The sequence below is a fragment of the Rhinichthys klamathensis genome, unplaced genomic scaffold (genome assembly GCF_029890125.1).
Source record: "Rhinichthys klamathensis goyatoka isolate OS25496 unplaced genomic scaffold, OSU_Roscu_1.1 h1tg000299l_1, whole genome shotgun sequence".
Lineage (NCBI taxonomy): Eukaryota > Metazoa > Chordata > Actinopteri > Cypriniformes > Leuciscidae > Rhinichthys > Rhinichthys klamathensis.
Genome location: NW_026606818.1, coordinates 246,666 through 307,613, shown reverse-complemented (window position 1 = coordinate 307,613; position 60,948 = coordinate 246,666). Strand labels below are relative to the sequence as shown.

Sequence of the window (60,948 nt, the reverse complement as noted above, 5' to 3'; positions counted from 1 at the left end):
ACAAGAAAATGAGGCAGATATTATGTTTATGTTATGTTTTCTTGTGTTTTGCTGTAAATTAATCCCTAAACTGTCCATTGTGTAAACTACTGGGAGTCCACAGACAGATGTCATTCACTGTATAGAATTTATATTAAGTCAGTTAAAGGTCCACACCAGCACAATAACTAGACTGTCCTGAGTCAGCCTTCTTATTGAAAAGCAAACAGTAACACAACATTTCAAGAATTCAGTGGTTCACAGCTAGATGTACTAGAGTGAATAAGTGTCTAATGGTTTGGATCTCTTAACTGAAAATCAAATCAGGAATCTTAGTGTCTCTAGAGTCAGACCGTAGTTTCAGTTTCAGTAGTCATGTCAAAGCAATAACTAAATCAGCATACTATCATCTGTAAAATATTTCAAGAAGAATTAGATGCTTTGTTGTGTTGTGTAAAACACTTCTGTTCAGCTGTGCATTTACCGAATGAGCACTGTGCCACTGTTCGTCCGACTGATTGTACTGTGCTTTATTTTTTAATTCTAAACTGTTTTAACTATTATTATTTCTTTTGATTATTTTAATTTCTTCTATGTAAAGCACTTTGAATTACCATTGTGTATGAAATGTGCTATATAAATAAACTTGCCCTGATCTCTGGTCAGCTTTTCTGGTCAGGTTATTTTTTTATTAATTGTAATACTCATGCAGGTATAATATAGTAAAGGATGATATTGACCTAATTTCGCAAGCCCTGCCCAATAACAAAAAACAAGCACAACTAAAAATGATTTGCTTATGGTTTTTAAAAGGTGTCATTACTCATTTCTGGGCAAAGATATTATTTTGATCAGCAGGTGCCGCCAGCCTGCGGTGTTTTGAGTACAATTTACAGAGCAATTGGTTCAGAGTTTTAAAAGTCTGTTTCTCCCATTTTCAGCATCATTACTCCAGTCTTCAGTGTCACATGATCCTTCAGAAATCATTCTATTATGCTGATTTGTGGCTCAAGAAACATTTGATTATTATTGAAAATGGCTGTGCCGCGAAATAACTTTTCAGGATTCTTTGAATAAAAATGTTAAAACAGTATTTGCTTTTTATTTTTCTAACATTATAAATGTTGACTCACTTTTAATCAACTTAATAGGTTCTAAAAACTGGCCTCAGCCTGAACAATAAGAGAACATATTGAAAGAAAATGAAAGGACGAGCAGAATGCAACAAGTAAAACACTGCCATTTAATAAAAAAAGCTCCAGGTTCAATGTCTGGGAACCAGACTCTGGGTGCAATGCTTCAGAAGACATAATTTGATTTTTAAAAAAAAAAACCTGCATACTTACAAATTCACCAAAGTCGACCATCTCGGAGAAGAGGGAATAAAAGTAAAAAGGATGAAGTGGAAGAGAAAGGAGATAAATAAAATAACCTTTCTAATCACTTCTTACCTTGTATTGTGAAGTACAAAGCTAACTGGCACAGCTAAGCAAGTCACATCAAATAAAAACATACTTTTCATATCTTTTCAAAGACTTTTTCCTTTGAATGGCGTGTGTGTTCCTCTATTCAGCCATTAAACACCCTGAACTGTTCCCAAAGGTCTCTAAAAGCAGGCCTGTGTGTAACTGGCATGTCAGCGAAGTCGCATGTATCTGAGTGTTATTTCTTTGCAAAGGAGATTTTCATTGCATTGCTCTGCGTGATCTTAAAGCCTTGCAGCGCTTCTCTGGCTGCACCCGCCTGCACCTCATTATCAAACTCCACAAAGGCGATGTCGTGGCGGCCGGGGACGAGACGGACTTCTTTGAATCCAGGGAACCTATGAGAAGCAAGCAACGTTGTAATTAGCAAAAGATTATGCATTTTAAAAATGACAGTTTTGGACAGAGAGGTGGATTTGCAAACCAGGGGCGGATCTACAGGGGGGCAAGGGGGGGCAGGTGCCCCCCCACTCTAGAGCCTTGCCCCCCCAGCTGCCCCCCTAACTTTAGTAAAACTATAGGCTACTTGTAAAAACAACCCGCAAGCTTCTCAAAACAGTGAACTAAACGATACATTTAGCAAAAGTGACTCCCCCCTGCCCCTCAAATAGTACGTCCCTGATTCAAAAGTGCAGAGCGGCGTTCGCGCTCAGTCTGGTTTACACACACAGCGAGTCTGTTGCGGTGCGCTGGCCCTGCAACCCGACTGGAGAGAGTGAGCTGCCCCCGAGCCTCTGAAGGTGAAGTGAGTTTCCCCCAGGTGTAGTTAAACACACGTTTAACTTAAAGTTACATTTGTAATGAATTTATTGTATGCCAAAGACTATTCAGTATCAGCAAAAACAGCGAGTCTGTTACGTTAGCCTAAATCAGCGGTCAAATCGCTTCCTTGTGATTTGTAAGAGCACTCTTCCCTTTGATTAGCCTAATTTTGATTTTAGTAAAGACAAGAACAGCTTAATAAAAAATATAAATTGTTTGTATCCATAACGTTTACTGATGGTCGCCGTTACGCCGACGTTACGTTACAACACACAATACAGTGCCAGTTAGGAGATCGATCATTTGATTAGCTAAGCAAATCCAATTCCTCTCAGGTATCACAGCAATGAAACCAGTCTTACAACTGGGGAAATAACAAATACAATTAGGATTATTATATTAAGTACTCTAAACATAACTGGTCTGTGTGTATGTGATAAATCTGTCTGATTTTATATTTGTTATATAGGCTACTTATTAGCTACATGGCCCTACAGTGTAATGTAATACAAGGATAACCAGAGGTTTTCACATATTGACTTTTGCAGGCAAGAGTAGTTGAAGAAAGTAGCTGGAGCCTAACCATTAAAAGTCCTTGGACACAATTATTGGTCTTTTTTATATTTTCATTTTGCTTTTTATACTTGGTAACACTTTACTTGAAGGGGTGTGCATAAGACTGACATGACACCTTCATAATCATGACATGACACATGGCATGAATGTGAAGTAGGGTTTATGCATGTTTATAACAACTGTCATTAAGTGTCTTTCGCTCAATTATGACATTTTGAATGCAAATATGACATTGTTTAAGATGTCTTTGTTGTGACATCTTGACATAAACCAATACATCATAACCTGTCAGTGTCTTTGTCATGACAACTTGACATTAAATTAAGTTAAACTGTCATGTTGGTTTTGACATTGGCTGTCATAAGGCCATTATAACTGTGTCATGAATATTTTTCTTGACCTCGACTACAGTGGTACAAATTGAATTTGTCATTAAAAAGTTATAATGGCCTCATGACAGCCAATGTCAAAACCAACCACCTGACAGTTTAATGTAATGTTAACCCATAAAGTGGTTTCTTAAGTTTGATAATTAATCTGCTATGTCCTGTTTATGACAGGTTGTGTTGTCTTAGTAATGTCAAGTTGTCATGACAAAGACACTGACAGGTTATGATGATGTATTGGTTTATGTCAAGGTGTCATAACAAAGACATCTCAAACAATGTCATATTTGCATTAAAAATTTCATAATTGAGCGAATGACACTTAATGACAGTTGTTATAAACATGCATAAAACTTCCTTCATATTCATAACATGTGCCATGTCATGATTATGAAGGTGTCATGTTAGTCTTATGCACGCCCCTTCAAGTAAAGTGTTACCCTAAAAACCTTTGTAGTGTGTAAGGGCATGATTAAACTAACTACTGTGTTTTTGTGTTTGTAAGGGATTCCCACTGTCTACCCTGCCACCCTGCCAAGACCTCTTGCCACCCCTTTGCCCCCCCATGTAAAATTTTCTAGATCCGCCACTGTTGCAAACAAATACTCACTGGTTGAACAGCATGGACAGCATGAGCTCGTTGGTCTCCTCTGGGAGATTGGTGAGAAACAGGATGTGGTTGGGAGGGTTTTCCGACAGCTACAAACAAAATGAACCATTAATGATGAAGTCACAAACCAAGCATGTGTCTTTAATCTGATTTGAATGCATACCTGCTGTGGCATCTGGCCAGGCATTTGTCCTGGCATCATCTGACCTGGTGGCATGGCACCGGGTGGCATCTGTCCGGGTGCCATGCCAGGCGGAGGCATCATGCCAGGCGGAGGCATGTAGGGAGGCTGACCGGGCATTGGCATCATGCGAGGAGCTTGGCTCATGGGCGGCATTCCCTGTAAATGACAAAAATAAAATAAATTCATTAACAGCCTTAAAATAGGCCACAATGGAACAAACACAGCAATTCCCAAATATACTAACAGCCATAGCTGCAGGAACCCCGGCCATAGCAGGCGTGGCAGCGGACGCCCCCTTCTTCCCAGCACCGACTTCAGGGACTTTAGGCTTTTTCTTCTCTTTCTTTCGGTCTCGCTCCACATATGTGCCCTTCATTTTCGCAATGATATCAGAGTCCAGCTTTGAATACTGAATACGCTGTGAATAGAACGATTTTAAAAGCATTTTAGTACAGAATGTGGTTTAAAGACATCAATTACTTCAAAATATTTCAGTAAGATTATGTTTTCGAAAGAAGTCTCTTCTGCTCACCAATGCATTTATTTGATCAAAAAGACAGTAAAATAGTAAATGTTGAGAAATATTACTACAATTAAAAATAAGAGTTCTCTTTATGCATGCATTTTTAAACTGTAATTTATTCCAGTGATCAAAAGCTGTATTTTCAGCATCATTACTCCAGTCTTCAGTGTCACATGATCCTTCAGAAATCACAGTTATGCTGCTTTATATTTTTGTGGAAAACCAATCCTTTTACCCCCAGGATTCCTTGAATAGCAAGTTAAAAAAAACAGCATTTATTTGAAAAAATAAATCTTTACTCTCACTTTTGATCAATTGTATGCATCCTTGCTGAAAAAAATCCACTTATCTCCAAACTTTTGAACAGTAGGGTAACACTACCGCTGAAAGGTTTGAGAAGGGGAAAAAACCCCGGTTCACACGAGTAAAACGATTTACAAACACATAGTAGATCATCATACCATGGGTTTATCATAAAAAGGGAAGCCTTGCATAGAGCGGAGTGCATTGGAAGCACTGTTGATCTCCTTGAAGATCACAAAGGCCTGACCCCTCATTTTCAGGGTAGGAGAAACAAGGATGTCCAGGATTTGTCCAAACTGGGAGAATATAGCGTACAACGACTTTTTCAGTTCTGTTAAAAACAAGAGAAAAGGGTTGCAGCATGAACAATGTGCAAAAATCAATTCCATTGCCAAATAAAAAAACTAGAAAGATATTTTATTAAAAAATAATCAGATAAACAATACCATACCATCTTTTTTGATCTTCTCATTCAAGTTGTTAATGTAAATAGTGTGGTTCAGCCTCATCTCCTGGCCAGCCATGATTCTGAAATGATAAACACATAATAAACGCTATGAAACGAATGAAGCTTCAACATGCGTCCGTCCAAAATCTAGAATGTGTAGGGGAAAAAAGAGCTTAATGAGCACATGGCAAAAGATGGAAGTAGTTTCTGATTCGGTAAAAGTCCTAAAGATGAAAGAAATCCATAGGCTATTATTAATTTATTATTGCACGTTGTAAAACAGTGAATGACTGACCTAACGTTACCTCGTTGTTTAAAAGGAAGCTAGTGAGTTAGCATGTCAACTAATCAGACAAAGAATAAAAATTTCCACCAGTGGAAAACACGTATTTTTATATAATAAGTTAAAAGGCTAATAAGAACCCAAAAAAATACGCATTAGATCAATTTACTCACAATTATTTGACGAGCTCCAGCCGAGAGAGCCGACTACAAACCTGAATGAAAATCCACACGGAAAAAAAGAGCGCACAACTTCCGCCTGGAAAACCGCCTTCTCGAAAATATATGGGATTCGATTGGACAGCTGGTCTCACAGCGAGCCTGTCGATTGGTTGTCTACTGAGCACATCCGACTTCAACACACATTCTGATTGGATACTTTTGGAGCGAGCGAGCCATTCTATAAACGGATTGGTTCGTTGATCGTGTTACGCTGCTTTCTGCTCGGGTGTCACGCCGTCGAATATATAACACGCCGCTTCTACTATTGACTTGTAACCATTTTGATTTGTTTAAGTAAAAATATATCGTATTTTTTTTAATCAATCGGGATATTTAGTATTTTTATTGTATTTTTGCATTCACGACCATGGCCGTATATTACCTTATTTGGTATCCCCTATGTAGAGAACACTACCCAGTTCACAGCAGATAGTGAAATAACTTAACTTAATGGACGCTGATGTGGATTCGTGTAATTTAATTTTGCGAATGCTTATATACTTACCTCGTGCACTCGTTGCAACATTGTTTTGATGTCGGTTTATTGGAAACAACATTGTAATGTATGTCTGTAACACCATACTGTCACAATACTCTCATACTGTCATTTGTTGTTCATTTACTAACTCTTCTGTTGCAGCAGCATGTCTGTGGAGAATGTTTCACCTCTTCCTCCTCCTCCTCCTCCTCCTCCTCCTCCTCCTCCTCCTCCTCCTCCTCCTCCTCCTCCTCCATCACTGGCTCCCTCAGTGTCCAGCAAGAAGAAGCTTTACCAGGCTTTATCAGAGGGAAGGGCCCCTGTAGAGGGGGACCATGAAGAGGCCAGGATTATTATAGGACAGAGAGAAAGCAGGTGAGCACAAATCACAGTTACATACTCTCAGAAAACCTTTTCTGTACAGTCATGATTTCATCGCAGCATTTCTTAATGAAGTTTTAGGAAGGATCTGCAATGGTTGCTGTTCAATAAGTATGTGCCTTCACTCATTCAAGATGGTCCACAGTAAGTTTCCATAAAAATACCTGTTAGTCGACTGATATGGATTTTTTGATGGTCGATGATGCCGATATCTTAAAAAGCAGGGTGCCTGAAAACTAAATATGGTTAAATATTTGTATTGTTCATATTATTTATTTATTTACAGAAATTAATAATTAAAAAATTAACCAATGTGAAAAAAAATAGTTTGAACTTAAAATAATTTTTTCATTTCAGTTTCATTCTTAAAGGGATAGTTCACCCAAAAATGAAAATTCTGTCATTACTTACTTTCCCTCATGTCGTTCCAAACCCATAAGACTTTCGTTCACAAATAAAGTTTTCGGAACACAAATAAAGATCTTTGTAATGAAATCTGAGAGCTTTCTGTCCCTTCATTGACAGCTACGCAACTACTTTAAAGCCCCAGAAAGGTAGTTAGACATCATTAAAGTAATCCATGTGGATTGCACAAATAAATAAATTGTTAAAAAAAATGAATATACTCAATAATATGGCAAATCTGTACACACTGGGAATAATTTGAGTTCATTTTACATATAGTACACATTGAATATCACATGAATATTCTGACACTTGTCGACCAAACGTATCGTCCGATGTCGATATTTTTAAAAAGCGAAATATCGACCACTAAAAATCCAGCCGTTTTCCTGTGTCTGTGAGTCAGTGCTCTGCTAGATGAGATGTGATTTCAGATGTGGTCTCGTGGCCTTATGGATGGCGGCTCATCTACTTCATCCTCCAGAGACGCTGGTCATGGAGACACTGGTCCAAGCCGCAAAACACAACGCCTACACTGAACAAGGAGAGATGTTTTCTGGTACTAACATCTGCTTTTAAATCGAAATGTACAACTGTAACTGTATTGCAGGTTGTTCTGCTGAGCTTTAACTGTAAATACCTCTAAATGCTATCATTTGTTATAATGGTAATTTTTTTTTTCTGCTTGGAATTAGCCAGTGACATGGCCAAGCTGGCGGAGGAAGTGTGTGGGTGCAGAGTTCAGAGGTTATCAGGAGGCATGATGGGAGAAAACACCGCTGTCATTCTGAAACACCTCGCTGGCGGACAGCCTGTTCTTATACCGTATCTTTACTGCTCTATATGTTTGATTGTTTTAGTTCTCTGTTTTCTGAAATAGTTTGTATTTTAATTTAATTACCACTAGGTTATTTTTTTAGTTTGAACACTTTTCTGAAATTATTTTATTTTATTTAAGTTTTTTTGTTTTACTCGCTGTTTTCTGATATTTTTATTTTATTTATCACTATATTTTGTTGTTGTTGATCATTGTTTTCTGAAATTATTTTATTTTACCACTAGGCCAAGTTTTTTGTTTTGCTCACTGTTTTCTGATATAATTATTATTATTTTTTTTTTTACCACTAGTTTATTTTTTGGTGGATCACTGTTTTCTGAAACTATTTTACTTTAGTTTAGCACTAGACCAAGTTTTATGTTTTGCTCACTGTTTTCTGATATAATTTTTATTTTATTTTATTTACCACTAGGTTTTATAATCACTGTGTTCTGAAATGATTCTGTTTTGTTTATTTTCATCACTAGGACATTGTTTTGTTTGATCACAGTTTCCTGAAATATAGTTTTTACATTTGTATTTCCTTTTGCCACTAACAGCCACATCTCTGACACTGTTGTTTACTAGTTTTAGAATACTCTAAACTGCCAACTATGAATGCAAGTGCTAACATAATCAAATACAATGACACAAAGACACTGCCTGATGAGTCACATACACATAAATAGACTGCACTCTTTCCCTGACTCCTCTGGCACAGATATGATGAGGATTTTAATCATGAACCCTGTCTACGCAACGGCCACAAAGCCCACTGGGCAGTCGTCTCAGGTGAGACTAAATAATCAAGACAATTAACAAACTCAGCAAGTTAGTTGAAGTTACAAAGTTATATAAGGGAATAACACTTCAATCTAATAATTTTTACCCCAGGTATATTACTAGGCTTAAGACAGGGGTGTGTGGACAGCAAACACTTCCCTCCTGACGTCACACTTCCCTGGCTCCATCTCTCTCAGAACGAGGCCTGTGTCTCTTGGCCGATGGAGGGCATTGAAGAGGTGTTTGTTCTGGCGAAGCAGGGGAAGAGTCTCCGTTACCAGCTGTGGAAGTTTGAGGTGCTTACACAGAGCAACAGCCAGCTCAAGGAACTGGACCCTCAGAGAGCCAGCGATGGGACGCGTTACGTGGTTCCTCTCGGAGGCGTTCAGGACGGTCTGGCAGGACAAGTGCTTTTGCTTCACACAAACACACAGATGAGCTGATCAAAAACACCAAAGACTCGTCGTCTTCACACTGGATGAGCTGTGTCTGGAGTTAGTTGCACACCTGTGTTTTCAGTCTTCATCCACTAGGTGTCCTTATAGATTAAATGTTTGTAAAGCTGCTAAGCTAAATATGAAGTGATGAAGTTACTTTATGCAAAAACTGATGCAGTAAAATGTAATTATATTACATGCTCATGGCTGTGTGATATAATTTGACACACATAATCTGCACACTTTATGAATAATGGGTGATCCTGGTAAAAAGTGTTTATGTTGGTAGACACTCCTCAGGAATTCACAATAAAGAAAGATATTTTTTTCAATACAATTATTTGTCGTTTGGTTTAAAGGGGTCATATGATGCTACTTTTAAAAGTAATTTTTTTTAGATTATAGGGTGTAATAGCATAGGTTAACATGCTTTAATTATTCACATACTGTACATTATTGCAGCTCCTCTTTTCCCAGTCTGTCTGAAACACGCTGATTTCTACAAAGCCCCTCCTTCTCAGAAGCTCAGAGTGCTCTGATTGGCCAGTTTACCCAGTGCGTTGTGATTAGCCAATCATCTCCAGCGTGTATCGGAAATGTAACGCCCCTTACTCGTGAGTTTCAGCTTCCAAGACTTCGGATTCTACAAATGAGATTTATACATCACACGAAAGCTGAATAAATAGGCTTTCCATTGATGTATGGTTTGTTAGGATTGGACAACATTTGGCCGAGATACAACTATTTGAAATCGGGAATCTGAGGGTGCAAAAAAATCTAGATATTGAGAAAATCGCCTTTAAAGGTTTCCATTTCTGTTGGCGATTGTTCTGCATCCACTTACAAAAAAATAAAAAAATTATATATTTAAGGTATGAAATGTACTAAATATCTTCATGGATCATGATCTTTACTTAATATCCTAATGATTTTTGGCATAAAAGAAAAATCGATCATTTTGACCCATACAGTGTTTTGTTGGCTATTGCCACAAATATACCCGTGCGACTTAAGACTGGTTTTGTGGTCCAGGGTCACAATGTCACAAATTTTACAGGCTGCAGATGGTTTTAAGGACTAATCTGTCATTTATTGTGAGGTTAAGATGCTTCTCTTTTCTAATTGTGGTGTCTGCTAGGGCAAAACTTTGTGCAACGATTCTGTCGGTTTCGACAGCTGTATTTGTGAGGTAATCCTCTTGACTAATCTGAACATTCGGTTCCGTTCCCCTCAAACTGATCTGAGGATGCGAGTCATTTACTGACGACCATCAGTAATAGGACAAAGTGTTTATCTGTTCTGATGTCATTCAGGACACTTTAGTCATATGTTGTGCAACTCTAGGAAGAGCGGTTCTGAACAGGAAGTTATGACAGAGGAAAACATCACTTGGCAGGAATAGAACATTTACATTTAAAGTGAGCAGTATCCTTCCAATCTAAATAACTTCCTCTTGACTCACAAGAATGTTTTATTCAACATTCTTTTATTCAAGATTTTTAATGTTTTGGAAGGTGGCTCTCATGCTCACCATGTGAAATATTATTACAATTTAAATGCATTGTTTCAATATCTGTAGAAGTGTATTATTTTCAGCATCATTACTCCAGTCTTCAGTGTCACATGATCCTTCAGAAATCATTCTAATATGCTGATTTGCAGCTCAAGATACATTCATGATTATTATCAATGTACCAAAACAGTTGTGCTGCTTATTTTTGTGGAAACTATCATCATTTTTTCCAGAAAAAATATTCTTTGATTAATTAAAAACTCAAAATAACAGCATTTATTTAAACTATTACCCTTTGTAACAATGTATTGACTGTCATTTTAGATCAATTTAATGTATCCTTGCTAATAAAAGTTATTTCTTAAAAAAAAACATACTCAGCCCAGTCCATAATGTAGAGTATTGATGATCTTTAAATAATGGTGAATCAGAAAGTGAACAGGTGAAAAAGTGTATTAAACAAGAATGGTTCCAGTTTATTGTATTGGCTTTCAAGACAACAATGATTGAAGGAGATGCGAGAACAAATGCTCCGCATGTCCCTATTGCAATTAAACTGCCGTCTCAAACTATTAAATGGGCTGAGACGACTCGAAGAGGCAGCGCACCATCCAGTTCTCTTTCCAATTTAAAACAGGTCATCTTAAACACCCTGTATGGTAGAAGGAAACCAATTTCAACACATTGAACAATACATAATACTTTACATAATCTGTAAACAAGGCAGTGGATCTCCAGAGGAACGTGGTGTGACAGATGGGGAAATACTGACAGAAGGAATGCTGACAGACCGTGTGCAGGCCCGTTCAGGGTGGAAAATACAATCTCTGGTGCTGTAAGATAAACACACACACACACAGTGGTAGAACATCCCGTTCCGTAAACGAACATAATCAAGGTGAGGTAATCACTTTAACACAATGTTTGTGATCTTGAAAAGGATATTACCTGATTATGTTCAAATATACAGCCTGAAGCAAACATGAAGTGATGATGGAAAAAGTTTGGTGTCTGTCTTTTTAAAGCTGACCACAGCACCTAATTTGAGAACTAATGACACCAGTGGCCAGAACACATTTAATCTGATTATGTGCAGCAAAAAAGTTTCCACCACAGTTTGCAAGATCAGCCATCTCAGGATGACAATCTGTCAGATTTGATATTCATGCATGCGATGTGTCATGAACACTACGAAGCTGAACTTAATGATGTGGAAAGAGCTGAAGGTCGGAAGTCATTCTGGTGTGGGTCCCAGTACAAAAGGTCCAAAAATATTCTATTTGTATTTAAAGAAAAAAATTAAATCAGGTTAATGGTTGTTGGGGGCAGATAAAGGAGGTTGACTTCTCAAACCCCTTTTAGGCTAACCTAGAAACTGAACTATATGACTAACAGGTCAGCCTTAAAAACGAATTAACCAAGAGTGAACAAATGGATCAAACCATTCCATCAACACGTGTATATAAATATCTATACTTGTTAGCTTGTTGTGCATCTTTGTGACTGTGGCTATTTTTAAGAAACACTGCATCTAATTCTGATCAGTAAAGAAGAAGAAGAAGAAACACAATCTTGGTAGATTCCATCTAAACAACAATGTGGGCGGTTAGTCGAGTGCAAAAATGTTTGTGACTAACTCTACTACTTCACCTCTGACCGAGCCAATCTGTTAATGGTTTTGAACTAATTAAAGTTCTTCTGAACTGTTTAAATGGTTACATGATTGGAATATTATACACCATTAAGATTAGGGGGGGGGGGGGGGGGGGGGGTCTGCCTGTATCACCTTTCGGAAATAAACGAGGTACTAGTTAGATTATGGAACTAAAATCAGAGAAAGAAAAAAAAAATTATAAAAAAAAAAATGAAGTAAAATAAAAATTAAATAAGCACTATTTACATAACTGTGAAGCCCCTAAGATAAATTTACAAGGAAAAAAAAAAGTTTAGAAAAAACAAATAAACCAAAGCACATTCTAGTGTAATAGTGTTATCATCATACCTGTGGGTAAAAAAAAGAGAAAAGGAGACATAAAAAGAATAATCATGGTTTGTGCGCCCTGATAGTTTCTTCTCATCTGTTGCTCCTCACTGTCTGTTTGCTTTCAGTGTCAGTGTATCTCGACTGTTGTGGAGCTGTGTATCTGCAGGACCACATGACTAAAAAAGGAATGAGGAACGTGAGCTTGTGGAGCACCGAGTCAACAAAATCAGCTTGAGTTTTTCCGCTTTCTGTCACTCCCTCAGCACAAGAGCGCTCTTCTCAGGACTGATTTCCTATTATCCATCATCACGCGATCCTTCGGGCTGAAGCATGTTGGGTGCATCCATCAGGGTGAGGCAGGAGTCGAGTCCTGCAACATGTCACCAAAGATCTGAATGAGGTTGTCCAGACCCCACAGGTACCCGTCCTCCCGGTTTCCTTCGGCCCAGGGCGTCCGGTGGTCCAGGGTTTGGGGTGCTGGCAGTGGGACGGTCTTACCAAAGTCAATCATCCAGACTCGGGCCAGGCCTGAAGCATCGTGCACGAACAGCAAAGAATTCCCAACCACCTGGAGAGAAACTTATGAGTCATGATTTGTTTTGTTCAAGAGAAGACAATGATTTGGCCCAGGCAGGAAAGGATTTCACAACATGTACAGATTCCTCACCTCGTGTGTCCTGAAAAACCCTGACGTCTCTAGAGCACCGCGCAGCTCCGCCAGTCTCTGAAGATAACTCCTCTGCAGAAACAGAAGCACACACAGCTCTAGTTATACAGTACCACATCTCCTGGATTCTGATGGGTGAATACAGCCTTCCAGCTGTGCAAAAATACACAACAGCAATATTGTAGGAAACACCTATTAAAGGGGCAGTAAGCGATTGCTGCTGAGAGATGGCTGAGAGACATTACAAAAGTGAAAAGCTCAGAGGAATATCACTGGACAAAGAAGGCTTAGGATCAGGCTAGAGCTGTTTCATTTGATATTAGAAAAGCCTTCCAGCGCTGGAGAAACCTCGCTTTTTATTTTTCACAAAGCTTTATTTTGTTTCACTTCAGCTATGATAAAGAGACGTCCACTCTTGGATATATAATGTATATAATTGAGATCATTAATCTGCGCATGCGCGTGCGGTGTTTGTTTGTGTTTAGAGCTCCGTCGAATTGATTAATTAATCCTTGATTTTCTTCTTTACCACTCATTTATTAACAAGCACTTTCTATTTTTATATCGTGTGAACCTATCCTCGATACTATTCCCTATAAAAAACAATCGGATTGCTTTGATATCGCTACTTAGATCCAACTTTGCGAATCTCGGCTACTAGCCTTTAGCCCGCTAGCATTTCACGCGTGGGCTCGCGCCTATCGAGCGTCTGATTTTACACCCGTTTCACTGAAAGGATACAGGTTATATCCAGCATTCCAGTCCTAAATTAGTTGTGATATTGGTAGTATCACTACTAATTTACTGTTCATCTGTTATAATGGCGAACATATCGGATGTGTGTCTAACGTTACCTCTGAGTGCAGGTGAGGACACATTCGAGCTGATGTCGGTACGATTGGAACTGGAATCGGTGGAGAAACAGGTCCGTGGTCTGCTGGAGAGGCAAGCCGAGCTGCGGGATCGGCGATCAGCGCTTGAAACGTCACGCGCCGATGCACACAAGTCAGTGGTTAGTAACTTTTTGACTCCGACTTCCTCTACTCCGTGCGTTTCTCTGCCCAGGAGGACGCGATCATCTCTGGCTTCATTCACTCCGGCACCGACACAGCACCATGGACCCTGGGTGATCCCACAGCGGAAGACACGAGCCAGGACCAGAGCAAGAACCTCTCCGCCCCTCCCGGTCTTCGAGATCTCCACTCGGAACTGCTTCTCCCCTCTTCGCGAGTCGGAACGCGACAACGCCGTGATCATCGGCACTTCCATGGTCCGTCATGTCCGTGCTACCTCAGGTAAGGGTAAGGTGCGCACTCACTGCTTTCCTGGTGCTCGTGTTCTTGATGTCGCCGCACAGGTTCCCGAGATCCTGAACGGTGACGAGCGCGTCGGAGCCGTTGTCCTCCATGCGGGAACGAACGACATCAGGCTGCGGCAGACGGAGGTTCTGAAGAAGGACTACAGGAGCCTGATCGAGACGGTACGCAGCACAGCGCCTGAGGCAACGATCATCGTGTCTGGACCGCTTCCCACGTACCGACTAGGACAAGAAAGGTTCAGTAGACTATTTGCTCTAAATGAATGGTTAATGTCATGGTGTAATGAACAGAAACTGCTCTTTGTAAATAATTGGAATCTGTTCTGGGAGCGACCTAGGCTCTACCGTGCTGATGGCCTGCACCCCAGCAGAATCGGAGCGGCTGTTCTGTCGGACAACATCTCCAAGACGTTGCACACCATCTGACTAGTAAGTCAAAGTCCAATTCACAGTCTTTGCTGTCCCAACTTAATTGATATAAGTAGTGTAGAACATTATATAGAAACTGTGTCTATTCCTCGTCTAGTGAGGCCAAACAATAAATCTAGTGTAGGATCTAGGAAAAATCTTATTGTAATTAAACCAGAAAATCTAAATATCAGTGAACAAAAACAATTTCTAAAACTAGGTCTTCTAAACATTAGATCGCTCACACCTAAGGCGGTTATTGTAAATGAAATGGTCACAGATAATAGCTTCGATGTACTTTGCCTTACCGAAACCTGGCTTAAACCAAACGAGTATTTCGGTCTAAATGAGTCTACTCCGCCAGGATACTGTTATAAGCATGAGCCCCGTCTGATCGGTCGTGGCGGCGGTGTTGCAACAATCTATAGAGATATTCTTAATGTTACTCAGGAAACAGGTCACAGGTTTAATTCGTTTGAAGTACTTGTGCTAAACGTTACGCTCTTAGATGTAAGAAAGAAATCCCTATTATCTCTAGCCTTGGCTACTGTATATAGACCTCCAGGGCCCTACACTGATTTCCTAAAAGAGTTTACAGACTTTCTCTCAGATCTATTGGTCAATGCTGATAAAGCAATAATTGTTGGAGATTTTAACATACACGTAGATAACACAAATGATGCGTTAGGGGCTGCGTTTAAAGATTTATTAAACTCCTTTGGGGTCAAGCAGAATGTCAGTGGTCCCACTCATCGTCTAAATCATACACTAGATTTAATTATATCATACGGAACCAATCTAACCGATATAGATATTATACCGCAAAGTGACGATCTCACTGATCATCACATGGTAACTTGTATAATACGTACTGCTGAAATTTGTCATGTTGCGCCGCGTTATAGACCAGGCAGAACAATCCTTCCAACCACTATAGATAGATTCTCAAATAGCTTACCTGATCTATCTCAGCTGCTCAGTGAACCCAAACAAACAGATGAACTAGAGGAAATGACTGGCAGTTTGAGCACCATTTTCTCTAGTACATTAGATATTGTTGCACCAATTAGATTAAAAAAGGTTAGAGAGAAAACTAAAGCACCATGGTACAATAGTACTACACATGCTATCAAGAGAGAAACTCGTAACTTAGAGCGTAAATGGAAACAAACTAATTTAGAGGTCTTTAGAATCGTGTGGAAAGACAGTATGTCACGTTATAAAAAGGCTCTAAAAGCTGCCAGGGCTGAGCATCTCCGCAAACTAATAGAAAATAACAAAAATAATCCAAGGTTTTTATTTAACTCCGTGGCTAGACTAACAAATAAACAGACATCGCCAGAGCAAAATATTCCGTTACAGTATAGTTGTAATGATTTTATGAATTACTTCAATGAGAAAATAGAAAGCATCCGAAATACAATTGTAAATGTACAATCCTCTATGGTGTCTTGTGATTCAGCCTCAATTATCGCCCCTCAAGAACAACTACACCGCTTTACAACTGTAGGACAGGAAGAGCTAAATAAACTTATCATTGCATCTAAACCAACAACATGTTTATTAGATCCAATACCCACTAAACTACTGAAAGAAGTGTTACCTGTAGTGGAAGAGCCTCTTCTCAATATTATTAACTCGTCTTTATTCTTAGGTCATGTTCCAAAAATATTCAAGCTGGCAGTTATAAAACCTCTTATTAAGAAACCGCAATTAGATCAAAATAACTTAGCAAATTACAGACCCATTTCAAATCTTCCATTTATGTCTAAAATACTAGAAAAAATTGTGTCCGCTCAATTGTGCTCTTTCTTGCAAGAAAATGAGATATATGAAAAATTTCAGTCAGGATTCAGACCGCATCATAGCACAGAAACTGCGCTAGTTAAAATTACAAATGATTTACTTTTAGCTTCTGACCAAGGCTGTATCTCAATATTAGTTCTACTCGATCTTAGTGCTGCGTTTGACACTATAGATCACAAAATACTCTTGGATCGACTACAAAACTACACTGGTGTTCAGGGACAGGCATTAAGCTGGTTCAGATCGTACTTATCGGACCGTTACCATTTTGTTTGTTTAAATGGGGAAAAATCGAAGATAACGTCAGTAGACTATGGAGTGCCGCAAGGATCGGTGTTAGGCCCTCTGCTATTCTCAATATATATGCTGCCACTTGGTAATATTATAAGAAAACATGGAAATAATTTCCACTGCTATGCTGATGACACTCAATTATATATTTCATCACGACCAGATGAAAACACTAACTTATCTAAATTGACAGAATGTCTTAAAGATATAAAATGCTGGATGACGTGTTATTTCCTGCTATTAAATCCAGATAAAACGGAGGTATTACTTATTGGTCCAAAAAACTACCCACAAAATCTCTTACAATACAACTTTAATTTAGAAGGATGTCCTGTTACCTTATCGACTACAGTAAAAGACCAAAGAAAGGGTGTTATACTAGACCGCAACTTGTCTTTCGAAAATCATATTTCATATGTTACAAGAACTGCCTTTTTCCACCTTAGAAACATTGCTAAATTACGTAACATGCTATCCGTTTCTGATGCAGAAAAGTTAGTTCATGCATTCATGACCTCGAGACTAGATTACTGTAATGCTTTATTAGCTGGTTGTCCTGCATCCTCAATAAACAAGCTACAGTTAGTCCAAAATGCAGCCGCTAGAGTTCTTACTAGGTCAAGAAAATATGATCATATAACACCGATTCTATCATCTCTGCACTGGTTACCTATTAAGTTCCGTATCAATTACAAAGTACTACTACTGACCTATAAAGCCCTAAATGGTTTAGCTCCTGTGTATTTAATGGACCTTCTATCGCCCTACAATCCATCGCGTTCTTTAAGATCCCTAAATTCGAGGCTTCTGGTCATTCCTAGGATATCTAAGTCCACTAAAGGAGGGAGGGCGTTCTCACATTTAGCTCCTAAACTCTGGAATAGCCTTCCTGATATTGTTCGAGGCTCTGACTCGCTGTCCCAGTTTAAAACTAGATTAAAGACGCATCTCTTCAGCCAAGCATTCACATGATGCTTACCTTTTATACCACTGTTGAATCAGATCGAATGCATTAATATTATGAACAGCAGCTACGCTAATTATTTCCCATCTGCTTTTCTGCTGTTATCTCGGGACGCTAGTCCCGAGGTAAATAGCGTTCGTCAGCTCCAGTTTGTATCCAGCCTCTCACGGAGACTTCCGATGCCCCAACGCCTGCGATGAGACGACTCGACGCCTGTGAAGAGACGACTCAACGCCGGCGATATGTTATGCCCTAAATTAGTACATGATGACTAACTAACTATATTCTTCTATGTACATTTCTGAAATGCACTTTCTGTAAAGCTGCTTTGAAACAATATGTATTGTGAAAAGCGCTATACAAATAAATTTGAATTGAATTGAATTGAATAATGTGTTCGAGCATTTTGGGTGTGGATCAATGAGTTAAGTTTTAATTTTAAATATAAAGTGTTTCTCAGAAATCATTTACTGCTATAGTACAAATAAAAAAAAACATAAAAAGTTACAGTCTGAAACATACTATGGCAGAATTTGTTGATTATACTTTACTTTAAGGTGTCCTTGATACAGTTCAAGTACTGTGTAATATAAATTAACTACATGCATTACTATAGGTTTAGGATTAATGTTTGGTTTAGAGTTAGTTGCATGCAATTATACATAATTAACTGTTATTACCATAGCAAGTGCATGTGTAACTAAGACACGGTTGCACTTTATTTTACAGTCCTGTTCCGCATGTACATACTAATTGTTTAATAATAACTGGCTAATAACTAGGTAATAACCCTGAACCCATAAACCTGCAGTTTCCTCATATTACTCAGGACTTTCTTATGGTAAATATGCTGCAAGTAAGTGCACATACTGTAAAATAAAGTGCAGCCAAAGACACTGTAAAAAAGTGTTATCAATTTATTACATATAAATTAACAAAACTGGAGGAATCTGAATGATCATTTTACTCATTTAGTCCCACTCTTGTTAAAAAAAGTGAATAACATTTTGTAATTTCCATCTCCTTATTTTTGTTTTATAAATACGTTTTGTACGTTTACATAAAAATATGTATGTAAGTTTTGAAAATGACAGCCATAACTTATAAAAAATTATTTGAACAAAAAAAAAAAAAAAAAAAAAAATAAAGCAATAAATATTAGTTCCTAATCCTATGTTTGTCCAGTGGAACGGGTATTTTAAATGGAAAAGAAAACTGTTTTTTTTTATATAGTAACAGAGTTGTTAATTAAATATTTAATGTAGTACTATATTGTAGTTGACAACATTAATAATGTAGCAGAGGCTCTTGTTATTCAGAAAAGCCTTTGTCATTGTCAGAACTGCCCTTCACAGAAATTCACTAAAAACCCCTCAGGAAGATATTTAGATAGACTGTTTTATTTATGTCAGCATCTAAGGCTATTTTCATGGCAAAAATTAAATTACAAAAAAAACAAATATCATATAAATACAATAAAACCAAGCAAACAAACACAAGTCATATTCTTTTTTTTTTTTTTTTAAATGAACATCATAAAAAAATCCTAAACCTTTTCAGGCATAATCTTACTAAATAAGTCCTTAAGTGAAATAACTTGTTCCCTCAGGAAGAAATCAACATTACAGATTAAAGGCTGTTGTTGTAGTTTGTTTTCTTTTGCATTTTCACAAATATAATACTAAAATAAATCATGAAAGCCATTGGCAAAAGCTAACGAATTAAAACCTTCAGTGCAGAGTTAAAACAGTGCAACCTTTCCATCGAAACAACATACCAGTAACTGTTTGTTTCCATCCACAAAGTCCACCAAGGCCTTCGTCACCTGCTCCTTATGTTTGGTTTTTTTAAAGCTGGTGTTGCATGTGCCATCTGCTTTCTAAAATGAAACACAAGGTTAATGACAAGCTGAGTTTTCAGCATCATCACTCCAGTCTGTAGCGTCACATGATCCTTCAGAAATCATTCTAATATGCTGACTTTGCTGATTTCTTATTATTATCAATGTTGTAGGGCTGGGAAAAAAATCGATTTGATTTAAAAATCGAGTTGGTAGGTCAAATCGATTAATATTTTCAAAAAAATCGATTTTTTAGATATTTTTTTCTCCCCATTATAAATAATTTGGAAGTTTAACAATCTTTGTTGCACACTGCACAGTGACTTTTCAGTTAGAGAAAGGGTTTGCCTTTGCAATTTTGTTTATGTGTTGATGCACTTTAATTAAATACAATAAATATAAATATTTAAAATATATTTACAGTTCGCAGTTATTTTGTTTTAAATGGAAGGGGGGGGGGGGGGGGGGTCTAATCGAATATCAAGTTTTTTATAATAATAATAAAATAACAGATTTTTTATAGAAATTTTTTTTTTTTAAAACAGTGTTGCTTAATATTTTTGTGGAAACCATTATACATTTTTTTCAGGATTCAGAATGAACAAAGCTCATCCTGAGTGACCAGATCAAGTAACATCTGTATTTTATCAGCTAAGCCCCCACCTTGATGCCCTCTATGCGGAAGCCGAGCGTGGCGGTTGAGCTCAGCGTCTCCCTCCACTGCATGTATCGAGGTTTGAGAACGGCCTGCTGGGCTCTCTCCTCTGGACTGGGCGCTCCCGGGTCCACAGCCACCATTTTCTCATACATGTCCTTCCTGAGACGAGGACGCTCACGGGCCTTTACCAGCTCTTCCTCCAGGTATGTCCTGTGGTAAAAGAAATGAAGCCATCAATCACACCATTCACAACCCTCGTTCATTTATGACGTCAACCTCGCCGAGCCTTCTAGTTTGTCTGGTTAGGGCTGGTTTGGAGTTGGGAGGTTTTAACAAATAAGCTTATTTGTATAATCTCATTAAACCTGAACTGATCTGTAGGGGTGTAACAAGATATCACATCACAATATATCGCAATACAAAAGTGTATCAATATGTATCGTGGATAGTAACAATATGTAGTGTGTGTAGTTTACCCAAAATGAAAATTTCTGTGTGAGTAAAAAAATTCAAGTTTTCAGAGTTTTAGTGTCAGTACTACATTAAACTACTATATATAATGTTGCATTGAATGTATAATAATGCAATGGGGTAATATTTGTGGGTCCTGATAATGCCAAATGTCTTATGTTACCAGTAAAAAGTGCTACATTATTTTAAATACATCTTGTCAGTGACAGAGTGCATATTCGCCTAAAATAATTGTGTATTTTCAGCTTTAGAATCATCAATATTGTTATTCTGGTGTCTCTATTGTCTTGTGCATTGGGTTACGAGCATCGAGTCCAAGACTATTCATTTCCACCCCCAATGCAATACCAAATTTAACATTTCAATAAACAGTCATTTTTTTGTTAAGCTTTTACCATATGTCTTGGAGTATCGCAATAATATCGTATCGTGAGTTCAGTATCGTGCAGGGATGTAGTGGAGGCTAAACGCACGTAAACGCCGTTTACGCACCTCCCAATTTTCGTAAATAGCGTTTACCCACCTCCAAAGTGCGTTTATCCACCTCTAAATTGCGTTTATCCACCTCTAAATAGCCTGTAGACATTTTAAATTAAGCTTATGTCGTTTTAGTTTCATATTGTTCATTATTAGTTTCATAGGTATATAAACCTAAGACGATTCTTTCATATTGCGCTGCATTACTGTCAGTGTTGTTGACTATTACTGACGGGTTGCGCTGTTGACGCTCGCGCAGCCTCTCGAGGAGAAATCTACACAAATGAGCGCACACACACTCAGTTAACAACATACTGCCTATTACATATCTAAATGTGGAGTTTTTATACTTTTAACATATGTTAAGCAACCTCAATTATTTTTCCTGAACACCATCACGATTGAAAATGTGACATTGATTTCCTACAACAGTTCAACAAACAGTTAAAATTAAGTCACTTACATTTTAGATGCAATATTGCCTGTTTTTGTTCTGTTTCAACGCGAAAATAGTTCGAAACAAAAATCACAGCAGAACCACGGCGCATCTCACAGGAACACTCAACCTGTTTTCATTACTGAATGATTCAGCATTTTGAACGAATCGATTGAGTCAAAGATTCAATGACCCATTCATAAACATCTGTCTCATTCTTGAATGAATCAGCCGTTTGAACAAATCGTTTGATTGAATGAATCAATGACTCACTCATTAAGACGGTCGCCTGCCGCCACCTACTGGCGGTTTAGTGTTATGTTTAAAAGTAGTATCATTCTTTCCAATGTTTCTTATATGTAAATTTAAATCAATTTCATTACATTATTTTATGCAATTGTAATTTTTCAGTGTAAATGATTTAATTTGATCAGCCCCTAGGGTAACAGCCCTATAGTGTCTTATTATTCGAAATAATTGAATTTATTGATCAAATTTAGGAATTTAAAAATGAAAGATGAAGCATACATTTAAAAATAGTGGGGGAGGGGATGCCCTTTAAAGGTGCAGATATTACAATATGCCGATTTAAATATCAAAGCTGATTGAACACTGATGAGAATATTGTTTCAGAATAAATTAACACACACACACACAAAAAAAAAAAATCCGGACGAGCAACTTTTTTACTCGGACAAGTGAATGACAGATTTACTTGTCCTAAGAACAAGCGTGTGAAAAGGCGTAATGAGCCCTCCCTATAGCAATGTCATCAGGACACACATACACCATTAGGCAGTGGCCCACCTTACCGGGTGACCACGTCGTGGTCCACCAGAATTTATAGTTTACCCACCTCTTTTTTTACCACTACACCTCTGGTATCGTGATATGTATCGAATCGTGACATGAGGGTGTCGTTACACATCTACTGATCTGTATTCTTTCCCCTAAGTGTCTCCTTCTCACCTGCTTCCCATCTTGCAATCCATGATTGAAGGGGAGTCAAAGTCGGTCAGCAGATCATCCATCATGTTGTAATCCTGGTCATTCTGCTGCACGACACCATAATAACCAGGTACAAATGGCCGGAGGTTGTCATTCATCAGCTTCTCCAGACACTGATGTTCACATTCACAATACTTCTTCAACAGTTTCCCATACTCGCCCGCCTGGAAACTACCTACACACAAAGAGGCAAAAACGGTGTTCATTTCATCAGTCCAAAATGATGGCTCCGATGCATTCATCTCCTCCATTCATTCAGCAATTAAAAATGAAAATGAGTTTTTACCTGCATGGCCTGCGAGCTGAATCCAAGGATATCGTTTCTTAAAGGAAACCACAAATGGAGAGCAATGCACCATGGTCTTCAACTTCCTCCACGATTTGGCCTGAAATCAAAGATTGCATATGCTCAGATCATAGAAATCATTTTCTCCTCATCCCACTTCAACCACATCTGTTTTCTCTAAACTAACATTTGGTGTAAGATTGCTCTGATTGGTCGGGCGCCGAGGTCTCTATAAAGGCCAATCAGATGACGCAAAACTCGCGAGACAATTTTATAATAATAATAACCTTTATTTTCTATTAAATGTACATCTCAAAGCACTGTACAAAAACAATTAAAACAACACACAAAGAGACATAATACACAGTAAAATAAAAATAAAAGACAATAAATCAATTAAAAGATAACTTAAAACATTTTTGTTTTAGGCTGAGATTTAAAAACACCAAAAGATTTGGCTCGCCTGATCTCAATCAGTAGATAATTCCAAAGTTTTGGAGCTAATGAAGAAAAAGCCCTATCTCCCATTAATCTCAAACGAGTTGAGGGAACCGTTAAAAGACCAGTTTCCGAAGAACCAAGATCACGTTTTGGAGTGTATGGAGTTAAAAGCTCGGTCAAATATTGAGGTGCCAAACCATGCAGTGCCTTGTAGGTAAGCATCAAAATTTTGAAGTCCACCCTAAACCTAATGGGAAGCCAGTGCAAAGACTTTAAAACGGGAGTAATATGGTCTCGTATGTTTGTTCTAGTAAGGATTCTGGCAGCCGAATTTTGCAAAACCTGCATTCTGTTTAAGGTAACTTTTGACACGCCAGCTAACAAGGCATTACAGTAATCAATATGTGAAAACACAAAAGTGTTTATCAATCTCTCAGCAACAGTAAACGACAGCATTGGAAAGAAATCAATTTTGACTGGTCTGGCAGTTCTACCAGGTGTCTGAATTATATAATAAAATATTTATTCAGAGACACTGCAAAGACAGCAGCCATACAGCAAGAAACCAGCGCTGTGATTCTAGTGCATTTCTTTCCCTCACAACGGTGTGCTTTCGTTCCTCCTTAAAAGCCCAAACTTAACGTCCAAATCAGCTTGATCAGTGACTGCCGTAAAATACTAGCCTGACTTCGTCATAATCATATTCTAGTCAGAATGTGAGTCTGATATAGTCTGGGTCAGGGCTGGACTGGGACAAAAAATCGGCCCGGGCATTATGGCCCAGACTGGCCCACTATATAACACAACCGAACTTTGCACGCCCTTGAATATGTATACCAACTATTAAAACCACTAATGCCATAAGTGAATAGGAGTGAGTAAGAGTTAACCAATGAAATTAACTACTAAGTTGAACTATACTCCACAGTGATTAATCCTAAAGAAAGCTATAAGCTGGGATAGCAATACCGGTTTTTCCCACAGGATTTTGGGAAATCTGTGGTGAGTGCACCTCTGTCCCTCTAGGGGGGTTCGGGGGCATGCTCCCCCGTAAGAAAATTTTGTGCTTTTTAATGTTAAATTCATCAATCTGGTGCACTTTGAGAGTTAAAAATAAAGAGCTCCAACCCATATTCAGTGTGCAAATTGAACAAAGAAAAACTCAAAACTCTTTTAGTTGTGATATAGTGTCTGTCTACATTACACTACTACATAATAATAGTTATAATATTAATCCCATGGCAGTAATAGCCATAGGTTGTAAAACAAATGCACTGAAAAATAAAAGCAACTTTCATAATTAGTTTCGTACTAATTTCTATACAGAGATAAGCACATGATCTTTTATTTTGACGGAAACGGCATCGAGCTTTTATTTTGAAGAAAAATATGGCTTACAAACTCATTACTCATTATTGTCTCATTACAATTCTAATAGAGGGTATGCGCATGACGTCACCGTCGGCCGGAGTGAATGCGGTCACGCCCACAAGTGGCAAAAAGACTGAGCGCCAGCATTTGTTTTCAGCGTGAATGCCGTGAAAAACACACAAAACACATCTAAAACGGGAAAGAGCTTTGCGATTGACTGTACAACTAGATTTGACCAGAAATCTGAGGTACTGTATATTTTTACAGACTGCAAAAAGCTACAGACCAGACTATATTCTGCATAATTGGATGTTTTTAAATAAACACTGACAAAAAACTATACAAGTTTTAGGGCTGGATAACATTAATGTAAGTGATCACTCAGATTTAGACCTATCTATATTGTATTTATATAAAACGTTAACAGGCAAATTTTCTTCATTTATTTCCCCGGCGTCGAAATCAGGCACATATAAATGTCAGGAAACACGATTCCTGGCTGCATGTCAATATCCATGGATCACTGGATCTTTGATAAGTTGTAAGGAACACTATATCGAGTCCAACTTTTAGTTTAAACTGATAATAGTTTGTTTTACTCGCGTTAACGCAGTTTCCCCTATTAGCTCCAGTCACGCAGCAGCTCTTCTGCCACTCAGTCCCGCTGAGGGGGGCGTGTTCCGGCGGGGAAGTGACGTTAATGCATTCCCTCTATAAAATGCGTAATCGTCAAATATGCAGATGTGTAAATAATGCGTAACTGGGTAGTGGGTTCCTACATAGCCTAATGGTGTGTTCACACCGAACGCGAATTTAATTATTTGGGTGAGTAGATTACATACAAAGTCAATGCAAAGACGCGAGTAGACGCATCATTCGCGCCGGGCGTTGCGAATGACGCGAATTGGGCAACGCGTTTGCCGCAAATGTCTTCCGCGCAAGTTGAAAAATTTGAACTCGAGCGAATGTTCAAGCGTCTAACTAAACGCGATAGACGCGTATTTGACGCTCTATTCGTGTTCGGTGTGAACACACCATAAGTGTTGTTGTGACAGTAGCCTAGTTCTGCTTACCACAGTTCTCTGCACTCACTCATCTCTCTCCTTATCCTCCTCACTATCCTCATCATCAGACACTTGAAGGGCCTTTGAAGTGTCTTTTTTCACGCTATTTCTCTGCACATTCCTTGCGTTTCTTCTCCATCGCTCTGACTATTTTGACAGATACACACTGACACTGCTCGCTCACTCAGAGCTCAAAGGGGCAGGAGTTTAAAGATGTGATTGGACCAGCCCAGAGTCAATCAAGAAAATAACCAATGGGCCGCTGATCTACACGTTTCATCATGCGCCGGTCTGTGAGAAAAAGAAACACCTACGCTGACTTTTTTGTCCAATGCATTACACCGGCACAAAGATCCCAGAGCCGCCAATTAAACAAAACTAAACGCAATGGGCCGCCGATATACGAGTTTTATGGGCCGTTCAGACAAAAAAAAAAAAAAGAAGTATGAGATGTATCGGCCCACAAAGCACGTCGGCCCACCGGGCAAATGCCCGGTATGCCCGATGGCCAGTCCAGCCCTGGTCTGGGTTTCCCCATACTGCCTTCCCGCAGCGCGATTTTATTCACGCTGAAAGGCAGTATGGATACCATGGACCAAATGTTCGCCTCATTTAGGGAACCAATCACAGAACGGGGAGGGAGCAGCAAGACGATGACGCGTCTATGCGACACACCGAAGCAGTTTGTTTATACCTATGGATCAAACATGGCAGTAGACGCGAAGTTACCTTTCGAAGCAGCCTTACGGCCGCTTCACACATGGGTTACACACCGCAAGCGTGAGCGGCACTTGAGCAGCGCGTCAGCGTAACTACATCGTCACTGCAGCTGCAGACGCGCGAGAGTATTCACACTGGAAGTGTCACAGCAGCGGCTCCAAAGCTACATATCGTTAGCCTCATAGCATAATTGCTTAAGTCATTTTGTGTTTTTTCTTGTTTTCCAAAGACATTGAAATATGACTTCGGCATTATATATAAGCGAGCAATTCTTTACAAAGACAACTATACATTTGTTTTTAGAAGTTGGTCATTTTATAACATTGATAGTCTTGAAATTTTGTAATGGGGAGGTGTACAACATTCGCATATTAGTTAAATGTAATACAACAAAACAACCCAGAAAATGGCTCCAATCTATTAGTTTCAGTCATACTTTCGATGTTTACAAGACGCAACTCCGCGGATAAAAAACAAAACACACAAATAAACCACACACTCGGGTTTGATTTGGGTTGTGCTAGCCTGTAGCTGTCTGTGTGTTAATGTTACATGAACTAAAAGAACGTTTATATATAATATTTTCTGGCTAGTTTACTTTAGTTTTTTTTATTTATATAATACACAACTTTCACCCAAACTGAATAATTAAAAAAGTTTTTACCAGGTAAATCTTCTATAAATATTTTAGAGTCTTTTTTTTCTTTTATTTGCCTACTCAAGTTCTTGTTAAAACTTTTTGTGGCAATTTGTGTGAAATCACATTTATTTTTGTCCATCAAAAGTGTGCTTTCACTTTAATTTAGCGTGAGCAATGCAGCAAAAAACAGATTCGAAACCCCCGCTTCACTGCTGTTCACGCGCCGCTCCTGCTCGACGCTCTCGCGCTGCTCCCGGTGTGAATGCACTCATTGCTTAACATGCACGCCGAAAAAAATACGCGCCGCTCACGCATGCGGTGTGAAACGGCCGCTAGATACACGCCATCGTGTAGGCTACACATAAATCTCTGACCCATCGGCCATCGTCGTCTCCCTCGTCTCATTTCTGTCGCTCTACATGCGTCATCTGGTATAATTGAAACGATTGGCTATGAGCTACGTACAGGCGCATTTGATAGACATTCTTAGCACCCAATAAACGGCTCTGGGCATTCGTAAACCACGCCTCAAATACGAGAAAATGAACATGTGGTTCCCAGACCCAAGTCTCAACGAGAATAGGCTTTATGCACAAGCTTCACTACTTCCTGAACTTCAGCCAGCCCTTTGTTTCCTGTCTGTCATTATTGGACAAACTGATTAATCCAGGTGTGCTTGATTATTGTTACTGAGGCCAGGCACACCTGGATTAATCAGTTTGTCCAATAATGACAGACAGGAAACAAAGGGCTGGCTGAAGTTCAGGAAGTAGTGAAGCTGTGGCATAAAGCCAATTGGGTCTGGCGTTAGCCAGGCTAAGTCTGATACTGCTCCATAGAGCTTTGATTATGAGGCGTGTCTTAACCGAACCAGGAAAAAAAACTCTGCACTCAATTGGATAGACTTACAACCAATCAGAGCAACGCAGTAAGTGTTTTTTTTATGAGCTACGCAAAGTTGTCAACAGAACTCAACTGCACGCACGCTGGAAGAAGTAGTAAAATAATGAGTGTTGCTTCTTCTACTTGGTCCTCCATGAGTGCGACCAAAGGAGAAACCACAACAACCACAGGGTTTTCATTGCGTCCCGTCTTCTTAGTGACCATCGAGCCAGCTGATAAAATAAACTTTTGCCGAATCCCGTAGGAAGGACGGCAAACACATCTTTCCGATCAACAAATGCCTTGATTGCAGTTCTCTGTTCGTCTTTTAAAATGAATGCGCTGTCGATTTCTTTTACAACAGACGCGATAGCGGGATCTCTACATCTCAGTTCTCCAGCTGCAGTCATCTCTGAGGGAAACCAGTTCAACCCAAGCGCTCTTTGATGACGTGATGATTACGTAACTGGAGATCATCTGTCCATCATCGTATAAAGCCCGCCCTGGCAATTTGATTGGCCCGACGATTTCTGAACCAATCATAATTACTCCTCAATGGATCGAGTCCAGACCGAACTTCCCGACCAAAAAATGTTGTGGGCTGGGTTCGGGCTGGCATCCAGGCTAGTAAAACACAGTCTACTGTTGCTAAACTACAGGATGTGCTTGACAATAAAAGTTATTAAAGTTATTAAAACCGCCATAAGCCGTGAAAGTGTTTCTGTGGCTTTCTGTGTGGGCTCTCCGAGACGCAGTGAAACACGCACAAGCAAGTGAACTTTGAACCTAAACGGTTAAAAACACACAGAAATGTTTCAAAATGCCTGGCTTGGTGAGTATTCGCTTAAACACGTTCATTAAGTGATCATAAACCAGGGCCTGAATTTCGTTTTGGAAAATGGGGGGGAAATCCCCCCTTAGATGATTCTCATGGGGGGGATTTTTTTTGTTTGAGGGGGAGAAAGGGGGGGAATTTTTTCCAAACAAAATTATTACATTTATCTTGCCTAAATGTTTGCGCTCATTGCATTTTTACAATGAAGTAATATTGTTGTTAAGAATTTACACATCACAAGGAAGCTTGATTTAAATTGTTTAATTAAATTGAAAAAAAGTAGCACAAATAAATACAATAGAATAAAGATACAAATAAAGTTTTTGAATAGGTCTAACACTAGTATTCATATACAGAAACTGAATAAAGTAATCAAATGGAAAATGACACTGGGTAGTATTTTAGTCCTGAATAAATTAAATACATAGGCTATTAATCCTGATTCCTTCAATTTAAAGCTATCTTTTGTTGTTTTGACAACAAAATTAATGACACACACATATGGCTGCCGTCACTTTAAAAGCTAGTGCACAGATCCTGTGTTCATTATACTGGCATGCGTTTTATGCTTATTAAAGACAAAACCGACTATATTTAGAGTATACTCACAAAGACCGAAATTGACAATTTTGCATGTTAAAGCAATATAATCCGCGAAAAATAGTTACTGGCCAGCTGTTTTTGAGGCGGATTTTCTATGAATGTGCGCATAGAAAATTATCTCTCAGAGAGCGCGCGAGCACTGATTAGTTTAAAATCGCTTGAATGTTTAAACTGGTAAGACTTAAAAAGACTTCAGTCACGATGCACTGCTGGCCCGATTGTGCAAGTGAATATTCCGTCATGTCCCGACCTTACAGTCTATGGTCCCGACTCCTAAACGCGAGTGTGTATTATCGCCGCAGCGTTTGATGCCTGCCTTGCACAACACATGAGAGAAGAGATAGAAGACGCGCGCCGCACCGCTGAACACTCACGCTGTTTGTGAAATTGCATCTGGAAGATAGTTGTTAAAAGAATTATTTGATTTTATTATCTGTGTGGATTACGATTGCGGGAATTTCCCGCATTATAAATGGGAGACCTGCGGGATTAGAATTATGCGCAATACCCGCAATCCCGCGCCGAAATTCGAGCCCTGTAAACAGTTGGGAAAGAAATCGCATGTGTAATCGCAGTATATTGAATTCATGCATTCGGTCTTAAAGTGACAGCAGCCTAATATTCCTGTCATTAATGTTAATCAAACAACAAAAGACTGAGAAAATTACTCTAAATTACTTAAGATTAATCTATATTAAATTCACACAGTGATTTACATTTGATTGCTTTCTGTTGAAAAACCTGTTCCTAATTACCTCTAAGAGAGCGAATGGAATATGTACTTGTTTGCCAATAAATAAATAGTTGTCAATTCATGAGACTTTCTCATCTCTTAATTTTTTTATACTTAAAAAACATTGTTGTTAAGAATAGAATGATTTATTTTGGTATTAGTATCAATGATCGTATCGGCCAGTCCTGCTTCCAGTGATCCTAATCGGCCCCAAAAATCCTAATCAGAACGCCCTTAATTTTGAGTTTCTGTAAAAACACTGACACCTTTCTTCTCAGGCATGGGAACGACTTTATCAGCGACACAAGGTCAACACGGCAGCCGTGACGCACACGCTCTGCAGATTACAGGTTATTGATTATAAAGCTCTGATCGATGAGGAATGTGTGAGTGTGGGAAATGACATAACTCGGCAGTTTGTAGGAGTGCTAGGATGTCCTAGCATGCCTTTTCAACTTTCACATTCACAATCACTGACAGCTTCCTATCATAATTCCTTAGATGTTTTTCTCTATCTTTTTTTTTCACTTGCTTTGACAAGAATACGGAGAAAGAAAGAAAAAAACATAATCCCTGCCCGGAAAGAACAGTTTCCTGAATAATCTGTTTTCAGAACCTGACCTACTTAATACTATGACACCACATTGAAAATATGGTACTTTTTTTTCTCATTTAAACCCGAAAATAAACAAGGTTTCAGATTATAATAATAATACAGAATTATGTAACTACTACAGCAACACATCTTTGTAGTTAAAAATTATTTTGTATTACCTCAAAAAGATGCTTCACTTATGGTCTCACTTTCAGGTCTCTTTCTCTTTTCTTTATTCCCCAGTACAATTCACACATTCATTCCCTTCTTCCAAACCATCCCCCTCTTTCAACATGTGCCCTGTAGAGTCGACAGCTCGCTCTCCACACTTAGATGTAATTCAGTCTGTCCTCTCTGTTCCTGACCCCCTTTGACGACACTATAGCCAACAGGGGACAGACGACACCTCATAAAAGACCTCTGTCTTCCCTCCGGTCCTTCTGCCTAGTTACACACACTCCTCCAAACTTCAGGAGAGAGGGATGACATTTCATTTCACTTTCAAAACAGGAACCATGTTCCCAAAACAGTTCTACATATATTTACACACAAACATGTGAGAAGTCAATATCCACCATTGTTGAACAATGACAACATTATGTTTAATGCTTACAATGCCTCGTATCTCAATTGCAATTGCAACACATGCTACTGATTCACGACTGCTGCTCCTATCCTGATCGTGCTAAAATATGAACTGCTGTCATGGTGATAACGGCCGAGCCTTGTGGAGCGTCACTTGAGATCCACTCCTGGGTCAAAGGTCACACCCACCCTGGACAAACAGAGCCTGTCTGACTTATCTCAAGGACTCTCACACACACACACACTGTTTAATATTCCGGGCTCATTTGTCAGGTTACTGCTGCTTTAATGTAACTTTTGATCAACTTAACGCATCCTTACTGAAGAAAAGTTTTTTTTTCTTATATTCTGAACCCAAACTTTTGACACGTAGTGCATCTCTCGCAGAAAAGAAAGAAATGCATAATAATGAAACCGTTTCACTATTTGAAAAAGATTTTAGATGTTAAAAGAGTTTAGATGTTAAAATGTCATGTGGTGTGACTCCTCAATTGATATGGATTCATGATATTTGTTAAAAAAAGAAAAAAAAGAAATTACGCCATGAAACACATCATGTGTTCAAGACCTAAGGAAAATATGTGATTACAATTTACTTTCCTTGAAAATAATGTCAATTCAAACCATGAATCAAACATGAATACATTTTGGAATTTTTTTTAATAAAAAAAAAAATATATATATATTATTATTATTATTGCCATTTAGTTCATTTTTATCATGTCTGTTGTATCTGTAAGATTTTCTTCTGTTAAGTTATTTCCACTTACACACCCAGTAATACATGCACACACACACGTTTATGTATGTTATTTTCATGTTTACATGTTAATGTCTATGTATAAGACCTTTATGTTTTTTGTTGTCATAATATAAAAAAAAAATATATAAAAAAACATGAATACATTGAACACTATTATTCCTTTCCTTTAACATGGACACTCTTATTTGTCATTGTCCCTTTTCCCAAATCAACACAACAGTGTGAGGTGTGTGTGTGCGCGCACGTGTGTGTGAAAATGTCTCTTACCTGGCAAGCAAGACCGCAGACAGTCACTAATGTATGGGTAAAAACAAGCATGCACTAACACACATTTAAAACACACACACAAGCGTGCAGAGACCCACGACTCCCGCACTGCCCTGCAACCACACACGCATCCGGGAAACAGACTGAGCCGCCCCACACACACACATCCACACACACATCATGTGCATGGAGCACTGATACACTCACTCTCTCTCTCTCTCTCTCTCTATGTTAATTCAAGGTCTCTCGCTCACATGGACTTCTGCTCAACTGTCTTTCTCGCCGTCTCTCTAAACGTATCAGTCCTTTGTCTCACTCGTCAGTCAATGCGTTCTCCTTCTCATATGTCCCCCTACACACTCTTATCTCACTCTCTCTCTGATCCTAATCCATCTTCTTTCACTAGCTCTCATGGAGCATACATGCACTCCTCCTGCCTCATTCACTCCCTTCTTGCTAAACACTGACAAGCTTATAATGAAGTGTAAAAGAACATGTAAACAATCTCATGATAGAACGAGAACATTGTTATGCGGTTGGGTGATCTGACTTAAAGGCAACCAGTCATATTAATAGAGAGCTCAAATATACATTTGTTTTATTTCATATTGAGTTTAACTTTGTTGTCCATTCTGTTTGTCAGAGCAGACATTTATCTTTGACACTGGTGACAAATACATTCACATTCCTGCTTAAAAACACATTCCAGATTAACAACACTAATATAAATATACTAAATAATACAATTAAACACTGTTTCAAAGGGAAACGCTATAGCACACGCTATAAAGCCAGGCGTTGTATTGTATCACTTTAGAAGACTGTATGATTTAAGATAATCACTCCCATTGGGAGAAACCAATTTTTTTTATACACATTACTTCTGGCCAAAGGAACTTTGAGTCTACGCCCAGATGGGAGCAATTCAAAAGTACAATATTTATTTCAATCGCCGAGAACGATTTATAGCTCTTTCCAGGGCTCCAGACTAACTTTTCCACTGGTTGCACTGGTGCTACCAACTTTCTCAGTTGGTCGCACCAGCATATGATTTGGTCACACCTTTTTTTTTTTTTTGCTACATGCCATGGGATTAATCAATGCATGCTGATGAATAGTGGTTTTAATGGACCAAGGCTAGCAAAGGCTTTCTGGGTTGCAGCAGACATACCTGTAATATATTAATTATCATTGCCAAATTTCAGGATTTTCATGGATTTTGGACAGTAATTTTAATCTGTAATTTTAAGCATTTTACATTTGAATTATATACAATCTATCTATTTACATTTGAATCATATTCTATCTATCTATCTGTCTATTATCATCTTTCTATCTTTTAAAAATCATTAAACATTCAAATGTATGCATTACATTTTAAAAGATTAGAGTATTATAATAAACTGATACAGATTTTTCGTTATCAAAGTTTATAGTTGTAACAAAAAGCAGAAATCTCACACTCCTTACCTTCTGCATTTTATAATAATTTCCTTTTCCTCTGTCGAGCGATCATGAGAGTAATCGCTCGACAGAGGAAAATATAACCGCTGAAAAGACGTAGGAGCAAGGGGCTCTGTGTTTCGTGAGACCATTTTTATCATTTTTATATGCCTTAATTCGTGAATTCGTAATTGGCGCGTTTCACCATCAGTGTGCAATGCGCGTGACGTCTACGTTCGTCAATAAATAAACTGCACGTGTCTTGCGGAAGAACATTGTAGACGGAACTTCTCTCCGTTAATGTCTATGGCGAGTCACGCAGGCACTGGGCTACTCCGCAGCCGAGACGACCCCGGGATAAAACAGTCCGAATATAAACACTTATTATAGGTGTAGGCCTACCGTAGTGATTCAGAATAAGTCAAAAACACGGTTTGGAAAATGGATTCATGATGTAGCCTACTCGTTCATTTTGAACATAAGTTACGGACTGCAGCAGCTGATACAACGGCGTTCTGTTGCTCAAGCGTCCACTCGCACAAATGCGACCACATAACATTTTAACTCGCACATTCTCAAAAAATGGTCGGTCGCAGTCTGGAACCCTCCCTGCCAGCGTTTAAAAAAAATAGTTTGCCAGCCATTTTCAATGTTTTTGGTCATTTTCACAGAAATTTCATGGCTCCTAGAATATTTTGTTATATGAATATCTGCAACATGCAATATATCAACAACAACAAAACCTCTGCTTAATGTTTTATTCTTTTTTTTTAGCAACACTTGTAGGTAAGTTTCGTTTAAAAAAAGCAACATTGAGCAAAAAGCTGAGAAAATCGTGTTATTGTCATAGCGTCTGGATGGGATTCAGGACGATCATGAAAACACAGATGGAGTCGATTGAGTCCATGAACACACTCAAAGCCTCACAGTCCTTCACAGTCGACATTTCACTCAGTTACATTAGACAATTTTGATTTATATGCCGTTTAATGTTGATGAACGTGTTATTTTACATATGCTATCACTTCTTCTTCTTCTTTCTGCTTCTTCTTCACCTGTGTTTTGATCCGGAGATTCTCTACTCTTTCAGAAGATGTGTAACAGCGCCCCCTACCGTACAACAGTGAAAACACGAGAGCCGGAAATTTCCGTCAATGGCGAGGAAAGAGTTAATAGTTATGGTTGTAGTTTCAGTTTACAATAACAACAACTCAAGGCAACGGATATAACCTGACAGCAGTGCATCCCTCCTTACTCATCTGTCAATCCCGTGTTAAAGGTTTTAAAGGTTAAATGCTGCTTTAAAAGAAAATTCCCATCTGACTTCATGGATCTTCTCCTGACACGAAGATGCGATAATGCAATGCATGTAAAAGACATTAAATAAATAATTTTAATAGTACTTATTTACTAAAAATAAGTTATTTTTAATGATTCAAATCAAATCATAATGACAGCAAACGCCACTAATGTAATAAATGTGCTTTTCTGGTGTGTTTGTGTTTGAACACGCTGTAAAAACCCCACCCACCCCATCACCACCTCCTCTGCCACTGCAGATATCCATTTTCCACTTCTCTCTTTCCCTCTCGATCTTCTGCTCTCTCTCTCTCTCTCTCTCTCTCTCTCTCTCTCTCTCTCTTTCTCTCTAAGAACCTCCTAAAGCATTATACGCATAATAGAGATAAACCTGTCCAACAGCTTCACACAAAGCAAAAGAGCCAGAGCGAGAGAGACAAATGTCTTACATTCTTCCTGTAAACTGCTTAAGTTGTATGGAGTGTTTGGCTTTGTCTGAGAAGTGGTAAAACAAGCTTATTAAACGCTTTACGTCATCACATGCTGTGATGCGAGATACCTTCAGCATGACAATAAAGAAGTAATACGCACACACACACACAGCATCATGATCAGTGAAGTGAGGTGCGACACAGATTAAGAGAGAGATGAAGAAACAGAAGTGTGAAGCAACACCATATATGGATTCATGGTTACTTAGCGACAAAGGAACCGCCCACAACTGAGTTTTCCATGACAGTGTGAGCGATGGTTAAACGATGGCATCAGAACGTGTGTGTGTATGTGTGTGTGTGTTTGTGTGGGTGTGTGTGTGTGTGTGCACGGGCCTGTGGATGTCAGCAGCTGATGCAACACACTCAATTTTGGCTCATTCATTCAAAGACAACACAAAAATTTGAATATGCAGCTTGCATGACGCTAATGTACAGCAAACGCAAAGGAAAAAGACTTGTAATTTTAACAAGCAAAATAAACCCTGACAGGGTGATGAGGAACTTTTGGGGCTTATTACAAGGCGAGTTATCAGTATTTTGTTGCCCTTTATTTGTTTGACTTGGAATTATTTTATTATGTGAGAAGATATGAAAGACAAGCGCAGAGTTCAAAAGTGCAAGGATGCATTAAATTGAGCAAAAGTGACAAAAGTCTTTTATATTGTTACCAGAATTTTCAGTCACACTTTAGATTAAAGTCCAATTCTCACCATTAACTAAGTATTAACTATGACTTTTGCTCCTAATTACGGCTTATCAATAGTAGTTAGTAAGGTAGTTATTAAGTTTAGGTATTAGGTAGTATTAAGGGCTGTAGAATAAGCAGAATAACGCTTTAATATGTGCTTTATAAGTACTAATAAACAGCCAATATCCTAGTAATATGCATGCTAAGCCTAAACTAAAGTGTTACTGAAATTTCTATTTAAAACAAATTTTGTTCTTTTGAATTTCGTAACATCAAAGAATCCAGAAAAACATGCATCATGGTTTAAGCAGCACAGCTGTTTTCAACATTAATCATATTCAGAAATGTTTCTTGAGCATCAAATCATCATATTAGAATGATTTCTGAAGGATCATGTGACACTGAAGACTGGAGTAATGATGCTGAAAATTCAGCTTTGATCACAGGAATAAATTACTTTTTTTTTTTTTACAAACATATATGACCATAGTTATTTTAAACGTTATAATATTTCACAATATTACTGTATTTTATTACATAGTGTATTTTTGATCAAATAAATGCAGCCTTGGTGCGAATTAGAGACTTTCAAAAAACATGAAGGGTAGTGTAAGACGTACGTATGAAGAAAGATCCGGGAAAACAATCAGTGCGGGAAAGATGGAGAGATTACGAGGAGCCACTGAACTTCCTGACTGATTCATCCTGACTCACGGATCAGCCAGACATGAACAAAACTCGCTGTAATTATTTGGATAATGGGAGATTGGAGTGGGAAACTGATGATTAGCACAGAACTGCTGATGAAACGCCCACATGTGCAAGTAATGTATAATATCAGTCCTGTTTTTGCTGACGCTGGTCATAGTCTTTTCCAGCAACCCTGTAGACGCATATCAGGGTGTAAAAGACCCTTATTTTACTCAAACTGACTCAAAGCGCATTCAAAGTAGTATAGATTTGATCAGAATGTCTGTTCCTGGAAATCAAGCGCATGGCCTTGGTGTTGCTCGCGTCATGCTTTAGCACTCGAGGTTCAGTAACAGACAAGCTTATGTCCAGCCAACTCAGTGCACTGAACGCCCGGTCAGTCTGTGAACGCGAGTTTCGGTTCAGATCAAGGTAAACAAACGTCTCATCAGAGATATGAAGTCACTCAAAGCTTCAGCAAGTCAACGCCACCCAGTTTCAGATGGATTATCCATCCCGACCAAAACTGACTGAGATTTGACACATTGTCAGACACCAAGACACACGGGATTTGGGGGATTTTTCCATCTGGAGTCTCATGTATCATTACAATGAGTCTCACTCCTCCATTAGTCACATTAAATCAATCAGTGACCTTTGGAAATAATGTCACAATTCTATTTTTTGTTTGTTTCCATAAACTAAGAGTTTCTATTCTTCATCTTCAGAGTTTCGCTCAAACTTTAAAAACATCCCCGTTTACATTAGGTTTATCTTACTCACTTTAGTCTCGAACACCTAAAAGGCAAATATATGGTGTAGTTACTAGCTTTCCACAGAAAAACAAAATCATCCTCCCTCCCATGGGTTTCACCCGTCAACTGTTCCAAGAGCCAACAAATATATCAGCAACACGAGCCTGAGCCTGAAACCGAAACCGTTTGCCAGACTAGAAATTATTAGTCAGAAAGAATAAAACTACGATATTTCAGTAACCTTTTTGATGATTACTAAAAGCCAGATGATTTACATAAAATAACAGGGTCGTGTCAGCGTACCTTAGAGACACCACTTTCACAGAACAAAAGCTGGAGATGTACAGATAATAAGATTAAAAATAGCTGTAATTTCTAATAAAAAGTTTCACTGTGACTCAGTGCTTAAGCATTCATCCTTATAATCTTCATTCTTACATGCCAAACTGAAGCTATACTGTAGATCAACAACAACTCAAACACATAATGCTGAGAAGTTCCTTACTGGCAAGCATAACTCCTAATCAATAGCAGTAGATAAGCAGCACAAGACCTCACGTCTGCTACAGGACTTGACAATAAATTTGGTAATAAAGTTGTGCACAAACACTTATCAAGAGCCCTTCCCTAACCTTTGAGACATAGCCTTGGGGAAAAGTAGTAGGCTACACACGTATGTAATTATGCGTCCAAAAAGTGTTCAGTTTGCAAGTTATCTATCTATCTATCTGTCTGCTAAAGTGACTTTAACATACTTATTACGGAAATGATATAGTTTGAGATAATATATTACTTGCAAACTGAACACTTTTTGGACACTTAATTTCTTTTTGCAATTAAATTAATATATATTGTAGATACAATTTATATTAAATTCAGTTAGTCGAACTTAATAGTTTTTTTTTTTTTACATACTTAAGTAGGACACATATTTATCTTTAAGTCGTATTTTCACGACGACTCCAATTTTTGTCTGATTCTTACCAAAATTGTCATTTTAAATGATCGATGATAAGCTTTTATTCACATATAAACATTCATCAACGCATATATTTTAAATGTGGTAAGCGGAAGCTCAAGAGGATTTGCTTCATGTGTGAGAACCAATGAGGTTCATTCTTGTGTTACGCAGCACGTTTGAGCTTCAGCAAGAACCAATGAGGTTCATTCTTGTGTTACGCAGCACGTTTGAGCTTCAGCGAGAACCAATGAGGTTCATTCTCGTGTTACGCAGCACGTTTGAGCTTCAGCAAGAACCAATGAGGTTCCTTCTCGTGTTACGCAGCACGTTTGAGCTTCAGCAAGAGCCAATGAGGTTCATTCTCGTGTTACGCAGCACGTTTGAGCTTCAGCAAGAACCAATGAGGTTCATTCTCGTGTTACGCAGCACGTTTGAGCTTCAGCGAGAACCAATGAGGTTCATTCTCGTGTTACGCAGCACGTCTGAGCTTCAGCGAGAACCAATGAGGTTCATTCTCGTGTTACACAGCACGTTTGAGCTTCAGCGAGAACCAATGAGGTTCATTCTCGTGTTACGCAGCACGTTTGAGCTTCAGCAAGAACCAATGAGGTTCATTCTCGTGTTACGCAGCACGTTTGAGCTTCAGCAAGAACCAATGAGGTTCATTCTCGTGTTACGCAGCACGTTTGAGCTTCAGCAAGAACCAATGAGGTTCATTCTTGTGTTACGCAGCACGTTTGAGCTTCAGCAAGAACCAATGAGGTTCATTCTCGTGTTACGCAGCACGTCTGAGCTTCAGCAAGAGCCAATGAGGTTCATTCTCGTGTTACGCAGCACGTTTGAGCTTCAGCAAGAACCAATGAGGTTCATTCTCGTGTTACGCAGCACGTTTGAGCTTCAGCAAGAACCAATGAGGTTCATTCTCGTGTTACGCAGCACGTTTGAGCTTCAGCAAGAACCAATGAGGTTCATTCTTGTGTTACGCAGCACGTTTGAGCTTCAGCAAGAACCAATGAGGTTCATTCTTGTGTTACGCAGCACGTTTGAGCTTCAGCAAGAACCAATGAGGTTCATTCTCGTGTTACGCAGCCCGTTTGAGCTTCAGCAAGAACCAATGAGGTTCATTCTCGTGTTACGCAGCACATTTGAGCTTCAGCAAGAGCCAATGAGGTTTGTTCTCGCTCGTCAAGCAGGTTCTGTTGAGCTTCTGTCTATGTTTATCTTCTGATCAATGTTTATATGCAAATAAAAGCCTCAATTTAATCTGTTTATCATATAAAGCAATCAAGTCTCTTCAGAAACTGGACTAAAACGCTCAATTCATATGGATTAGTTTTACAATCATTTATGAGCTTTTTGACACGTCAATGTGGTAGTTGCGTAGCTGTCAATGGAGGGACAGAAATTATTGTTATTATTAAATTTGTGTTTTGAAGATGAATGAAAGTCTAACGGGTTTGAAACAACATGAGTGTAATGATAATTTAAATTGAGTGAACTATCCCTTTAATAAAGACTAAAAGCATTTAAATTGGTAAAACTGGACATTTACCCCTGCCAGTTCATCAGGACTCCCGAACATACTGGGGGACAGACTGGTGGGCTCAATGTCACTGCCTGTGAAGTCATCCTCGGACTCCTCAAACGACGAGGCAGAGGATAATCCAGCAGAAGAGGAGCTGGAGAGTTTTCTGTGGAACAGAGAGGGCGCAGGGGAGCCTCCGCAGCCGCTGTCCGAGCAGGGCGAGTCCTCGTCGGGGTGCAGGTCCAGAGAAAACCCGCCCATGCTCAGCGTCAAATCCGTGATGCGCGGACTGTCCTGACCAGGACCCAGATCATCGTGGGTGACTATTAGTTTGGGAATAATCCTAGGGAACGGGATTGAGACTTTATGCTCCCCTGCTTCTTCACTCCTCCGATCGGAAACGGAGGCTTTCAACGTACTTTTGGTCATTTTGTGTTTAGCCAACGGAGACGAACAACTGAAGTCTACAAGAAAGTCTGGGGTGTTCAGGCACTGGGTCACATTTTCCTCCGAAACTCTGCCTGGAGTCACGGCACCTCCTGACATTCTTTCCATGTCCCACAGCGAGACGCAACACTCATGGTTCTCCTCCACACGTCCTCCTTTCTGTCCGCCTTGGGAGTCCGAAACTTGAATCTCGAAGTCCGTCTCGCGACTCAGAACAATCAAGTTTTCGGGCGCATGTTGATTACCGGAAGAACTCGCGTTTAAAAACAGCTTTTTCGGCTCACGAACTCTTGCATCCACAGAAGTCTTCCCCTCTTTATAATCGTCCCGCCAGAACTTGTTCTGAACAGTCGGCAGCTCTCTGGTTTTCATCGGACTCTCGTCTAACCAGTCACCGGTGTGTGGCGAACAAAAAACTCCTCGCACGCGCGCTCGTGTGGAGCTCGCGAGCGCTGCGATGTTGCTGCAGTGTGAAGAGTTGCAGGATGTTGATTGGCCCATCCTGCACACCGTACCGATCACTCACGCAGACCTTTAAATGCCACTCCCACTACTGGCTCTGGCCAAGGTGTTTAACCCTGTAAAGCCTGACATATGAAATAATAGTCAGAAATATCAACATTTTTTTAAATGGAACAGTTTATTGTATATTTCTACAAAATATAAGCATATTTGACACGTCAAGCTTTTATGGCCCTTATTATATCATATTAGAGAAAATGGAGCTCACACTCCAGGAGTAAAAAAACACCTGTTTTATTCAGAGGCCCAAACTGAGCAAAAATATGCAATTTGGTGCAGATGTTGTTATTTGTATGGCCAAAAGTTAAGATACAATTTTGATAGCTTAATGTAAATTAATGATATTTTTTATAACAGTATATTAGTTGTCACTCAATACATCCTAATAGCCTATAAGTCTTAGTTAGCCTAGATTATATAAATGTTTTGTTTTATGATCAAAGCTCTGTAGTTTAATTGTGGGGGACAAAACATATAATACAATGCAATGATGTTTGAGAAATAAATACAAACTTGACTGTTCCTCAAGTCTGTTGTATCAGCCTATTTTAAACTTACATAGGCCTACATGACTTCCATAGTATGTTTTTTAAACACAGTTCTTAATAAAAAAAATATTTAACCTTAACCTAAACACAAAATAATATACTTTTACACAAATCGCATCCCTTGTTAGCCTATACACACGTCAACAAATGACGATCATTACACGCATGCTGTTATTAAACAAACAAAGTTATAAAGTTTAATATGTGACTTAATATGATCCCAACACTTACCAGAAGAGCTCTTCTTCAATAAAAATGCCATATAAATCATTAGGGGGGAATGTTTAACTAACTTGGTCATTTGATTCAACTAGATTATGGCTATGTGTGTTACTGTATGGTTTGTCGATATCGTCCAATGCATCTGGAATGTCTTTGTCTCCCTCCAGTGTTTAAAGAGGGAAAGTACATGTCTAAAGCTTGAGTAAATTTCATTGCATTTATGTGTTTTTTTTCCCCTGACAGAAGAAAGAAGGTCATATATGGATGGAAACGACATGTGAGTGAGGTAATAATGACATCATTTTCATTTTTGGCTGAACTAACTAAAAAAACTGTAAAATCTACACTACACTGCACCCTAACATATTCTTGTTTTGCTCAGCTTTCCAACCAACCTTGTTACAGTAAGTCAAACTCGACACTATAATGACCACAGGACACCACATTCACCATAGGGTTATTCAGTATAAACCACAAAAGAGCAAGAATAATTGTTGCATTAGTAAAGAAATTAAGTGTACATGAATTTAACGTTACAAAAATGAAACAAAATTAAATCAAATGTAATGAAAATCGCATTGTACCCATGCGAAGAGTTATGTAAGACTGACACACACACACACACACACACACACACACACACACACACATGGATGTATTATTGTGGCACAAGTTTCCTGCGATACAGGAAGTGTGATCTTAAGTGACAACAGCTCTTGCTTTAAGGCTGACGACAGACCACAGTGTCGACGAGCCATTCTGCATGTCTTTGTCTGAAGCTTAGAGAACTAAACATGACTATCAATCATTTCTGGTCTGATAAGCATTGTGATTATTTACCCTCATCTTTACTATTTCTGGAATTCTACATCTAATTAAATGTTCCAATTTTGGAGTTTTAAACAAATGTATACAATGATGCATTAAATTGAAATGAATTAAAGTGACGATATAAACATTTATGTCACAAAAAATGTTTTAAAACATTATATACGTTAATAATCTATCCACAAAAATATTAAGCAACACATCTGTTTTAAATAGTTAGAATAAGAAGAAATGTTTCTTAAGCAGCTATTTATTTCTGAAGGATCATGTGACACTGAATAACTTACACAGGAACATTTTAAAATATATTTTACTGTTTTTTGTTGTTGTTGTTGTTGTTGTTTTTGTTCTAATAAAATGTTCTACATACAAATCATGACTGTTTTAACAGTTTAATGTTACAGGACAAACTATTAAACACTAAATTTGAACTTACCGGCTTCACTTAGCCTATATCAGACACTTCTTTGTATGTTTGCTGGAGAAACGTGCTGATGTTTTACAGTTTCTTACTCATTAGTAATGAGTCATGAGTCATTAAAACACACCCTTCTCAACAACCTTTGATTTGCACAGGAGAGAACTGTACATACTGAATCATATTGAGGATTATGAACATGTATGAGCTTTAGTGAGATCCAAAGCTCCTATAGGAGGAGATAGGAGGAGAGAGAGAGAGAGAGAGAGAGAGAGAGAGAGAGAGAGAGAGAGAGAGAGAGAGAGAGAGAGAGAGAGAGAGAGAGAGAGAGAGAGAGAGAGAGAGAGAGAGAGAGAGAGAGAGAGAGAGGCTGCTGGTCTGAGGCCTGTTTGACTCCTCATGCTCCCGATACTGTCAGAATGACAAACTAGTTACACATTAATCACATATATAGGCAACATTTTGTGTGATGATTACAAAAGCAACACTAATGTGGAAATTCTCGCAGGTTACGATAGTGCGATGACACCTAGATGATTAAGAGGTGTTTTAGGATTGAATATGGACAATTACAATTTCCCAAAGTTGCTCAACAAACAAAAAATAGGCCTACTAATGGAGAATGATTGTCATACAAATGTGACATGAAACTATTAAATGGATGGTGAAACTGATCCGTCTCTGTTTTGTATTGACAGTATTACTCTTTGTATGTCATTATTACTTTTTATAATATAATTTAATATTATATTTGTCAAATTTTGAGTTTGTTTTTGATCTGTTTTTCTGTTAAGTTTCTGTCTAAGTTTGTTTAATTAGTTGAGTCGTCCTCGTTCCTCCTGTTTTTCTTCATGGTTATTGATTTGGTTAGAGTATTCTGTTCAGGTGTGTGTTTAATTATCTTTGTTTGCCTTTGTTTTCACTTAACTTCGCATCATTGTTTAACCTCAGGTTGTTTCGTTCGAGTAAATCTCCTGTTTATTGTTTGATTATTAGATTAATGATCGGTTTGTGTACCTCCTGAGTCCTGCATTTCTTCTACAGCAACCCCTGACAATATTATTTTAAATGTAATAATATTTATTTATTATGATAATATGGTTTTAAGTTGAATATTATATTCAATATTGTATTTTTGTCATAAATGCTAATTATATTAAAAAAAGTTATAATAAAGCAAATAAATTAATCTTGATCTTAAATCTAAATGTTGAAATAGGAAGCGTGCATGTTATATATTTAATAAAAAAAGAATATATGTGAATTTTAATGCCTTCCTTATTCTTCTGTAATGTAATTCTGTTATAAGGTATTCCTGTTATTGATAACACAGATTTACAAATTTAGATAATATACATTTTTAATATGATTTAATGAAAATTAAGTAACAGTTTTGTCTTTGAGGTGTTTTGTTCAGAAGTGGATGTGCTGTAGAATCTCCTTCAATTTCCAGGATGTTAAACTGATAAAAGAAAACGGATGAGAATTCACACACACATGCTCATTCACAAACACCTTCACTTCCCACAGCGAAAGCAGATCTGAAAGTCACAGTGGAGGTCAGTATGAGCGCCAGCGCATCTGAAAAGTAGAACCAGGAGCAAAACCGAAAAAGAGATGCTGAATAATGTTGTTCCACTAATGAATCACTGAATGAAAAGCATGTTCCACTGAATCACTGAAGTATGAATGGCATCAGCGATGCATTGCCCTTCCTGAGATACAGTGGGAAAACAAGCACTGAGTCATTTGTTTGTTCAGGAGCTCTTTGGGAAGATTTGAGAGAGGCATGTCCAAATAATCATTTTAATTATTTTATTGTTGTCATGACAGTCTGCGAGTTATATAACAATTTCTGCACTATAATACTCTGAGACATCATGTCCCAAAATATGTGATCAATTCATATGTAGAGCATTTGGTTAGGACCACCTGGACCAACAGAATAATATTATTTATATTATATTAACTGACTTATGACATATCTAGTGTAAGGTATATATAATAATATACTTGAGCAATATCACACAAGCAAGAATGCTGTTGTTCCGTATATCATCATGACTGTGATTTGGCAAGATATTTCTTTTTAATATTCATTTTAATAAACATGAAGGTTAAGTAACTTATTTCCACCAATGAAAGTAGTTCCACACGAAGCACCAGCGGAATCATTCATGCTGAGCAACACACAGCGGTGGTGTGTTTTATTCCTGAGTGAATCGGTGGGTTTGAACAAGTGATTGATTGACACGTCATTAACACGGGCACTTGTTTAGTTCCTGAATGAATCAGTGTTTAAAGGATAGGCTCAATGATTCACCCATTAACACAGTTGCCTACATTTGTTCCTGAATGAATCAGTGTTTGAACAAACTGGTTGCGCGAATGATTGAAGGCATAGCTCACTTAAAAATGACAATTCTGTCCTCATTTACTCGCCCTCAAGTTGTTTCAAACCTGTATGAATTGTCAAGTCATGAGTGAAGTCAATGGTAGGCGTCATTTACGGGGGACGGGGGGACATGTCCCCACCACTATTTGCCAGGGTCGATTTTGTCCACACCACTTTTGAAACATCGCGGTACGGATGTACCAATACAAGTAAAACATCTCCAGTTAACTAGCAGAGCATTCGTTTCGTTCGTTTGTTAAATAAGAGGCGATCTAGCGCTAACATGTGTTGTTTTTTTAATGAAGTGGCGCGTGTTGTGGCATGCGCACGCGCCGCAATGTCTTCACTCGGACGCGCGCTTCAATCCGTTGCGGAGATTCTCTATTCGTTCCGGGGAAATCGCAAAACAAAATGCAAACAAATGCGTCCCTGCTTGATATACAACCACTGATAAACATTATCGGCTTTTATGAGGGGGGAAAAACTATTCGAGTGCGGATTAGAACCCTGAACCTCCGACACGCTTGGCAAAAATTCTGCCACTGGACCACTACAGTACATACATACATTAGGCTGATCTATGTATTTATTCACATCAAAATTCATGACACTAACAACATATTAGATCTCATTGTACGACCAATTAAACCCAAAGTAGCCTACTATTTAACCCCCCACCCATCACATTTTTTTGTCGGACATCATCACATCTTTGTATACATTTTTATTTATTTACATCAGTAGGCCTAAGCTACAGGCAGTAGCGGAGATAGCGTGGGTGCTTGGGTGCGGTCGCCCCAGCGCCCCGCGTCAATTAGGGGCCCCTCACACGCCGCTGATCTTGCGTCACTGGACAGGAACGGGCCCTCGCCAGCAGTGATGCCGGTAACTTTTTTCAGTAACGAGTAATTTAACGCGTTACTATTTCCAAACCAGTAATCAGATTAAAATTACTTATCCAAGTTACTGTGCGTTACTATTTTAGTCATTTTCTTTAGTAGAAATGATGGCTGATATGCGATATGAAACAGAAATGTGTGTGAGAAGGCAGAATCGCGACACACCCCTTCCAACTGTTATCCTTCCCGTCCAGATCCAATGCTACCACATCTTTAAATTAGTAGTGATTATTAGTAGTATTATTTGAAGTTAACATTATAAAATACGTAGACCTACTACACCACAAAACTAGTTGAGGATAATTTCTTTAAAATTGGGCAATTCCAGCCTTATGGACGTGACATTTGAGGTAAAAAAAAAAACTTGAAATGTAAATTCTCAGAAAATGCATTTAATACCAATATATTGAAACGTCTGTTTATCCATGCCATTTATCAGTCTAGTCTACACATGCGTTTTATATTTAATATGAGGGAAATACACATCCGTAACAGACGTGACACAAAAAACTTTAACTTTTAGTGGCAAAAGTACAAAAAGTAATACTACCCACCGGATGAAGAAGGGTTGGCTCAGTCTCCACAGAACAAAATATTCATTTTGTCTTATTTTTCGTGTTCGCATTTATGAGGGAAAAACAATGTCACGTGACAGTTCTCCATTACGGACGTGAGCGCTTTGAAAGCGGCTCTGAAAGACTGCTTTAAAACTTTCCCAGAGACATCAAACATAAAGTACAAAGCCATTCATTAGGGCGAATTTCGTTTTGTAATAATTGTATCTTAATTTTAATCAATGTTTCATCAACCAATTGTCTGGATTTAATAAATAAGAAGTAAATATAGCAGACAATGGATAATCACGACACGGAGGCGCCGGCGCGTGAACTGGAGCTCGTCTCATTAATGAACCGAAACTCAGCGTATAAGGTAGCCTACTTGCCTCACACACCTGAGAAATATATCTATAGAAAGCTCGAAATGTGTACTTTTACAGAACAATTCAAAACGAAAGAAAACAGACTGTTCTCTGAAAAGAACGAGATAGCCTTTGTGTTTTATTTAACATATAAGCTTACTTGGCTCAACAAGTGACACATTATTACATATGCATTCATCAGATATTTTACGTTTTTTTTTTTACGTTTTTAATTTTAAAATAACTTGGTAGCAGAGGGCCCCATGATGAAGCTCCGCCCCCACTGTACCGAGAGTCTAGCTCCGCCCCTGGCTACAGGACATCGTCTTTCAAAACATGACCTGCGCGAAAGAGAAAAAAAATGATGTCATTGTACCCAGCACTTTTGAAAATGCACTTTCGAATGCGTCTCTGTCCCCAGCACATTTCAAACCAAACTGGTGTCCACTGTCCATCAACTGTTTGGTTACAGACATTCTTCAAAATATCTTCCTTTATGTTCAGCAGAAGACAGAAATTCATACCGGTTTTAGACAACTTGAGGGCGAGTAAATGATGACAGAATTTTAAGTATACTATTCCTTAAAGTGTTTTGTTCCTGAATGAATCATTGTGTTTGAACAAACTGGTTGTGCGAATGATTAAGTGTTTTGTTACACACACACCCCTCCCCCTCCAGTAGTCAGTGGAGGTAATTCTAGCACTGTAAGGATTGGTGCGGACATGCTTCTCTGATGTGAAGGAGTTGAGCGATCCTCCCGACAGAAAGGTGTCCAGTCGTGGTGAGATGACGCGACTCCTCTCTTTGGCCGCCCTCCGTCCAGTACAGCTGAGATGAGAACGCAGTCGTCTGTAGCCAATGTTAGCTCAGCTCTCTGGCGGTCCTGCGACTGACTCTATATCTCGATCTGTTGCCTGCTTCAGCTTCTGCTTACGAGGACAGAGTACCAGATTCTGTGACATAGCTCTGCATTCAGGGACTCTAGGCAGACGCGTGTCCTGTAGCTGGGACTCTAGCTGGCTTAATGCTGGAGTTTCTTCAAGTATTTCAGTATTTCAGCAGAACAAGGAAGCTTCAAGGTCTCACAGCTTGGTAGAGTTGGCATTTGTTCAGCATGGTGCAGTTGTATTAATGTTCCCATAGAGTCAACATCATGACGCAGCGCCGAGTTCCCTCAAAAGGCAACGTCTCAGGGTTATGCATGTAAGCCGGTTCTCTGAGATGGAGAGTAATGCTGCGTTGTGTTGCCTGTGCGTTTTTTTTCAGACAATTCAAAGTAATGAGCATTCTATTAAATCAAAAGTAATAATCGCAATTTCAATATCAAGGCAAATAATGAACAATTATGATTTTGTCATGAGCCCTAGATCACATTAAAAAGTCTTCAGAGTAAATTTTTATTTTTTTTACATGCTTCAATGCAAAACCTGTCATTCTAGAATGATTCATTCTGTCCAATGAGAACTATTTAAGTCATCAAGTGTTTTAATTTCGCAATATATAAATAAGTTTTCGCAGAAAAACAAAATATCACAATGTCAGGTTTTTTTTCAATATCATACAGCCCTAGTTTCGAATTCAGCAACAGTTACTTGATTTGTTCGAATGAATCAGTGTTTAAACGAATAGGCTGAGTAAATGATTCAATGACTCGCTCATTAAGACAGTCACTCGATTTGTTTCAGAATGTGTGTTTAAACGAATTGGTTAAATGAATGATTCAATGACTCACTCATAAAGACAGCCACCTACTGGTATATTAATACTACTATACTTATCCATATACTTCAGTAAATACCTGTAGAATTGCACATTTACAATGCATACTGATTAATTGAACAGTAGTTAGTTTGAAGAAATGTATTATACAGTAAGGCCTAAACAAATCATAAAATATAAGAACATGCAAGCACTAATCAGTGCACAAAAGACACAAAGTTAAGAAATAGCAACTTTCATGGTAAACAAAATAGATTTCAGCCAGAATTGCTCTTAAAATACTGGAATCTGTTTAATGTGCATTGAAACAGGATTCAGCCTGATACACACATCAGATCCAGACAAGTCGATTTCTTCCCTCTGTGAGCTCTCAGAGCAAAACACACCAAAAGACCTCAACACACGCTCCTAATGTGCAGAACACACACGTTGTGAGTTTGTTTCAGTCGCTTTACGATGTCTGATGCACAAATATCAGAGACCTACGCCTACACACTTCATCTATATTCAACAAAAATAAAGTGAATTTCGCCAAAAAAAAGAATAAAAATCTAAAAGGCAAAAACTTGTCTTGTTAGCAGTTAACTTAATCTAGCTCACGTTCGTTTTCCACTTTTAGACTAAACTCTGACCTAAATCCCCCCACCAAAAAGGTACATAATAAATACTCAGTTGTGACACAATGAGTTCAGAGTATCTTAATCAAACAAAAATATATCATCTATGTATTTAAGTGGATAAATTAAGTTGAACGACACAGCATAGTTCATGTCAAGTTCTTAGATGACAGAACAGCAAAATCACTGTGTAATATTAATACAAACAGACATGATAGTGCTTCTTTCCATAATCAGAGTGAAAGGACATTGTCTTGTAAATCTAGAGAGGACGTTTTCAAAAAAAACGAATGACCCACAAACTCTCTATACGTGTAACACAGCATCAGCATTGTGTAGCAGGACACATTGGAAGTGTGCGCTTGGCATAGATACAGCATCCCATAATAAGACTCTAGAGTGCAAAACTGGTGGTTTCACATTTTTACAAAGTTAAAACTTCTCATGAGACCATTTGTAATTCTCTGAAACTTGGGCGAGAAAGAAATCTTGGGGTTGTGATACTTTCCTCTTTCCTCTTGAGAATGAAATGGTATTAAGATATTTCAGTTGCACGCATTCTCCCATTCGCTCCATATACCAGGGAAAAAGCCTGGCTTGATATTCGTCTAAATGCTCTTTATATAAGTCACAGAGCAGGATGCTCCCACTCGTATGGCTATATTTCTGTGGTGTACGTGAATAAATAAACATAAAGCTATATTATATATGCTAAAATTAAAGCTACTCTACACATAAAAAGATCACTACAGACTATCATACTTAAATCCTCACCGTACTGTTAAGATTCAACATTAGGCACTGAGATTTTTTTCGATTCATAGTGACAGACAAAAAGTACAGAAAGGAAGGCTTTGTTAAGGGGTGTTTTTTTTCATTTTGGCTTGATTTGTTTAAAAAAGTCCTTAGTGGAGAAGTAAAGGCCATGTAGTGTGTATATATACAGTTTAAAATACTTTCTTCTAATGAACAAGGTTTGTTCATTTCTCTTGTTTAGACAAACACAGGGGGAAACGAAAAGTTTTCAGTATTATAAGGGAGTTAGTGTGATCTGTGTGATGTGTTTGAGTCAAATCAAGGCTACAGTCAGTCATTTATCTCTTGTTCCCTTCTTTTGGTTATTTTTCACAATTTTCTCTTTGAACTTAATTCCAGAAATGATGCTCTCACACACAAACACACACACTTTCCGGGCCGTTAGCCAAGTTGATCCTCGTACTGCTTCCTGAAACAGTCACCAGCGGGGAAGAAGTCCCAGCATCGCTCCTGATACATTTTCCATACGTATGACTCCTAGAAAGAGAGAAAAATTCAATCTAGTGTTGTAAGTGTACATTTAGAAAAAGTATTAAAAAATATTTTAATTAAAATTTGTATATATATCAAAAGATAAGTCAGTAAGAAAAGAAATGTAGTTTATTCAGCAAGGAACGATGGAAATGTAATATATATTGTATTTATAATCTATGCCCTTTTAGATTAAAACTGAATTCTGTAGTTGTTACAGTTTTTTTATTTTTTTTTATTTTTTTTTATAAGAAAGACACTGACCTGTCCCGTGTGCTCCGTTTCGTCTTTATTGATTAAGTACATCAGGAAGAACCTGCAAGGCGGAAAAGACACCGTTTCAAAATAAGGAAACAAAATATCAGCTTGCACGGTTTCTCAATAAACCAAAGTATTTACAATACACTTACATGTAGTTGGCTAAATTGTGCTCCTCCAACGTATGCGTTTCGAAGCCATGCGGAGTCGAGTCAAAGTAGTCACTTCCAATTCCACAGATGAAACACTTAGTCTTTGGAAAAACGACAAAAATATGATAATTTTTCAGTATGTGTCAGACTGTAATGCATAACACAAGTACACATTGCATTCTCAGGATTGTCACAAGGGGCGCTGTGGCACACATTGAGGAACTGGCAAAGCAACAGTTTGAAGAGGATCTCGTTGAGAAAGCTAGTTGAAGTTGAGTCTGAATAAGCTCATTCAAAAATTAGTGTGTGAAATGATTAGTATTCATAAAACAGTAGGTAAAAAAAAAGAAGCTGGATGACCAGTTACTTCTGCACATCTAATGGACCCTTTAGTACTTTAGTAGCCCTTGATTCCACAGAGGAGAGTTTGTGAAGCAATGCCAATGAGAACGCAAGTCACATGACATTGACAACATGGCAGATTGTAGTTCGATTCCCAGCCCGAGGTCCTTTACCAATCCTATTCCTCTCTTTCCTGTCTGATCTCTACACTGACCTATCCGATAAAGCCACAAAAAGGCCAAAAATATATTTTAAAAGAATTTAACAAACAAAAAGTACCCATTTAGTATGGGTGTAACAATATATTGTGTCACAATTTATCGCAATACAAAAATGCAACAATATGTATTGTGTGTAGTTCACCCAAAATAAAAATTGCTGTGTGAGAAGAAAACAAGTTTTCAGAGTTTTAGTGTCAGTTCATTAAATTACTATATAAATGTTGAATATAATGTACAATGATTCAATGGGGGAATATGTGTGGGTCCTGATAATGCCAAATGTCTTGTGTTACCAGTAAAAAGTGCTACAATATTATAAAAAAACATCTTGTCAGTGACAGTGCAAGCATATTCGCCTAAAACAATTCTATATTTTAACCTTCAGAATCACGAATATTGTTATTCTGGTGTCTCTATTGTCCTGTGCATTGGGATTTCAGCATCAAGTCCAAGACTATTCATTTACACACACAATGTAATACCAAATCTAGCATTTTAATCAACAGTACATTTTCTGTTAACCTTTTATCATATGTCTTGGAGTATCGCAATAATATCGTATCGTGTTTTTGCATGAGCTTATTTAGCATTTACGCGCTCATGGACCCTCCCCTCGAAGAAATCAGGACAGAAGTGATTAAAAGTGGACAAAAGAGACAGATTAAAACATCAGGTGTAAACAGGTTTGTGTCTCCCTCGTCTACTTGTGATCCGATCGACCAAAACGCATCTTTACCAGCTGTAAACAGGGCCTTTGACTAAACACCATTCAGCTGCTTATTCTGTCCATAAAGCACCCATTTAGCAACAAAGAGACTTGATTTACACATAAAGTGAGCAGTTTGTTTTGTTTCTAAGTCCATTTAGGGGTGTGCTTATTTGGAAAAAACCCACTGATGTTGGTTTCTGTCAGCGCAATAGATTTAAATGACATTTTGTATACTTGAGTGAAGTATGAAAATACATAAAGAGCAGTTTTACCTCCATGTCCTCTCGGACCTGCTCCTGCTGATCTCTCAGCTCACCAAAGGCATCAATAATCAGACCTGCACACAACACAAACATCATTTCATCCTGACAGATAATATCATGTCAAATCTCAATTTACAGAGTGCTAAATAGCCCACAGTAGGGGTGGAACGGTACACAGAGGTCACGGTTCGGTTCATACCTCGGTTCTGACATCACGGTTCGGTACGATTTCGGTACAATGGAGGGAAAAGCAAAACAAAAATGCAGAAGGCATTGTATTTTTTAAATACGTTTTTTTTAATAAAGGCATAGAACCAGTTTATTTGTAGTGCACTGACAATAGTTTTATATAATTAGTTTATTAATTAAATTAATAAAAAGACAAAAAGACCTTGCGATATGTTTGGTAATTGTACCTGAATTAATTTAAAATTATTTTGCTATATTTCAGATCAATATATTTGTTTTCCTTAATTTTAATTAGCATTATTAATTGACAATGTAACATTATTCTCTTCTGAATTATAAATAATTGATTTCTGTATAAAATAATACTACCATTAAAAACAGATTCGATTTTCTTTTTTTAATCAATGTAGAATGTGTGAGATTAGTGCTCCGAGGACAAGAAATGGAAACCAATGCAATATGATGAATGTCCAAAAGATGATGGAACACACAGACTGTTTTGAAATGGAGTTGGATAAATATGTTTTGCTTTTAAAACAGTGTGTGTGTGTGTGTGTGTGATTTTGGTTGGGTGACAGTTGTAGGTTAAAGTTTGACAAGAGTTTACAGTGTGACAAAAGCACAATGTTGTGTTTTATTGCGAGTGTACACAAATATAAGTAAACACTTTGCAGGTTTAATGATCTGAACAAAATGACGGAGTACGCCTCTCTCTCTCTCACACACACACACAGTTCGATCGCGCCCGCGCGCCTCTCTCTCTCTCTCTCTCTCTCTCTCTCTCTCTCTCTCTCTCTCGCGCACACACACACTCCAGCATTGCAATCTTGACATCGCAGCCTGTTCATTATGCGGTCACACCAAACGCGAATAGAGCGTCAAATTCGCGTCTAGTTCGACGCTAGTCCAAAGCGAATAGGACGCGCGTATAAAGCCAACGTTTGAAGTGAACGCGCGTTCAGAGCTAAGCCGATGGTACAGATTATGTGTCCCTAAAGAACCCGCGTATCTAATAGTAGTTCCGCATTACATTAATTAATTTGCACGCGAGTTTTATTTATTTTTATACCGTGTATTCTCTGTGTAAATTCGTGCACCGAACCGTGACGCCCGTACCGATTCGGTTCGATACGAATACATGTACCGTTCCACCCCTAGCCCACAGGGTCTAAAGTTCTCCAAAAAACACACGTTCCTCACCTTGAATGATAGCCAGCAGGATTACAATGACGAAAAAGAAGAAGGTGATGTCGAAGACCACGCGATAGAGTTCATACTCGTCTCCAGCCGGATCCTCGATCTCATCTCCAATACCGCCACCGGCCCGCACACCCACGTACATGTGGAACAGATAACACTGAGAGAGAAGACATGATCACGGTCAAGCTGGAAATGAGAGAGAGGAATTCAACCAAATGTTAAACCACTTACAGTCATCATGTCGTCACACTTCATGTCCGGTTCATCTTCATCCTCACTCATGTTGTAGAACTTTCTGAAGAAGTTGAAGGCCACAACGGTGTAGAGGTAGACCACCACAGCCAGCAGACCCACCGTCATCAACAGCTAAAACACATCAAGATTTATATCTAGAACAGATTTCTGTAAAATCTCAGCCAAATATGCTGATCTCTGAGAGCTGTACCTGTTTTCCATTGTGGGTTACAGAGGACAGGATGGTGCGCAGGGTTTTGACGCCCATGGCGATGTCCAGCAGATGACAGGCGTAGAAGAAGTTGTTGTAGTGGCCAAGAAATGACATGACCATATACCAAACCAGATACAGGAACGTCTAAGAGCAAAACAGAATCCAAATGAATGATCATTGTTATGAATATCCTCAGTGATATATATATATATATACTGTATATTTGGAAAAAGTCAGTTTTGTCTTTACTGAAACTCACATTATCAGTGAACACCACTCCAAATTTCCAGATCTGGTATTTGATGTCGAAAGATGTCAACCTGTGGATTCATGATATTGTATAATGCAAAACAGAATCTCCATTCTATTATACCATCATGTTTATGAGTAGTTCGATCTTTGATAGTTCGATGTTCGATTCTCAAACAAATGACTCTTATGAACAGGTTCATTTTAGTGAATCAAAAACATTCTGCATGACCAGAGTAGCTCAATTCCCAAACAAATGACTCTTTTGAGACACGTTTTTAGTGATTTAAAAATAAAGAGTAGTATAGTCCAATCAATTCCCAAAGAAATATCTTTAATAAGCTGTAAACTATAGCTGTAGTGAATCATATCTACACAGCTTACAACTTACTGTTTTGTTGTGAGATTTAAATCAAGTAGTTACTGACTTAATATGACAGTGTAGCTAAATATACATTATTAAAATAAATTAATAAATGAAACAGTTTTTGTTCTTAAATCTAACTATTGGATATATAAATCCAATATATTAATCTAATTATGGGATTGCATTTATTCCGCCTCTAAAAAGACTGTAAAAAGTCATTATAACATCAGTCTAAACACATTATTAGCAAGAATTGTTTTACATTTATTAATTCATTTATTGTCTAATCATTTGCATTTTTCATCAAAAATCATCAATGAAACTGTTGAAGGGTTAGTTCCCTCCAAAATTGAAATTCTGTCATTATTTGCTCACCCTCATGTCGTTCCAAACCCGTAAGAAGTTCGCTCATCTTCGAAACACAAATTAAGATGTTTTTAATGAAATTTGTGAGGTTTCTGTCCCTCCATTTAAAGTGCAGGTAACCAAAATGTAAAAGCGGATCTTTTACGCTTTGGTTAACCAAAATCTTATGGGCTTGGAACAACTGTGGTTGAGTACATGATGACAGAATTTTCCTTTTTGGGTGAACTATCCCTTTAAGGAAATGTGTCCGGTTACATAAACAGCTTAAACTAGTCTTAAAAGTTAGTTATCTAATTGTATTCTTCAAGACTGGTCCTAACTTTTCTAAGTCAGATAAATAAAGAGGTATTCTGTCTAATTTGAATTGGTCAAAACTAGTAATTGGTCAAAAAAAGCAAAAACAAACGTGTCAATTGGGAGGGATGGGAATCCCTATGTTAAGACTGTGAACTGTCTTCTTAACATAGGGATTCCCATCCCTCCCAATTGACACGTTTGTTTTTGCTGTGGTAGTGAATCACTTCTTGTTACTTGTATTGCATATTGAAAGTTTGGTGACTTATGAGTGTGTCTTGCATCTTTCTGTACCATGTGAACATTGAGGGATCAGGCTGAGGCTTCTTTTCGTGTGTCATAGCGCTGACATCAAGAGATGCTAGATCCATGCCCAGAAGCTCAGCGATTCTTTCTCTACCGTAGATATCACCATACTTCTCTAGCACCTGCAACACACACACACCATAAACACGCTCAGACTTCAACATGTCGTAATACACGAAGGGAAACATCTGCACACACGAGTATAGCACACCCCTGACCTTTCTCTTGACAAATTTATCCCAGTAGTTGTTCGGAAAACTCCTGAGTGTAAAATAAAAGGGAATGCCATTTCAGATCGCACAGTCTCCACAGGGATACGTTTATAAATAATAATAATAATAATAATATAGTGATATTACGGTGTATTGAGGACAAGTCTGTCCCACTGGCCCTTGATGTCGTCATCTTCTGGTTGTTCAGTTACATACAGACCATCAAACTCCAGTTTACGGGCCAGCTCCTTCTCTCTCTTAAAGATGACCAAAGGAACCTGGACAAGTACAAACACAGCGTTACAAACACCTGAAAGGAATATCTCACAAGTTACAAACTAAAAATTCTGTCATCTTTTATTCAATACACATGACAGAAGGGAAGGATTTCAGTGAAAAATACTACAAATTTTGATTTGTTTCTCACACAAAGCTTTTGCATGGCTTCAGAAGACTTATAGAATTAAGTGCACAAGTCATATGGACAACATTTATGATGCTTATATGGTCCTTTTTTCCACTGGAAGAGCAGCGTCGACATTCTACTGAATATCTCCTCATGTTTCACAGAAGAAATAATCCCACAGGTGTAAAATGTGAGTAAATGATAACAGAATACAGTGAGCCCCTGACCTTCAGACAGTTGTAGCCGATGATACAGAGGAAGGAAATGATGGTGTGTAAGACGGAAAAGAAGGTCATGGAAGGTTCCATATATCCAGTGCTCTCCTCCAGGAAGTAGTAGACAAACCCTTCATCGTCATCTTCCTCTTCAGTAGAGCCCTCAAACACCCCAGATCCCTCAAACACACCAGAGCCTTCAAACACACCAGAGCCTTCAAACAAACCAGAGCCCTCAAACACACCAGAACCCTCAAACATGGCCGAACCTTCAAACTCCTCTTCCTCGTCTCCTCGTCTGTCAGACACCTAAAGGAGGAAACGGCTGACTTGAATCCAATTTGTTCTTGAAACATGTTATTACAGAAAATCACATGGCTGTCAAGTGGAGTTGCACGATTCTGGATACATTGAGAATTACATTTTTTGTGTTAAAAATAGAGATCCCGATTCTCCCACGATTCTGAATAGACAAATCGCAAATTAGCCAATCTGCAAAATAGGCAAATCTGCATGATTAGGGACTTTATTAACTACATACAAAATCCGTCTATAATGTGTGATAAAAAAAAAAGTGACATTACAAAGACAACAAAATTAATAATAATGGTTTCCGAAATGAAATAAATGTTATTGTAGTCAAGCATGTTTTTTAAATATCATTTGGAAGAAAAAAAATGTATTTTGTTGACAGCACATGTCGAGATTAACACGAAAAACTACGTCTGTAAATAGAATTAAAAACTCTCATAATTAATCCAGTCTTTAGAATGTAATATCAAATTTGGTGAATGTTAATGGGGGGGGGGGGGGGGGGGGGGGTGATGTTGATGTGTTCAACAATGAAATGTGTTAAACTTATTTCATTAACACCTTAAGTGCACACATGAACTAAAAGCACATTTTGTAAAATGTTTTTATTTTTATTGACTATTTTTGGGTCCCCAGATCCCAGTTTGAAAACCCCCGTTTTAAAATCATACTGACCCTGTAGAAGAGCAGAATGAAGTTGAGTGCAAAGGAGATAAAGAGAGCCAGGAAGCGCAGGTTGTAGAAATTGCGAGACAGATAGTTCTAGAAGAAGAGAAAGTAGTTTTAGATGCAGGTAGAATCAAAAGTGAAAAATGAAAAATATAATATAATTTCTACACAACTGTGAATGATCAGAAACAATGTACAATGCAATTACCATGAATTTGATTCTTTGGACTTCAAGCTCATTCCAGAGTTCAAAGCCTCCTTCCTCTTCCTTCTTGCCTTTCTTTGATTTAGCCTTTTCTTTTATCTCCTCTGGCTCTTCTGGTTTTTCCTCAGACTCGGGTTCTGCTTCCTTCTCCGCCTTCTCTCCATTTTCAACACTTTGATAGACAGAAGGATTAGTCAAAGAAACAACAGCATTGTTTTTTATATTGTGATGAATAGGACTTGTTCTCGCCTAAAAGACTTTGAATTTTGTATGGGGAAAAAAATTATCATTTGTTCTCCATTACTCACTCTGCTTTTTCGGGTTCTGGGGCTGCTTCTTCCTCTACTTTCTCCTTCTCTACTGCTTCTCCCTCTCCTTCTCCGGTCAGCTGAAATACCGACAAAACAATGAGGAGAACACAAGAATGTTTAGATTAAGAGATTTAGATTGTGAGTCTACAAAGCAATGAGGTCTTCACGGGTTCAAACATTATGGGTCGAAGAGACCCGGAAATTTGCTAACCGACCTGGATCTGTCTATTATTTGAAAGTTGGACCCGGACAGAACCGAGAAATGTCATAAATTCTGTCCTTCGGATGAGACGTTAAACCGAGGTCCTGACTCTCTGTGGTCATTAAAAATCCCAGGATGTCCTTCGGAAAAGAGTAGGGGTGTAACCCCGGCATCCTGGCCAAATTTGCCCAGTGGCCTCTGTCCATCATGGCCTCCTAATCATCCCCATTATACTGATTGGCTTCATCTCTGTCTCCTCTCCACCAGTAAGCTGGTGTGTGGTGGGCGTTCTGGCGTAATATGGCTGCCGTTGCATCATCCAGGTGATGCTGCACATTGGTGGTGGTTGAGGAGATTCCCCCTTCCATGTAAAGCGATATATAAATGTAACGAATTATTATTATTATTATAAATGTACTTCCCGGAACCGACGCAGATCCATCTATTATTTAAAAGCCGGACCCAAACCCAGCCGGGTAGACAGACTCCAGACTGGACCCGATTGGATTCGGCACATATTCGACAGCAAATTGCTATTAACAAGTCAATAAACAAGTTGCGAAAATGAAACCTTTTGTCTACCTAAAACCCTTTTACCTCCAGTTAGCAGCCTTTTGCCTTGTACCTGACTGTGGTGCATACAACCCTGCTTGCTAAGAAAGTTCCATCCATTAAAAGCTTTAAAAGTCCACTTGCTGTCACGATGACGGATGACAAATGCGACTTGCATTTTAGCATTACTTATTTGCAATCATCTCTGTGCTCTGTGAGCCGAGTCTGACCAAAATTTTTAGATATAACAAGGCGGTTCATTCATAATAATATTATTAACATGGGAGAAAGAAAGAGTACGCGCTTGAGACTGCACATGCACGTTAGCTGGAGCAAGCTGAAATATAAGCTTTTGAATGCAATATCAGCTAGCGTCATAGAAAACATTCATGTAACAGTTCATCTACAGACCCGGGACGCAAAGTAATAGATTGGGACCCAACCCGGACCCGGCTGACCCTTTAAAATATAGACCCGAACTCGTACGGGTCCTCGGTGAAGACCTATGAAGAAGTATGAAGCACAGCTCACGCAAAAGTCACTTTCAAACTGTGGGATTTCAAATTTAAGGTTCTGTTTAAGATCTGCTGATCTTATGTCCTTACATAACATGAAAAACTAAGGTAGAGTACATTGAATTTAGCATTTAAGGTTATGATGATGATATCAGCTGTTAAGGAAAGTTTCCAGCAAGAGATTCCTGCCAGTCCTGTTCTCTCTATTGTAAGATAAATTAGTCAGATTACTGAGACTCTCACCATTTGTCTTTAATGGCTCTTGGAGCCCCTGTCTCAGTCTTTGAATAGTTATGCTGATTGGATTAGGATTGGTAACACTGTAGAGTCTAGGTCTACTTCATTTGCATGCTTTGTTTAAGGTCGTCACCCAGGTGCTTTGTCTCCATATCCAAGCACTGCCCACTAAAATCTATATAAACTACAATGTAGTTGTAGTGACAGCTCGTGCTCTAATTAAAGAATCCTACTGAAGATACAACCAAGTCTCCTGGTCTTTGCTTCTGAGTTTCCTACAAAACCAAGCAGTGAATCAGCATGGGGATATATTTCTCCCTCAAGCGAAATTCCCAATTACATGGATTCGTATTGAAACCACTGGACTTTGCATGTAAAAATTTGC

The 60,948-nt window shown here is 38.5% G+C and overlaps 4 protein-coding genes across 19 annotated transcripts in view; 1 reads left to right on the top strand and 3 right to left on the bottom strand.

Annotated features, from left to right (window-relative positions):
* Positions 1-1,208: 1,208 nt before the first annotated feature.
* snrpa (small nuclear ribonucleoprotein polypeptide A) lies at positions 1,209-5,795 on the bottom strand. Its single transcript, XM_056270231.1, has 7 exons — positions 5,712-5,795; positions 5,259-5,335; positions 4,966-5,138; positions 4,226-4,399; positions 3,961-4,137; positions 3,798-3,886; positions 1,209-1,801 (listed from the first exon to the last, which is right to left on the bottom strand). Exons 2-7 carry the CDS (start codon positions 5,329-5,331, stop codon positions 1,642-1,644), a joined length of 846 nt encoding a protein of 281 aa, XP_056126206.1. The 5' UTR covers positions 5,332-5,335; positions 5,712-5,795; the 3' UTR covers positions 1,209-1,641.
* A 185-nt stretch (positions 5,796-5,980) lies between these two features.
* Positions 5,981-9,111, top strand: actmap (actin maturation protease). Of its 3 annotated transcripts, none has more exons than XM_056270230.1 (8): positions 5,982-6,322; positions 6,400-6,450; positions 6,493-6,612; positions 6,694-6,762; positions 7,458-7,582; positions 7,719-7,848; positions 8,562-8,632; positions 8,735-9,111. In XM_056270230.1, exons 2-8 carry the CDS (start codon positions 6,404-6,406, stop codon positions 9,064-9,066), a joined length of 894 nt encoding a protein of 297 aa, XP_056126205.1. In that variant the 5' UTR covers positions 5,982-6,322; positions 6,400-6,403; the 3' UTR covers positions 9,067-9,111. The 3 variants fall into 3 exon arrangements, with proteins under 3 accessions (XP_056126203.1, XP_056126205.1, XP_056126204.1); XM_056270229.1 differs by having other exon boundaries at positions 6,400-6,456; XM_056270228.1 differs by having other exon boundaries at positions 5,981-6,322; positions 6,400-6,612.
* Positions 9,112-12,870: 3,759 nt separating this feature from the next.
* On the bottom strand, positions 12,871-41,509 carry itpkcb (inositol-trisphosphate 3-kinase Cb). Its single transcript, XM_056270219.1, has 7 exons — positions 40,569-41,509; positions 23,188-23,287; positions 22,863-23,076; positions 20,515-20,719; positions 19,789-19,890; positions 13,225-13,296; positions 12,871-13,125 (listed from the first exon to the last, which is right to left on the bottom strand). The coding sequence occupies exons 1-7, from the start codon at positions 41,487-41,489 to the stop codon at positions 12,904-12,906; spliced, it is 1,836 nt and encodes a 611-aa protein (XP_056126194.1). The 5' UTR covers positions 41,490-41,509; the 3' UTR covers positions 12,871-12,903.
* A 9,722-nt stretch (positions 41,510-51,231) lies between these two features.
* The window catches only part of ryr1b (ryanodine receptor 1b (skeletal)), a 137,071-nt gene continuing 127,354 nt past the window's right edge, over positions 51,232-60,948 (bottom strand). For all 14 annotated transcript variants that reach the window (XM_056270198.1, XM_056270197.1, XM_056270204.1 and 11 more), the window contains 15 exons: positions 59,055-59,134; positions 58,750-58,918; positions 58,548-58,634; positions 57,573-57,869; positions 57,087-57,217; positions 56,946-56,988; positions 56,716-56,849; positions 55,405-55,465; positions 55,143-55,289; positions 54,929-55,063; positions 54,698-54,854; positions 53,318-53,382; positions 51,774-51,874; positions 51,628-51,679; positions 51,232-51,369 (listed from right to left, as the gene is read on the bottom strand). In XM_056270198.1, coding sequence (XP_056126173.1) covers positions 51,274-51,369; positions 51,628-51,679; positions 51,774-51,874; positions 53,318-53,382; positions 54,698-54,854; positions 54,929-55,063; positions 55,143-55,289; positions 55,405-55,465; positions 56,716-56,849; positions 56,946-56,988; positions 57,087-57,217; positions 57,573-57,869; positions 58,548-58,634; positions 58,750-58,918; positions 59,055-59,134 — 1,755 coding nt within the window. In that variant the 3' untranslated portion in view covers positions 51,232-51,273. The remainder of the gene's footprint in view (positions 51,370-51,627; positions 51,680-51,773; positions 51,875-53,317; positions 53,383-54,697; positions 54,855-54,928; positions 55,064-55,142; positions 55,290-55,404; positions 55,466-56,715; positions 56,850-56,945; positions 56,989-57,086; positions 57,218-57,572; positions 57,870-58,547; positions 58,635-58,749; positions 58,919-59,054; positions 59,135-60,948) is intronic.

Bases quoted from the DNA above. Each gene is read 5' to 3' on its own strand.
- actmap (XM_056270228.1), top strand. From the start codon at position 6,404: ATGTCTGTGGAGAATGTTTCACCTCTTCCTCCTCCTCCTCCTCCTCCT. The intron at 7,583-7,718 runs GTACTAACATCT...GCTTGGAATTAG, and splicing joins ACAAGGAGAGATGTTTTCTG to CCAGTGACATGGCCAAGCTG. The intron at 8,633-8,734 runs GTGAGACTAAAT...TTTTTACCCCAG, and splicing joins CCACTGGGCAGTCGTCTCAG to GTATATTACTAGGCTTAAGA.
- itpkcb (XM_056270219.1), bottom strand. From the start codon at position 41,489: ATGGGCCAATCAACATCCTGCAACTCTTCACACTGCAGCAACATCGCA. The intron at 23,077-23,187 runs GTAAAAACTCAT...CTTTGTGTGTAG, and splicing joins TCAGCTCGCAGGCCATGCAG to GTAGTTTCCAGGCGGGCGAG. The intron at 13,126-13,224 runs GTGAGGAATCTG...GTTTCTCTCCAG, and splicing joins GGTTTTTCAGGACACACGAG to GTGGTTGGGAATTCTTTGCT.
- snrpa (XM_056270231.1), bottom strand. From the start codon at position 5,331: ATGGCTGGCCAGGAGATGAGGCTGAACCACACTATTTACATTAACAAC. The intron at 4,138-4,225 runs GTTAGTATATTT...TGTCATTTACAG, and splicing joins GGGTTCCTGCAGCTATGGCT to GGAATGCCGCCCATGAGCCA. The intron at 1,802-3,797 runs GTGAGTATTTGT...TGCTTCTCATAG, and splicing joins CTGTCCATGCTGTTCAACCA to GTTCCCTGGATTCAAAGAAG.